We start from the raw sequence: 61,929 nt of genomic DNA on the forward strand, positions 1-61,929 counted from the left end.
TACTTCTCCTATCTTATCCAGTGTCCTGTGTGAATTTAAGTATGCTCTCTCTAATTCTCTCGTTCTCTCTTTCTTTCTCTCTCTCGGAGAACCTGAGCCCTAGGACCATACGTCACGGCAAACCGGGCATGATGACTCCTTGCTGTCCCCAGTCCGCCTGGCCTTGCTGCTATTCCAGTTTCAACTGTTCTGCCTGCGGTTATGGAACCCCTACCTGTCCCAGACCTGCTGTTTTCAACTCTTAATGATCGGCTATGAAAAGCCAACTGACATTTATTCCTGATTATTATTTGACCATGCTTGTCATTTATGAACATTTTGAAAATCTTGGCTCTCTCTAATTCTCTCCTTCTCTCTTTCTTTCTCTCTCTCGGAGGACCTGAGCCCTAGGACCATACGTCAGGACTACCGGGCATGATGACTCCTTGCTGTCCCCAGTCCACCTGGCCTTGCCGCTATTCCAGTTTCAACTGTTCTGCCTGCGGTTATGGAACCGCCACCTGTCCCAGACCTGCTATTTTCAACTCTTAATGATCGGCTATGAAAAGCCAACTGAAAATTATTCATGATTATTATTTGACCATGCTTGTCACTTATGAACATTTTGAACATCTTGGCATAGTTCTGTTATAATCTCCACCCGGCACAGCCAGAAGAGGACTGGCCACCCCTCATAGCCTGGTTCCTCTCTAGGTTTCTTCCTAGGTTTTGGCCTTTCTAGGGAGTTTTTCCTAGCCACCGTGCTTCTACACCTGCATTGCTTGCTGTTTGGGGTTTTAGGCTGGGTTTCTGTACAGCACTTCGAGATATTAGCTGATGTACGAAGGGCTATATAAAATGAACTTGATTTGATTTGATTTGATCAGATCCATTGTATTGGGTTGAAGGCAAAACACTGGATCCGCTTCGGGAAAGTCATATTCCTGGTTGTAACGATGGTCAGTTGACGTTGCTCTTATATTCAGTAGTTCCTCCCGACTGTATGTAATGAAACCTAAGATTACCTGGGGTACCAATGTAAGGAATAACACATAAAAAATCAAAATACTGCAAATTTTCCTAGGAACGCGAAGCGAGGCGGCCATCTCGGTCGGCGCCGGAAGTCGAAGATGTACAAATTAAGTTACAAACAACGCAAAAAAAACTAACAAAATTGCACAGTTGGTTAGGACCATGTAAAATATCAGCCATCTTAGCATATACTCTGTCAATTAGGGTGGGGGGGATTTTAGGAACCTTTTAGGTATCAAAAATATATTTAAAATGTATTTGATCAAATATTGAATGTTGAATATTGAGCACAATCTTTTTCACGAGTCTCCTCTTTCTATAGAGTCATATTCGTTTTGTAGGTCAAACCGTTGTGATGCCACAGACCGATTTTTCGGGATGTTCTCCTGGTCTGACAGCGCTGTAGTTCTGCCACTTTCCACAGCAGTTGCGGAAGTGCGACATCGGAGGATGTGGTGGATTGAGATGCAGCCCATGTAAAAAAAAATGTTTTTATCTCTAGGTTAAACTCTGTAACTGTTTTAAAGTCACCATTGGCCTCATGGTTAAATCCCTGAGCGGTTTCCTTCCTCTCCGGTAACTGAGTTAGGAAGGACTCCTGTATCTTTGTAGTAACTGGATGTATTGATACACCCAGGGGCGCAACTTTGGCTTTAGAAGACAGGGGGGACATAACTTTTTTATTTATTTTTATCCAGTAGGATAAACAATCCAAACAGCCTACCCGACCGCTCGGAGGCGTCCGCATGGTCCTAAAGCACATCATTGCCTCGTTTTGTATCACATTCCAATGATAAAACGGGGGGGAACAAAAGTGCAATTTCATATTGTCCCTGTCCCCAGTGAAAGTTGCACCCCAGGATACACCATCAAAGGAATATTCAATGTCTGCTTTGTTTTTACCCATCTACCAATAGGTGCCCTTCTTTACATTGGAGGCATTGGAAAACCTCCCTGGCCTTTGTGAATCTGTGTTTGAAATTCAGTGCTCAACTGAGGTACTTTACAGATAATTGTATATGTGGGGGTACAGAGATGAGGTAGTAATTCAAAAAATCATGTTAAACACTATTATTGCACACAGAGTCCCATGAAACTTATTATGTGACTTGTTAAGCACATTTCTACTCCTGAACTTATTTAGGTTTGCCATAACAAAGGGGTTGAATACTTATTGACTCAAGATATTTCAGATTTTCATTTCTCAAAGTATAATTCCACTTTGACATTATGGGGTATTGTGTGCGCCAGCCAGTGACACACAATCTCAATTTAATCCATTTTAAATTCAGGCTGTAACACAACAAAATATACAATTTTTAAAAAAGGTAAAGACTTGTCAATGCTTTGTAAAGGCACTGTAAAACAGATTACTGTGAAAGCACAACTTTGAAACTGTTGAAGAAAAAAGGGGCTTTACATATAAAACAAATAAAAATATCAACAATGTACCGTTTGATTAATTTATTAAATTATGATAAACAACTTGTGCTAACAAACTCATTAAGAGATTCCGTTTCACAAGAAAATACTGCAGATTTAACAGACCAATGTAATTGTATGGGTTCACAATAAGAGGTCACAACGGATACATAGCCACACAGTAACTACTTCGCCCCTGTCCCCTTTCCTTTTCCAAAGCCTGTGAATTCAAGCTTAATTCGTGACAACATATGACATATGAAGGACGCTCTGGAGCAGGGCTGTTCAATGTCAGTACTGGAGGGCCAAAACACTTCTGGTTGTCATCCTCTCATTCTAATCAGGGACTGATTCAGACCTGGGACACCAGGTTTGTGCAATTAACTACCAGGTAGAAAAAAAGAACAGAAGCGTTTCGGCTGTAGAGGACCGGAACTTAAAAGCCCTGCTCTTGAGGGTTTACTGCATTGTTTCCCAACTCCAGTCCTCCAGTACCCCCAACAGCCCAACTCCAGTCCTTCAGTACCCCCAACAGCCCAACTCCAATCTTCCAGTACCCCCAACAGCCCAACTTCAGTCTTCCAGTACCCCCAACAGCCCACCAGTACCCCCCAACAGCCCAAATCCTCCAGTACCCCCAACAGCCCAACTCCAGTCCTCCTGTACCCCCGACAGCCCAACTCCAGTCCTCCTGTACCCCCAACAGCCCAACTCCAGTCCTCCTGTACCCCCAACAGCCCAACTCCAGTCCTCCAGTACCCCCAACAGCCCAACTCCAGTCCTCCAGTACCCCCAACAGCCCAACTCCAATCTTCCAGTACCCCCAACAGCCCAACTTCAGTCTTCCAGTACCCCCAACAGCCCACCAGTACCCCCCAACAGCCCAAATCCTCCAGTACCCCCAACAGCCCAACTCCAGTCCTCCTGTACCCCCAACAGCCCAACTCCAGTCCTCCTGTACCCCCAACAGCCCAACTCCAGTCCTACTGTACCCCCAACAGCCCAACTCCAGTCCTCCAGTACCCACAACAGCCCAACTCCAATCTTCCAGTACCCCCAACAGCCCAACTTCAGTCTTCCAGTACCCCCAACAGCCCACCAGTACCCCCCAACAGCCCAAATCCTCCAGTACCCCCAACAGCCCAACTCCAGTCCTCCAGTACCCCCAACAGCCCAACTCCAGTCCTCCAGTACCCCCAACAGCCCAACTCCAGTCCTCCAGTACCCCCAACAGCCCAACTCCAGTCCTCCAGTACCCCCAACAGCCCAACTCCAGTCTTCCAGTACCCCCAACAGCCCACCAGTACCCCCCAACAGCCCAAATCCTCCAGTACCCCCAACAGCCCAACTCCAGTCCCCCAGTACCCTCAACAGCCCAACGCCAGTCCTCCAGTACCCCCAACAGTTCACATTTTACGTTGTATCCCTGGACAAACACACCTCAATTCAAGGATTGATGATTAATTGACAAGTTGAATCAGGTGTGCATGTCCAGGGTTACAATACAAATGTGTACTGTTGAGGGTATTTGAGGACCAGAGTTGGGAAACACTGGTTTACTGCGTGGCGTCATAAAAGGTCAGGTTATGATCCAGGCGCTGTCCTAAATGGAACCCTATTGTCATTATAATGTGCTTCTTTTGACCAGGGCCTATAAGGTGACATTTGGCACGGAAACAGAGTCTCTTTTGACCTTTTTTGAGTCTCTATAATTGACCTTTTTGGTCCGATCATGAGACCAATAGATCAACATGTACCTAGTTATATGTATTCATAATCAAACAAAACGATATGTTTAAGTAATTAGTCCAGCTCTACCTGTGGACATTCTGTACAGTACACAATCTCTTGAGTTATATGACCTTGCACGAGGTGTTTGTGCTGTTTCGCTCTGCAGTTTGGTTGTGCGTGATATATATTTTTTTATAACTAACCCAAGGTAGACCAGAGTCTGTCGTAGTGGGCAGAGTCAAGCACGAGCTAGTGCGATCCTATTGGCGTATTTACTTGGATATTTCCATTAGGGAACACCTACTCTGTGAGGTCCGTAGCCTAGCGTTGGGTCGGTTGCTGGATTGAATCCCTGGGCTGACGAGGTAAAAATATGTCGTTCTGCCCCTGAACAAGGCAGTTAACCCACTGTTCCCCGGTAGGCCATCATTGTAAATAAGAAGTTGTTCTTAACTGACTTGCCAAGTTAAATAAAGATTACATTTTAAAACAACTCAATTTGCCCTTGCACTCCTTCTAAACAACACCATTTTTTTTACATATTTGGCAAAGGGTAAAGTCTTTTTGAATGCAGTCCACTCTGTGTTACAGGTTCTAGTTTTGGAAACAGAAAACTGTATGGAGAAAATTCGCAGAATATCGGCCAAAATCCATCTATCTCCATGTTCTCCCACTGCCGTCCACTTCCTCTTATCACCATATTTGATAGCGAGTGGAAATGCCAACCAGGTGCTTCACATTTACACATCCGGTGAAATATCTGGCTCATTATTCTATCTGTGATACTTCTTTGGATTTTAGGCTCCCATGTTGAATGTGAGGTGACGCGTGTAGGCCTATATTGCCATAGCACAGTCTCACCGTTAGGGGGGGCTATATGACGTCATACTCCTGCGACGGAATTTACCACGTGGGAAGGATTTAGCTGTGTCGATGAGGTAAACAACCGCAGTGTAGCTTGGCTGTATTTGTCCATAAAATATATATTTCCATTTCATTTTGAACAAGCCTTAAGTTTTGCTTTGTAAAGCGGTTCTCTCTAGACCATGCCCCACAACCCCGATCATCCTCCGGCGAAGAAATTTAAGCCGGGGTCTCCTTTTTTCCGTCTTGACAAGAAGCCTGGGATGCTGCTACCTAGAAAGGAAAATGTATCCGTACCAATAGACGTGCAAAGGAAAAATCTTCCCATTTACCAGGCGAAGTCTCAACTCATTAACCAGCTTAGACAGCTTCATAGTGCTGTATTGATAGGTAAGTTGGCTTAACCTAGTCACAAGGTAATGCAATAGCCACTGTAGCACAGCACAGGTGGGATTGCAAATGTTCATTTGCCAAACAACCGGTTTCCAGACGCAGATCTTCGGTTGGATATTTAGCCAATTTATTACAGCAAGAATTCCATACAGGCAGATGTAATAGTTCCAAACCGTATGCTTTCCATACCTCTACCGCCATAGGCTATTTCCCGGTCACCTGTGGCGATATAGCTACACGTTTAGTGTATATACAAAGACCGACAAACTACAAAACAACAACCACTTAAGTAGGCCAAAATGGCTCATACACAAAGAATCTGACTTTGTCTCGTGGAGGGGATTCGATTAATCTGGCCCGGCGATTTAGGTAGGCGTGTTTTGCATCAGTTGAAAGTTAATTGTAGTAATGCATCGACATTTTTGGCGGATACCAATGTCCGAAATTTTACTTGCCCCCCAAAAAACAATACCGATAACCGATTATTTTAAATTTTAGCGGCCTTTTAATCATTCTAGTACAATTTAAATAGTTAACCCACACACATGGACACAGTGGTCTAACATGCTGACCAGACCGAGCTCGCAAAATAAATTTAGAAATCCATGTTATTCAATTATTGCACCCACACTGCTCATGCGACGCCAAGGGCTAAAATAGAAGTCATTCCTATTTCTGACTCAGATCGTGCTGAAAGTCCTGCCTGTCCCATCTTCTCATTGGTTTATTGAAGCAGGTACCCACGTGCCATCTCCTCATTGGTTATACCCACGTGGGTGATTGAAAGACGAACTTTGTTGCCTGTTGTCGTGGTAAAACAATGAAAGTTTAGATGCGATCACCATATAAGTTCAAAGATGAAAAGCCTGGAAGGAGGAGAAATGACTAGAAACGATTCGGTTGGCCGTTTTATGTGTGGATTAATTGTCGGACTAGAGGTCCTTGTGCATTTCAGGTAAAATAAAAACTCAATGTTTATATCCCAGGACGAATTAGCTAGCAACAGCAAGCTAGCTAAATAGAACAAATTAACGTTAGCTAGCAAGTGCAAGCTAACTAGCTAAATTGCCGTACATGTTTAATGCTTTTCGACCTGTCTCCAAATGAATGTCATTGGTTCAGAGTTTGTTTTGATATTTTAACCTGCGTGTCGTGATCGCGTTTGGTGTGGGGCGGCAAAATAAATGTATGCACGATAGCGGACGATGGCGCAGCCGGTTTGGGTTCCGTGTAAGGAATTGCATCTCAGAGCAAGAGGCGTCACTGCAGTCCCTGGTTTCGAAACCAGACTGTATCACATCAGGCCGTGATTCGGCGATAGGGCGGCGCACAATTGGCCCAGCGTTGTCTGAGTTTGGCCGGGGTAGGAAGTCATTGTAAATAAGAATTTGTTTTTAACTGACTGGCCTAGTTAAATAAAGGTTACACACACCACACTGACCAGAAGGTTATTTTGTTGCCATTTACGTATGTCCCCATTACCAGTAAAACATAATCAAAACGTATTTCTTTCACTTACTTGCTGTGCTGTTTCCTTGTTCAGTCGTTTCAGTCTCAACCAGGATTTCATCATGCATGTCAAGCAGTGAAGTTTCAGCTCTGTCTGTCTGTGGCCTCTCTTCCTCTGTGCTCACTGTCACTCTGTCCATTTCCATCTTGTCCAGCTGTGTCTGTAACATTTCACGTAAACCCTGTTTCTTGTCTGCATCGCAGTAATGGTACATGTACATAGCCTTGAGTATGGTGGCGACACAGTAAAGAGAGAATGCCACCGAATCGCTTGTTCACAGCCTGTTGGCAGTTTTGTTGAGCAGGTGTTTCAATGCCATGACAGAGGTTATCACGTCTGCTGCAGACGCAGTTGATGAGCTTATTTCTCCAGTCAGTTGTTTGAATGGAGCTAGGAGTGTGTTTATGTTCTCAAATGCCATTGAAATGGCAGCAGCGGTATGACAAACAGCACAATCATGAGCAGGTAATACGACTTTCCTCAGTATGAAATCCTCGACGACCCACTGTGCTGTCAGACTCGGCATGCTCATGGGGCTGATATCGCTGGTCCAAATGTCAGTCGTGAAGCTGATAGCAGTGACGTTATTACTGTTTTAAGTCCGGTAGGGCAACATCTGAAAAATAGTGCACTTGGTAGTGTGTAACTGTGCTCGATCCGTCGGCGAAAGCCGACATCACCCACGACAGAGAATGGTTGATTGTCAAGGGCAATGAATTCCATTATCTTGCCTTTAATGGATTTCGCCTTTGAGTTGTCTCGCTGAAATGTTCTTACTCTTTCAAATGACTGCTAGACTTGTTGACTGCTCGATCCACACAGCAGACATTGTGGGCTAGGTTAGGGATGCTATGTTGCACGTGTAGTGCCAAATTTTACGTGGCGTCATTACGTCATGTACCTACGTTATATAGGTTTGTACGTCAGCTTTGACATCGGTTTTGAACATCGGCGTTAAACAAAAAATCGGGCCTATATAGATGTTGGCATTTTTGGCTAATATCATCCGCTTCCGATATGTTCGCCGATATATCGTGCATCCCTAGTAAATTGCATTATTTGTGTAATCGGGTTGCCTCGTGAACCAGGTGCCGCAGTCAAAACAGTCATCCAACTCGGAATTCCAAGTCTGAAACTCGGGCGTCTTTCTAGACCCGAGATCATTGCCGTTATGATTTGACCTCCGTTTTTTCCCGGAGTTCCCATGGTGCATTCATGTAATCTGGGCACTTGGAAAAATGTGAGGTCAAATCATGATTGATAAATAGCTAGTGATCTTAATGGCCAGCTGTCAGTGGTTTATCAGGTGTGTCTTCATTAGTCGCATATCGTAGCAAAACGTTTTGCAATAAACGTTTACCCCAAATGTGTTCCGGGGCTCTAGTGGAGCGGGTTGAGAGTTTCAAGTTCCTCCGTGTCCATATCACTAAGGAATTATCATGGTCCACACACTAACATAGTCATGAAGGCACGACAACGCTTCTTCCCTCTCATGAGGCTGAAAAGATTCAGCATAGGCCCTGAGATCCTCAAAAAAGTTCTACAGCTGCACCATTGAGAGAATCTTGACTGGCTGCATCACCATTTGGTATGGCAACTGCTTGGCATCCGACCGCAAGGTGCTACAGAGGGTAGTGCGTACGGCCCAGTACATCACTAGGGCCGAGCACCCTGTCATCCAGATCCTATACCAGGCGGTGTCATAGGAAGGCCCTAAAACTTGTCAGACTCCAGCCACCCAATTCATAGACTGTTTTCTCTGCTACTCCACTGCAAGCGGTACCGATGCACCAAGTCTGGAACCTGAACTAGAGGTCGACCGATTAATCGGAATGGCCGATTTTAATTAGGGCCGATTTTCACGTTTTCGTAACAATCGGTAATCGCCATTTTTGGACGCCGATTATATTGCAATCCACGAGGATACTGGCAAGGAGCCATGGTTAGTTGCCAGCTAGCATTAAACTTATCTTATAAAAAACAATCAATCTTAACATAGTCACTAGTTAACTACACATGGTTGATGATATTACTAGTTTAACTAGCTTGTCCTGCGTTGCATATAATCAATGCGGTGGAAATTGTGTCACTTGTGTTCCGTGCAAGCAGAGTCAGGGTATGTGCAGCAGTTTGGGCCGCCTGGCTTGTTGCGAACTGTGTGAAGACCATTTCTTCCTAACAAAGACCGTAATTAATTTGCCAGAATTTTACATAATTGTATAACATTGAAGGTTGTGCAATGTAACAGCAATATTTCGACTTATGGATGCCACCCGTTCGACAAAATACGTAACGGTTCCGTATTTCACTGAAAGAATAAACGTTTTGTTTTCGAAATTATAGTTTCCGGATTTGACCATATTAATGACCTAAGACTCGTATTTCTGTGTGTTTAGGCTCGTAAGCATTCATTCAAACCGCACTTTCGTCCGTTAGCCAGCAGCTTTTCACAATGCTTGAAGCACAGCGCTGTTTATGACTTCAAGCACATTAACTCCTGAGATTAGGCTGGCAATACTGTAGTGCCTATAAGAACATCCAATAGTCAAAGGTATTTGAAATACAAATGGTATAGAGAGAAATAGTCCTATAATTCCTATAATAACTACAACCTAAAACTTCTTACCTGGGAATATTGAAGACTCATGTTAAAAGGAACCACAAGCTTTCATATGTTCTCATGTTCTGAGCAAGGAACTTAAACGTTAGCTTTCTTACATGGCACATATTGCACTTTTACTTCTCCAACACTTTGTTTTTGCATTATTTTAACCAAATTGAACATGTTTCATTATTTATTTGAGACTAAATTGATTTGATGTATTATATTAAGTTAAAATAAGTGTTCATTCAGTATTCTTGTAATTGTCATTGTTAGATATATATCTATGTATCTATCTATATATCGCCCAATTAATCGATATCGGCTTTTTTTGGTCCTCCAAGTAATCGGTATCGGCGTTGAAAAATCGTAATCGGTCCACATCTACCCTGAACAATTTCCACCCCAATGATATACATAGCCTTCTGAAATTATTCAGACCCCTTGACTTTTTCCACGTTATGTTACAGCCTTATTCTAAAATTGATTAAATTGTTTGCTACACACAATACCACGATAATGACAAAACAAAAAAACAGGTTTTTAGAATGTTTTGCTAATTTATTACAAAGAAAAAAACTGATATTACATTTACATAAGTATTCAGACTCGGTACTAAGGTGAAGAACCTGTTGTCAGGCTGAAGCTGAAGTGCAGCTGGGTCATGCAGCAAGACAATGATCCAAAACACACAATCAAGTCGACATTAAAAAAATTGCTAAAAAGCAACAATTTAGAAGTTTTGTAATTATCTAGTCGAAAGTCCTAATTCCAATTGAGATGTTTTTGGCATTTGGTTGGAGTCATTGCAGCTAAAAGCGGAACAACCAGTTATTGAGTTTAAAGGAGGCAATTACTTTTTGGGTGTTACATAACTTTGTTGATGAAATAAATTAAACGAGTAAGTAATTGTTATTTGTTCACTCAGGTTCCCTTTATCTAATATGAGGTTTTGGTTGAAGCTCTGATTAACATTCAGTATCAAAACTATGCTAAATTAGAAAGGGGGCAAACACACCTTTTCACAGCATTTTACATATTTACCTCGTACGTCGACTCGGTACTTACCCTGTGTTATTATGATATTTTTTTAACCTTTTATTTTACTAGGCAAGTCAGTTACGAACAAATTCTTATTTACAATGACGACCTAGGAACACTGCCTTGTTCAGGGGCAGAATGACAGATTTTTACCTTGTCAGTTCGGGGTTTCGAACTAGCAACCTTTCGGTTACTGGCCCAACGCTCTAACCACTAGGCTACCTGCCGTAAGTTAATGTTACTCACTGTATTTATTCCTCCGTTTTTAAATTTCTCTGCCGTGTTGGGAAGGGCCCGTAAACTTTTTTACTTTGGCTCTGGAACTTTGTTTTTGTGTCCCCGAACAGCCGAAAACCCCCCCACCGAAATCCGAAACAAACAAAAAAACGTTGTCAGAATATATGCACAAACAGAAGTGTTTCAGCTGGGAAGCATGCGGACGCCCTTAGTCTACACCTGTTGTTTACAAAGCATGTGACAAATACAATTTTATTTGGTTATTTGTTGGCTTCTGTATGGAAGTGAACTCAGCTGAGGTGTAAGCATTAGTCGGGAAAAAAACGTTTTGCAACGAAAACAAGTTTTTATTTTTTATTGAACAAATTCAGAGGTCCCTTGTTCATCTGAGTACCCGTGTTGATTGTTCATGTGGTTGCAATCATCATAACATGTAGATTTTGCCTTCAACTATTATAACATTGGCTGACCAAACCATTGTGTCTTCCGATGCCCTGTCCCTCAGGTGAGACGGGTTCTGGGAAGACCACCCAGATTCCTCAGTACCTGTATGAAGCTGGCATCGCGCGACAGGGCATCGTCGCTGTGACACAGCCACGCCGAGTGGCAGCTATCTCCCTGGCAACGAGGGTAGCAGAGGAGAAGAGAACTCAGCTGGGGAAGCTGGTGCGTAAAAACATTTTTTTACAATATGGTGGTCAAACTCTCTAGAAGAAAACATGTGTTTTTGTACTTCATTCAATAGCAATGTGGTGGTTGTTACCTTTTCATCATCAGTGGCTGCAAGTACCCAACGACAATCCTTGTCTTGTAGTTTTATAAGTCTTGTACAAAACTTCAATCTTGTAAACTCTCTAAAGCTAGGCTGTATGTGGACTGTTACCAAACAATCAAATCGGGGGGGGGAATCCAATCCTCCTTTTTCAGGTTGGCTACACGGTGCGATTTGAGGATGTCACCTCCTCGGAGACGAAGCTGAAGTTCATGACAGATGGTATGCTCCTGCGTGAGGCCATAGGAGACCCCTTACTGCTACGCTACACCGTGGTGGTGCTGGACGAGGCCCACGAGCGCACTGTGCACACGGACGTGCTTTTCGGAGTGGTAAAGGCTGCCCAGCGCAAACGCAGAGAACAGAACAAGATCCCCCTCAAGGTAGGTCATTGCTAGCCCTCAGTAGCCTGGAATCCAACGTGATACGATCTGAAACAATGGTGAAACGGAACATTTAATTTTGAATTCCAGGCTAGGTCACTGACTGTAGACTACATAGAATAGTGTGTGTGTGTGTGTGTGTGTGTGTGTGTGTGTGTGTGTGTGTGTGTGTGTGTGTGTGTGTGTGTGTGTGTGTGTGTGTGTGTGTGTGTGTGTGTGTGTGTGTGTGTGTGTGTGTGTGTGCACCCCTGATCTGGTGTTCCATTGTCAAAGCACCCAATATAGAATGTCAACAATACTCTCCCAAGACCAATTCAAGACTAGTGTGTACATTTTTTTTTATTAAAGGTTTTATAAATAGATCTGATATATTGCCTCTTCAATGTACCGTTCTAGGTGATTGTGATGTCAGCCACCATGGACGTGGACCTGTTCTCTCAGTACTTCAACAAGTCTCCTGTGCTGTACCTGGAGGGCAGGCAGCATCCCATCCAGATGTACTACACCAAGCAGCCCCAGTCAGACTACCTGCAGGCTGCACTGGTCTCAGTCTTCCAGATCCATCAGGTATGAACATGTGACTTAACGGAGCAGACCTAAAAGTGTATCCATCTCTGTTCGAGCCGGAAAAGAAACAGGCCAATGGCCAATTATGGGCATTGCAGTTGATTACCACGTTTGTGAGGTGAACTAGGTTGAATTTTTGCTTAATAAAAACTACTGCAGTAGGTGGTGTATGGGGTCTGTGTATCTAACGTAGCAGGCGGTGTATGGGGTCTGTGTGTATCTAACGTAGTAGGCGGTGTATGGGGTCTGTGTGTATCTAACGTAGCAGGCGGTGTATGGGGTCTGTGTGTATCTAACGTAGCAGGCGGTGTATGGGGTCTGTGTGTATCTAACGTAGCAGGCGGTGTATGGGGTCTGTGTGTATCTAACGTAGCAGGCGGTGTATGGGGTCTGTGTGTATCTAACGTAGCAGGCGGTGTATGGGGTCTGTGTGTATCTAACGTAGCAGGCGGTGTATGGGGTCTGTGTGTATCTAACGTAGCAGGCGGTGTATGGGGTCTGTGTGTATCTAACGTAGCAGGCGGTGTATGGGGTCTGTGTGTATCTAACGTAGCAGGCGGTGTATGGGGTCTGTGTGTATCTAACGTAGCAGGCGGTGTATGGGGTCTGTGTGTATCTAACGTAGCAGGCGGTGTATGGGGTCTGTGTGTATCTCCCTTCAGCCCAGCATCCCATAAAGTTTTTCACTTACAGTACCAGTCAACAGTTTGGACACCTACTCATTCAAGGGTTATTCAAAAGTGTGCAAAGCTGTCATCAAGGCAAAGGGTGGCTACTTTGAAGAATCTCAAATATACATATAGTTTGATTTAACACTTTTTTGGGTTAGTACATGATTCCAAATGTGTTATGTCATAGTTTTGAGGTCTTCGCTATTATTCTACAATGTAGAAAATACTTTTGGCTGGTATTGTATGTACATCTCCACCTGCCTGGGGACTGCAGATGTACATTAGCTGTTTGCTCAATCTGGTGCAGTGCTTCTAATTTCTGACACTTCTGTTTTTGTTGTACATTGTCCCTGTTAAAATAGACGTAATAGAATAAATACATTTCTGAGGCTCAGACACCTAGCCCCCCCCCCATTTTCTTTTCCTTCACTAGTTCAGTCTTCTTTAACCAGGCTACTAGACACCCTCCTATCACGACTCAACCTCACAGCGTAACATGAATCATACCTTTCTGAAAAACACAAGTTAGACGTGATTCCAAATCAACATATGATGACAGACAAGATTGTGGTTGTGATGCGTCCATCCTGAACAGGAAGCCCCTGCGTCACATGACATCCTGGTGTTCATGACAGGACAGGAGGAGATAGAGGCGCTGGCTCGTACCTGCCGTGACATCGCCAAGCACCTCCCTGACAGCTGTGGTCCCATGACCGTCATCCCCCTGTACGCCTCCCTACCCCCTTTACAGCAGCTCAGAGTCTTCCAGCCTGCACCGAAGGTAGGATACGTCCCCCTTAGAGGGCCGTGTACAATATCCTGCAATCATTTATTTGTGATGATCAAGCAACTAAGGCTTCATATTAAAGTAACTGTCCAGTGACAATCAGTTTTAAAAGTGAATATTCTGTTAACTCCAACCTGAATAAGGTTGTTGACTCATCCTGTACTTGTGGCCTAAATTGGAGGGAAACATTTTTTTTTTAACCATTTTCTGTAAGGGAAACTATTTCACTCGTATTGTAATTCATTATAGGTCATTATTTCATAGTAGTCTGGAAATACCGGACAGTTGAACTTCATATATCTATTGTCCTTTTGTGTTTTTTTGTTTTGCCAGGGTTGTAGGAAGGTAATCCTGTCAACCAACATTGCAGAGACGTCGATCACCATCTCGGGGATCAAATACGTCATTGATACAGGCATGGTGAAAGCAAAACGTTTCAACCCAGGTGAGACATCTCATTGTGACAGGACACAAAGCTCTTTAACCTCATTTCCTATCTCTTTCTCTACTTGTCAGTCACTCAGTTCTGTGGCCCTGGTGTGAATTAATAAATTAATTTGATCTCATAATTGTTTTCCAACTTTTTGAAGAAGAAAAAACAACAATACACACACATATATATTTTTAAGGATTGAATATTTTTTTAAATCTGATTTATTTCCATTGTAATGTACCTTGTATCCGCCCCTCAGAGAGCGGTCTGGAGGTGTTGGCAGTGCAGCGTGTATCTAAAGCCCAGGCGTGGCAGAGGGCGGGCAGGGCTGGCAGAGAGGACTCCGGCTCCGTCTACCGTCTCTACACCGAGGACGAGTTTGACAACCTCATCCCCATGACCGTGCCTGAGATACAAAGGTAGGACACACACACACACACACAGATCCCCATTCCTGTGATGGAGGTTGGACCATCATGGCTGGCGTTGGATCAGGTGGACAGATGTGTATATGAGCAACCAAAGCAAGTGTAGTCACTGTTGACCTGTTGGAAGAGAACAGAACTATTTTCAGTAGAACCAGAGAAGTACTATCTCAACATGTCCAATAAGAAATGCTTGTTTAAATAAATAAAAAAATCTCCGTTGAGAAAGGTTTTTGCTACAGTGTGCTCTAATGAACACGACCTAGTTGTTGCTGCAGTATAAGAAACATGTCTCTGTGGCTGTGATTGACTGTTCTGCTCTTGTGTTCTCTCTGCAGGTGTAACCTGGCCAGTGTCATGCTACAGCTTCTGGCTCTGGGAATCCCTGACGTGATGAACTTTGACTTCATGTCTAAGCCTTCTCCTGGTAAGCAGTGTGTCTTCGCTGTGATGATAAAGTCATCAGACATGGTAGAATCCATTGAAACGGGTATTAATCCACTGCGTTGTCGGCTCAGATAAGAGTTGTACTGCTGGAGTGTTGCAGTTTCCTGTTGATGATTTGTTTGGTCAGAATGTGTTGTAATGGCGTAATGTTGTGATAACGTAATGTGACTGTTCAGAGGCGATGCGTTCGGCCGTGGAGCAGCTGGATCTGCTAGGGGCTGTAGGGAGGAAAGGTGAGCAGGTCACCCTCACTCCTCTGGGCAAGAAGATGGCCAGCTTCCCGCTGGAGCCACGCTATGCCAAGGTAAGATGGACACACAGGAAATGGGCCTTCAGTTGTGCAACTGACTAGGCATCCCCCCCATTTTTTGTTTATAAGGAGCCACACTAAATACTGTATTAAAACATTCTTTCTGGCTGTGTCTTTCTCTCTTTCTCTCTCGCGTGTGTCTACAGACCATCTTGCTGTCACCAGACTTCCAGTGTTCTGAGGAGGTGCTGACCATCGTGTCTCTGCTGTCGGTGGACACGGTGCTCTATAACCCGCCCGCACGCCGAGAGGAGAGTCTCGCCGCACGCAAGAAGTTCACCACCAGCGAGGGAGATCACTTGACACTGCTCAACATCTACAGAGCCTTCAAGAAAGTAAACGCCAACAAGGTCAGGGGTCAGAACGAAGAGGCCTTTTAGGAGCCTTCATACAGTCTGTATAATATCTCTGGACATATAGGGTCAGGGGTCAGAACAAAGAGGCCTTTTAGGAGCCTTCATACAGTCTGTATAATATCTCTGGACATATAGGGTCTGGTCCCCAGACTAAAATGCTTCTCCAGGTCTCCCGAAGTGGCGTAGTGGTCTAAGGCACTGCATCACAGTGCTAGCTGTGCCCCTAGGCGATTCTGGGTTCGAGTCCAGGCTCTGTCGCAGCCGGCCGCGACCGGGAGACCCATTTTTCCCAGCGTCGTCCGGTTTAGGGGAGGGGTTGAACGGCAGGGATGTCCTTGTCCCATCGCACTCTAGCGACTCCTGTGGCGGGCCGAGCACATGCACGCTGACATGGTCGCCAGGTGTACAGTGTTTCCTCCGACACATTGGTGCAGCTGGCTTCCGGGTTAAGCGGGCATTGTGTCAAGAAGCAGTGCGGCTTGGTTGGGTTATGTGTCGGAGGACGCACGGCTCTCGACCTTCGCCTCTCCCGAGTCCGTACGGGAGTTGCAGCGATGAGACAAGAATGTAACTACCAATTGGATACCGTGAAATTGTGGAGAAAAAGGGCTAAAAAATAAATAAATTGGTAAATAAATCAAATATTTCTCCATCGAGCATTGTTTTTTAGTCCAGATGTTCATCACCAGCCCCGAGTGTTTATTGATGAAGTGTTATGGTTTCTAGATGATGTAGTCAGTACGGGCTCTGATGTGTGTGTTGTAGGAGTGGTGTCGGGAGAACTTTGTCAACAGCAGGAACATGAGCATGGTTGGAGAGGTCCGTGCACAGCTCCGAGAGATTTGCCTGAAGGTAGGAGAACAAGTCCCTAACATCACAAGTAACCAGGTCTCTCAACATGGCTGTTCCTCAGCAAGAGGGGAATCTGCACACTGCAATTGTTCCAAATGTTTTGGCGGCAACATTTTAAACTCTTAGGTCTTCTAATCGGCTGATGAATTCAAACATGAATATCTTTCACCTGAACACGTTCATGATATTTCCATATGATTTAATCTCTTTTCACACACAATGACCTCTCCTTCTCCCCTCTGTGTACCAGCTGAGCATGAAGCTGGAGTCGTGTGGGTCGGACACGGGGAGCGTGCGTCGCTGCCTGGCCCACGGTCTGTTCATGAACGCTGCAGAGCTGCAGCCAGATGGCAGCTACACGGCCCTGGATACCCACCAGCCTGTTGCCATCCACCCCTCCTCTGTCCTCTTCCAGGCCAAGCCTGCTTACGTGGTCTTCAATGAGCTCCTGCACACCTCCAAGTGCTACATGAGGGACCTGTGTCTGGTGGATGCTGATTGGCTGGTCGAGGCCGCGCCTGAGTACTTCCGCCGGAAGCTACGCCCCACCAAGAGCTAGCCTCTGATTGGACAGGACTCTGGGGTGACAAGAGACTACAGCAGAACCAAACCTCCCTGAGCAGTGACACACCTGACCCACGTCTCCCTCAGTGTCAATAGGAACTGGATGGAGGCATGATGGGAAGAACATCTTTCTACTCTTTCCTGTTTGCTGAATCGCTCGTGTCTGTTTACACAAAGCGTAGAAAGACTCTTCAGCACTGCTCGTGTCGAAGACAGAACATTTAGCATTTGGTCTGATAGTTTGGCAGCGTTCAGACAAGCAGCCCAATTCTAAACTTTTTTTCACTAATTGATCTTTTTGAATAATCAGATCAGTTCTGAAACATATTTGATGTGATTGGTTAACAGACCAATTAGTGGGGGGGGGGGGGGCTCAGAATTGGGCTGCCTGTCTAAATTCAGCCAAATAGAGGGGGGTCTGGGTGAGGGTTCTTCTCTGGGTTCTTCTACCTATTCATGGGAAAGCGGCCATGTTTTATTACAGCAGACGTCTGCTGAACCATAGAAGAGCTAGATTCCCCTGACCTAGATCTGAGGTTACAAACTAATGTTCCTGTAACTGTGGTTACGAACTGACCGTTTCCTTGTTCATTCTACTCTCCTCTAGCTGTTGGCTAATCATTGCTTGTTGCCACATATTTGCTTCACAACCAGAAATGAGGTTTCATCATGATTGAGTTCAAACACTGATTTTAAATATCTGCATGTTTCTTAGCAACATAGATTGACTCAAAGAAGTGGGATGGCATGGTTATTCCTTCAAACAAATATATTCAACAACTGACTTGAATTGGCTGTTCATATTTAAATTCTGGCCCCTGGTCTAACTTATTGGCTGTTTGTCACTTGCTTAAAAAACAGAGGACATATATAACATAACTGCCATTCCATGTACATAATATTTTCTGTTGACATATTGAAATATATAGATACATCACAGGATTGAATTAGATGTTTTAAGCAGCAGATTACATAAACACTTGGGCATAGGCTGACTTTTTGTCTTCATTGAGTTTAGTCACACACATCTACATGCTGACAAAATGACTCGTCTGTCATTTGTCCTGAAAGGATACCGAGACATCTGTTCACATCATTTGAGGTGGGCGGTCATAGTGTGGCGGTTGGTTGTGTATGTGTGTGTGTGTGGCTGGGTTAATACGTTATGGCGTCTGTCAGTTGAGGTGGTGTAGGAGGAGCGTAATTGAATGTCTTTCATTAACAAACACCTGCTTTTTCAAACTGTTCACTCACTATTACCTGATGCATGCTCCTGCTGCAGTAACTGGCAGCTCCAAAGACCGATGCATTGACCCTCTGGGTAAATGGACTTCAAAGCTTATTGTGAAGTTGGTCACATCAGTTAGCCTGTTTTAAATGTGGAGCACTGTTGCACAAATTCCTGCTAAACCATGTCAAGTAGGTGTACTCGTACATTGATAATGCAATGCATGGAGATTATATAGTAGGAATTGATTTGATTACTCAGGTCTTTGATACACTTGTAAAATGTCTTGAATGAAATGGATTGTATCTATTCGCTGTTCTCTTTTTGTATTGTTCAGAGCAACCGGAGGATTGAAGCTGTGGCGGCGGGATTTGAACAGGGTGTCTGTTGTGCGGACATGGCATTTTCACCCATCTTTCTATTGTTAAAAAAAAAGAAAAAGATAATACGTAAATAATATTGTCTTTAAACTAAATGAATGCCACATTTAGATCTTGAAGAGCATCTTAACATGTGATTCCTAAAATATTTCTTTACGGAGAATATAATAATCAGATAATGTCCCAAAACAAGAATGATTGTTTAAATGGGTGTGATAGGTTTACACGATAACCAATGGTCATATGTTTGATTGAAACGTCATTGATGACAGAATATTTGCGGTGTTTTATTGGATGATAAACAACCTGACCTGAGTGTGTTGAAGGTCAAAAGATTATAGTGGCGGATGTGACAGGGTGACTTTATATATTATATATGCTGGTTATTATATCCACTTGTTTTTTCTAATGAATTAAACAACTTTTCCTCATCAATTGTTCTGTTTGATTTGCAATCATGTTTATGGTTTTCAACTGTATAGTGAAGCATCAACGTGAACGTACAGTATGACCAAGGATCATGCGTTGTCTTGTGCGCGTCATTCATTTGAACGCAGGGTGGCGCTCTACACCGTAGACCAATAAGAACCGCTTCGTTTTGCATTCCGCAGCGAGTTATCATAACACACGGTTGTTGGATTTATTAGAAATATTTCATTACATGTATGTATTGACTATTAATACGTATTTTACCGCAAAACGTGTCTGGTCTAGTCATTGGTTTAGACCTTGTGGTCACTTCCGGTTCAAAGTTTGAGGAGGTCACGGTGTCCTTCCACACGTGTGTTTCCAGGCATAACTTGTACTCGCAGTACAGTAGCTGGTAACTGGAACTTATCAAACCATTATATATATTTTTATTTACTAGTCAAATTGACCAACCTATAATCATGCTAAAGACGCTTTCCCGAGCGGTGACTACCGCAGTTCGAATTTCTACATCCACAATGTCCTCGACTCGTGCTCTCCATCCTCTTACGAGATCGGCGTTATGCTCTCCAAACTCGGGAACAATCCAGCCTTTCACCCGGTCTCTCTGGATGATGAGCAACAATGGTGCAGCATCGGGGTACAGACCAAAACTCTTCAGTTCAAAAGGACAGAGTCCTGTATCCTGTGAATGTGTGTCGCTACATACAGAAGGTAATAATCGCTAAATTGGGTAGCTAGCTAGTTACTGTAGTGTGAGTACTCGTTATGTTAACGTTAGCTAGCTAAATGACCCCCCTCCACTTGCTTGGTTGAACTAGCTAGTTAGTTGTGTGTAAAACAATGGAAGAATAGCTGCGACCAGCTTGTAAAACATGGACAACGTTTGTAACATATGTTCTCATGTAACTATCTGACTGGAGGTGCAAGATATGTCACCAATGCGTGTCCCCCAATGTATGGAACCATCATGTCTATAGAATCTAGTCAAAAGTTAGCTCATGGTTTATCAAGCAAGACCGCATGTTTTAGAGCAGTGCCTAATGCGAAGCTGATGTTGAAACCAACTAATGGGTGTGATGTTAACTGGCTAGCTATCCTTAATGGCATCTCCATCTGGACCTGTGTGTCGAGCAATGCGCATGTGACCTTGGAAATGGAACATGGGTGGGCGCAAAAATATTTGGGACAGTATAGGACTAGCGTGTAGTTAATAATGACTTCTCCGTTTTTAAAAAATATTATATTTTTAACTGCTCTGTTTCAGGAGACAAAGCCTTTGGAGATTTCCTGTCTGATGAAATGAAAGAAGAGAAGAAGGTTCAGAAAAGCAAGACTCTTCCCAAGATGTCTGGAGGGTGGGAGCTAGAGCAGAACGGCACCGAAGCCAAACTCATCAGGACGCTCTCTGGAGAAAAGTAAAGAGCATGGCGAGAAAATAACGCTACTTCAATATTACAATACATACCTCCCCCTTCCTGAGTAAATGTCACATTTTTGCCTTCGTTTAACTAGGCAAGTCAGTTAATAAGAACACATTCTTATTTTCAATGACGGCCTAGGAACAGTGGGGTTAACTGCTTTGTTCAGGGACAGATTTTTACCTTGTCAGCTCGAGGATTCGATCTAGCAACCTTTCGGTTACTAGTCCAACGCTCTGACCACTAGGCTACCTGCCGCCTCTACACTCTAACCACTAGGCTACCTGCCGCCTCTACACTCTAACCACTAGGCTACCTGCCGCCTCGGCAGACATTTTATTTTGACTATGAATACAGTTGGGATGTCCTATCAATAAATGCACACCTGCACGAAATTAACCCAGTCACGATTCACATCATTTGAAATGTATTCTTTATAGAATCATTGTCTGATCCCTTCCTTGCAGAGTGACCGTCACATTCAACATCAACAACAGTGTTCCCCCTAACTTTGAAGAGGACGCTGAACAAGTGCAGGGACAGAAGTCGGCAGAAAGTGAGGTAAGTCTAGAGCTGGAATGATAAACCGAAATGTAGACACAGACATTGGCTTCCTCTTACATTTTGATTATGTAAGTAATTTTCTGTGATTTTGCAACACAACATTCCTGTAGATTGTTCTAAATGTAAAATCATTATTTGGTCAACAGTAATAGCCTGCCTATGCATTATGTTGATTCTTGCTATGGGTCTCTTTTTCGCTTTTGGTTGTTATGTGAGCGAGCCACTCACTCCCTCTGCCCACTGTGACACGGAGGGGGGAGAGATCCATTCTGAGAAGCACAAGCATATGACCGTTGCGCAGAATGCTATTGTGGGCGAAAGACAGTTTTCAAGGCAACTACTGCTGGACTATTCTAATCAAGTGAGAGAGACTTTGTCATTTCCTCAAACAATCATCTTTATTCAATATCAATTAATTATTGCAATAGTGAGGCTGGTTGACCCAACACCCTTGAGTGTTGGGCTGAGAGTCTAACCTTTACAGACAATGCTCTTTCTTAACCTGTCTAGGACTCTCGCCAACAGCCAATGAAATTGCAGGGCGCCAAATTCAATCAACAGAAATCTCATAATTCAATTTTCTCAAACATAAAAGTATTAGACACCATTTTAAAGATACAATTCTCGTTAATCGAACCACAGAGTCCGATTTAAAAAAAAATAGCTTTTTGGTGAAAGCAGAACATATCATTATGTTAGGTCAGCAACTAATCACAGAAAGCATACAGCGATTTTCCAACCAAAGAGAGGAGTCACAAAAAGCAGAAATATTGATAAAATTAATCACTAACCTTTGATATTCTTCATCAGATGACACTCCCGGGACAACATGTTACATAATACATCTATGTTTTGTTCGATCAAGTTCATATTTATATTCAGAAACCTCAGTTTACATTTGGCTTTGCCTCCAAAACTTCCCGTGAATTTGCACAGAGCCACATCAAATCACAGAAATACTCATAATAAACATTGATAAAAGATACAAGTGTTATTCACAGATTTAAAGATATACTTCTCCTTAATGCAACCGCTGTGTCAGATTTCAAAAAAACTTTACGGAAAAAGTAAACCATGCAATAATCTGAGTACGGCGCTCAGAGACCAACACAACCCAAGAAGATATCCGCCATGTTGGAGTCAACATAAGTCAGAAACAGCATTATAAATGTTCACTTTGATGATCTTCATCAGAATGCACTCCCAGGAATCCCAGTTCCACAATAAATGTTTGATTTGTTCCATAAAGTCCATCATTTATGTCCAAATTACTCCTTTTGGTTCGCGCGTTCAGTACACAATCTAAACTCACGCCGCGCGGGCATGTCCAGGCAAAAGTTCAGACGAAAAGTCATATTACAGTCCGTAGAAACATGTCAAACGAGGTATAGAATCAATCTTTAGGATGTTTTTAACATAAATCTTCAATAATGTTCCAACCGGAGAATTCCTTTGTCTTCAGAAATGCGATGGAACAGAGCTCGCTCTCACGTGAACGCGCATGGTCAGCTCATGTTTAGCTCATGGCAGACCTTACTCAATCCCCTCTCATTTGGCCCCACTTCACAGTAGAAGCATCAAACAAGGTGACCCCATAGACACTGTGTATTCGATAGGCCAAGAGTTGAAAACCTACAAACCTCAGATTTCCCACTTCCTGGTTGGATTTTTCTCAGGTTTTCACCTGCCATATGAGTTCTGTTATACTCACAGACATCATTCAAACAGTTTTAGAAACTTCAGAGTGTTTTCTATTCACATCGACTAATAATATGCATACATTAGCAACTGGGACTGAGTAGCAGGCAGTTTACTCTGGGCACGCTTTTCATTTGCGGTGAATAGGCCAAGTGGCCTAGCGCTGGATTGTTTCTGTACGACGTTACATTTACTGATAGCCATGTAGGCTAATAGATTGCCAACTCTAAATATTATCTTGTTGCTAGATTGATCAATCGAGTTCCGACTTTCTCGGGTGGCGAGTAATATGAATGAACAAAGATGGCAAATTCATCCCCGGAAGGGCAAAAAATAAATCTGATAATTCTGGATCCTGTTTTTGACAGGTGGCACATCAAAATATCAGTCATGCATTCCCTGGATATGTAAATTAAATAACTTATTTTTTGAATCACTAGGCAGGTTTCCATTGACCCAGTTTTATTTTACAAAAGCAATGATGCAAAATAAAATCTTTGTGACGTGTTTAATGGAAACTGCAGATATGGGAGGCGTTTTCTAAAGACCACGGGTTGATTTGTCTTTTGTCAAAATGTATTTATTGCAACAAGTTATGATGGAAAATGTTTTTTTTAAATAAATGATGATCGCTGAATACTTTTGAAGGTACGTGGGGAACGCGATGTAATCACTTAACTATAAGCTCCAATCCACATTTAATTCTAAATGCCTACTGCAAAATGGATTCTTTCAACAACAAAAAAATCGGTTTTCTTTTGAAGGACAGGGATTGTCCTGACTTTAAAGTATGCCTGAATTGCTTCGCCTTGGTTTTCTGTTTGGCTGGCAAGTATCACCATCCAATTATTACACATCTACAGAGGTGTACGTTTCACAGTGGCATTGAATATGGCGATACGTTGGCACATGAGAACTATTACAATATGGCAAATATTAGTCAATTATTGCATTCTATCCATGCCTGGCATTCATGGCGTACCTGAGACATGATAGTTGGGAAGGCATACTGGCTGTCGCCAACTTAATTAAGGTGCAATATGCAGAAATCGTGCCGCCATTTCCTGGTTGCTAAAATTCATAAAGTTTGTCTAATTTCAGTTTGTGACAAAACAGGCAATACATGGTGTAGAGAATCATTGTACCACCTACACCGCTGTGAAATATCTTTTCAATCACCCAAAATATTTTATTTTCAGCTCTTTGAAGTTGATGTACAAAACTGAAAGTAAGAAGACTTAAAAACTAAACTTAAGATCGGGAAGCGTAGAATAGCTCACTTAGAACAGATCTACTGCTTCTTAGACTTGTATTCAATGAGAATGACAGATCTATAACTCAAGTTTCTCTGGGAATTTGATCCGGCTGCCCAAAATGTTACATATTGCAGCTTTAATGCGCAATTTGCCCAAATGGGTAATGGAAACACTTCAACCACAACATGGTTATTAAACACCGTAGGTTTTTGCACAAATTAAGTAGATTTTTTTTATTTATACATCCAGCAGTTTATATCGACACGATCATTAAATGTAACTGCACTAGCAGATATTTGTCACATCTATTTTCTATACAAACGTTCTAAATGTCGACAAAAACAAATCACTGGACTAGTTAATGGAAGCATAGCTACTGGCTACCATCTCAGTTAATACTTGGCACTGTGAAAAAAATTGTCTCGCACCCTCCTGCTTATATAAAGTAACTGTCCATGAACTTTTTATTATATAAACTCAGCAAAAAAAATACACGTCCTTCTTTCAGGACCCTGTCTTTCAAAGATAATTGGTAAAAATCCAAATAACTACACAGATCTTCATTGTAAAGGGTTTTAAACACTGTTTCCCATGCTTGTTCAATGAACCATAAACAATTAATGAACATGCACCTGTGGAACGGTCGTTAAGACACTAACAGCTTGCAGGTAGCCTAGTGGTTAAAGCGTTGGACTAGTAACCGAAAGATCGAATCCCCGAGCGGACAAGGCAAAAATCTGTCGTGCTGCCCCTGAACAAGGCTGTTCCTAGGCCGTCATTGAAAATAAGAATTTGTTCTTAACTGACTTGCCTAGTTAAATAAAGGTAAAAACAAAAAGACAGTAGGCAATTTAGGTCACAACTATGAAAACTTAGGACACTAAAGAGGCTTTCTACTGACTCTGGAAAAACACCAAAAGAAAGATGTCCAGGGTCCCTGCTCATCTTCGTGAACGCGGCTTAGGCATGCTGCAAGGAGGCATGAGGACTGCAGATGTGGCCAGGGCAATAAATTGCAATGTCCGTACTGTGAGACGCCTAAGACAGGACGGACAGCTGATCGTCCTCGCAGTGGCAGACCAAGTGTAACAACACCTGCACAGGATCGGTACATCCGGACATCACACCTGCGGGACAGGTGTAGGATGGCAACAACTGCCCGAGTTACACCAGGAACGCACAATCCCTCCATCAGTGCTCAGACTGTCCGCAATAGGCTGAGAGAGGCTGGACTGAGGTCTTGTAAGCCTGTTGTAAGGCAGGTCCTCACCAGACATCACCGGCAACAACGTCGCCTATGGGCACAGACCCACCGCCGCTGGGCCAGACAGGACTGGCAAAAAGTGCTCTTCACTGACAAGTCGCGGTTTTGTCTCACCAGGGGTGATGGTCGGATTCGCGTTAATCGTCGAAGGAATGAGCGTTAAACCGAGGCCTGTACTCTGGAGCGGGATCGAGGTAGAGGGTCCGTCATGGACTGGGGTGGTGTGTCACAGCATCATTGGACTGAGCTTGTTGTCATTGCAGGCAATCTCAACGCAGTGCGTTACAGGGAAGACATCCTCCTCCCTCATGTGGTACCCTTCCTGCAGGCTCATCCTGACATGACCCTCCAGCATGACAATGCCACCAGCCATACTGCTCGTTCTGTGCGTGATTTCCTGCAAGACAGGAATGTCAGTGTTCTGCCATGGCCAGCGAAGAGCCCGGATCTCAATCCCATTGAGCACGTCTGGGACCTGTTGGATCGGAGGGTGAGGGCTAGGGCCATTCCCCCCAGAAATGTCTGGGAACTTGCAGGTGCCTTGGTGGAAAAGTGGGGTAACATCTCACAGCAAGAACTGGCAAATCTGGTGCAGTCCACGAGGAGGAGATGCACTGCAGTACTTAATGCAGCTGGTGGCCACACCAGATACTAACTTACTTTTGATTTTGACCCCCCCTTTGTTCAGGGACACATTATTCCATTTCTGTTAGTCACATGTCTGTGGAACTTGTTTAGTTTGTCTCAGTTGTTGAATCTTACGTTCATAACATGTTAAGTTTGCTGAAAATAAACGCAGTTGACAGCGAGGACGTTTTCCTTTTTGCTATTTTAGTTGTGTGTATATATAGTTATTGGGCAACATAGTTACATTTATCTCTATATGAATTTGTCCATACCAGCCAGCTGTTACAACACTAAGGCTTTGAACCTTGTGTGTTTCCTAACAGCCAGATATTGTGTCAACACCCAACTTTGTTGTCGAGGTGACGAAACCAGCAGCAAAACATTCCTTGGTGTTTGACTGCCATTATCCTGAAGATGAGGTAAGATACCCTACAAATGAATCATCATTGGCTATAGAAACATTTCATTAATAGAAGACATCTTTATCAACATAGTTATTGGGAAGCAGGCTTTGATTTGTTCCTTACCACATTTTGTTAATAAGCAATAAATCTAACTGTTGGGTTAAATTGATTTCTTAGGTAAGCCATGGTGAAGGGGAAGAGGAGAGCGACATCTTTTCCATACGTGAGGTCAGTTTCCAGCCCGAGGGAGATGAAGATTGGAAGGAGACGTCCTACACACTCAACACAGAGTCTCTGGACTGGGTAAGAGCTGATGCTCATGGTCTTTCTCGCAGCATGTCTAAATATCATTGCTTCAGTATTCTAGCCTGATCTGTTTGTGGTGTTGCCAAGAGGGCAGAAAGACTGGTACCCAGGCTATTATTCATCTACGATGACTTTACTGCCTACAATAGGACATTTTCAGGAAGGCTGCTCTACTTGAATTTGGCCTGGTTTATAGGTTTTCCTGATTCCGATGCTTCAAACTGGCCCGTCTCTCTCTCCAGGCTCTGTATGACCACCTGATGGACTTCCTGGCTGACCGGGGGGTTGACAACACATTTGCTGATGAACTGATTGAGCTGAGCACTGCCATGGAGCATCAGGAGTACCTCAAGTTCCTGGAGGACCTTAGTGGCTTTATCAAACGCAATTAATGTGTAGATGGAACAAAATTCATTGTTACGTGTTTAAATTTCAGTTTTAGACACCATCCCCTCCTAAATATTTTCCATTTGTGTCCAATCTAATTTTGGGTGAGGGGAGTGGGTAATAGGTACAAGAATTGTGGCATTTGATGCTTCTGCAGCTCTTAATTTCATATTGAATCACTTTGCTGCATCTGTGTTTTACTGAGGCTAATATAAAGGCTGTTAGTGTCGTGAACATCATGGAGCAAGATGTGTGGTGAGACATTAATGACACGGGTGGGTTAAGCATGGTTTTATTGCTGACATGCGTCAGTTGTGTACATTTCCCCTCATGAGGACAACAGTGCAGAAGAGAAATTAAGCCAGTGATCATATCAAAAGGACTTGTTTCAGGCATTGAGCTAGTTGTCGCAGTCTGTGTACCTTTTTAGGGAGGAAGGCCTCCAGAAAGATCACAGGAAAACATCTGAGACACTGGTAACAGAGGACTTATCAGCTGTCATGATCAGAGCTATGGCATCCCATTAGCCAGCCCAATGTACTGCAGGAACTACTTTTGGCAGACGATTGTGCCCTCTTAACGTAAGTCTTTAAGACATGCTCTGAATACCAGTCAAACGGCCCAATCTTACTGTACAAATATAAAGTCTTTATTTCAGAGTTGAAAAATCCTCCCACGGACACAGGATGGTTAAAAATCAGACTTTTCCCCCGGTAGGACAGGTGAATCACAGAACTATGGACAGGTAATCACAATCCTGAAATCAGAAACAAGATCCATTCAGTGATCAGTCACTGCATTCAACGATATGATAGAACTATTCATGGGTAATTGCTTTGACACCTAAAATTAAACAATATAAACCTGTGCAAATTGTGCAGTACCCCCTTTAATCAAAATATGACTTATCAGAAGAATATATTAGGAATGTTTAACATAAGGCACTACGTGTAGGAAGCGCAGTAGTGATACTAGTTAAGTGTAACATTATGGCCTGAACAGAAGGGGATTGTAAGTATGATTAGAGACCATTTGTGTCCCAAGTGGCACTGTTCCCTTTATAGTACACTACTTTTAACCAGGGCCCATAGAGTTCAGGTCAAAAAAGGTACACTATGTAGGGAACAGATTGCCATTTTGGGACACACACGTGTAACAGTATAACTTTATGGCGTCCCCTCGCCCCGACCCGGGCGCGAACCAGGGACCCTCTGCACACATCAACAACGGTCGCCCACGAAGCATCGTTACCCATCGCTCCACAAAGGCCGCGGCCCTTGCAGAGCAAGGGGAAACCCTACTTCAGGTCTCAGAGCAAGTGACGTAACCGATTGAAATGCTATTAGCGCGTACCCGCTAACTAGCTAGCCATTTCACATCCGTTACACACACATGTATTCAAGCCAGTCAGTCACCTTGCAGCTCATCATGAGGTTTGGAGAGCTATCTGCATTGGAGGCCATGGAGAAGACGGGATTCTGAAGACAATCCTCCATGTGTTCCGTTACACTCCTCTCTAACAAACACTGCAGAGACTCGATGGTCACGTTGCTTTGCTGGAGACGAGATGAACAGACGTCAATCAGCCAAAAGTGTAGTACATTAACTAGAAAGTGCCTTATGGTGAGGAACAGAGTGGTCAGCACAACAGGGGTTGGTCAATTGAATTGTATATGAGATCATACAAACCCTTGTGTTGATGTAAAGCCCACAGGGACAGGAGGTAAAATGGCTGTTAACAGTTAGGTTGTGTCTGAAATGTAGATAGTCACACAGTCCATGGTTTTAGAGTCTTAACTACGACGCATCGGAGCAAGTGCAGTAGCGTATCAAGTCACATCTTGGGAGAGACTTACACGTGACATACGGGACATATGATTTGCCTTTCTCCCTCCAGCCCTTCCACAACTGAATTCAAGTACTGCTCCTCGAACCGCATGCTTCTCTCATATTCCTCAATGATGGAGAGCTCTGGAGAGAGAACAAGTTGCATGTCATTCAGAGAGAAGCATCTATGACCAGGGGTTTCAACCGGTTTTCCTGTGTGTGTGTGTGTGTGTCTGTTTGTGTAGCTGTGTGTGTGTGTGTACTAATACATTCAGGCAAGATTCATTTGGGAATTAAACTACCTTGAGACATAAGTTCCTGTTGGATTTCTTCAAACACTGCCAGTTCATCATACTCCTTCATGACACTGTACATCTGTAGAGAAGACACGAGGTAAGCGCTAAGTAGCCATCTGCCTTATTTTAAATAAAAAATGTATTTCACCTTTATGTCATTTTACATAACTCATGTAAAATTAGCTGGAGATTAGTTGTATGCATGTGTCATGTTAGCTACACGATTACCTCTCATGCACAGTCATTATGCAACGGACAAACCCTCACCTCTTCCATTCCGTCTTTACGCCACGGGGTGGGCAGCCCTCTGTTGGCCGACTGGAGCGCAGTCCACTCCTCCTCCATCACCTCCTGGACGAAAACAGAGCCCTTGGCGCTGCAGTGTTGACCATCTCCCATCTGACGGTACTTCTCCAGTAACCTGGCTCGGCTGTTCTTCAACCTGTCCACGCAACGCTGAGGAACAAAAACAAACGTTAACAACCATCAAAACATGATACACTTCATGAGCTAAAGTCTTGGCATTAACTCGGTGTGCCACGCAAGTCTTCAAATATTGAGCGTTATTCCAATTCTAGTTGCAGCTAGATTCAGATTACGCCTAATGTTTGGCCCTCGAGTCTATCAACTAGCCGTGGTTAACTAGCCACCGTCCAGATCGTGAGAGATCCCATAACTAACGTTTACCTTCCTGTAGGTTTCCTTCCATGGTGGAGTCGTCCCCTTGTGAAGAGAACGATGTCTGTGTAACGCATCCATGATATCAGTAGCTTTGATGACGTACCGTTAGTGTATATAAAACCAAAAAAATCTAACTAGCTACAAGTTCACAACAACAAACCAAACAGTTCTGCTTTTGCGCATTTTGGTCGAGTTTTAAGCTTTTCGACAACCCTCGTGTCCCGGAAGTTGTTACTAAGCCTGGGATATGTAGTCAATCGAGTGGGTCACTGTCTACACGCAACTCTTCCTCTCTGATATGAATTAACAACCTGTGTTTGGCAAAAATAGTTGCAACTCTTTTAATACATTGAAACTATGTTTTATTTTTATAATTCCTAATCGTTGATCATTCAAAAAAATTCAATTCTAGGCAGAGATAAATATATGTGTTGTCCATTTGCACGTTATTGCTGTCACAGTGTATGTAGACATGATGATATGCATCTACTTTTTTCCCACCAAAAGACAAAATGTCCATAAGGTACTTCACATGGACACTGTAGGAGAAGTGGTGGAATACGTACTTTTCTAGTATCGATAGCAGTCTTTATTCAGTCTGCTATCACTTCTAGGCATAGGCAGCGCGTCCATAGGGCTAGGGGAAGCTATGAGCTTTCCCTAAAGTTAATTGAATTACCAAAATTATACTTCTATAAATAAAATAATTAAAACAGGCAAATACACCAGAAAGCATGATTTGGCCAAAGAGAATCATTAGTGTTTAAAAATAATAATTGTGACTTGTTTTAAATCGCATAGCCTACAGTCAGACGAGCTCACAATTTGAGCAGCTCGCACGGAGAAATACCAAATAGATGATTGTTGAGATGCGACTGTCAGTGAAAAGCACAGAGACACAGACAGGCATATCACAATATTTAAAAATACAACCACGGAAAAAACAATTTGGAAAGCAAATGGCTATTGCTGTAAAGAGAAGACAATGAAAATTCTCCAATATGTCTTTTAGATATAAAAAATGCTCAACTTAAATGAGCGAACTGTAGCCTGTCTTATTGGCACCAGAGGAGGACATCGGCCATATACCCGGTGAGTGTACATATTCAGTCTTTATCATTGGGTCAGTGACACTTCTGTTTTGTTTAAGGACAATAATTTCCTCCAGGTTGTATTTGTCCCTCCTTTTTGAAGACCTATTATATGGCTGAGTGTCAGCAGATTAGCGCTATTCTGTAATTGTTGTCATATTAAAAAATATCATCAAGTGGAGTTCTATAATGAAATGGCAATGGCAGAAACAATATCCCTAGAATTGTCTCAGGGACAAGGCAAGCAGCAGAACCAGCTCAACGACTTGGAATCAGATTCGGACCAAGTAGAAGATCATGCCACGACCATCGGGACCGGACCGGCTGTTGCTGGTTCTTTTTTCCACGCGCAGGTCATCCATAGCTGACACTTCATGGTGTCCCCCCCCCCCCCCCCTCCTTTCCACAGCAACAGCGCCCAGCGGAGGCGGAAAAGCGGAGCCACGTTGGGATATTATTTCCATATACGGTGAACAGGACTTGGTGTCAGACATACAGATTCAGTCCGCTTAGTTCTGGGAGCCTCAGCATCGACCCAATGCTGACCCGGTTATTTGAGTGTATGTCACTGGCCTACAGGTAAATCATTACGTCACTGTTCGTCAAGTTTGTCAAAGGGGTTTTTACCTACTGTAGACCTACTATAGACCTACTGTAGACCTGTAGACCTACTATAGACCTTCTATAGACCTACTATAGACCTTCTATAGACCTACTGTAGACCTATAGACCTACTGTAGACCTACTATAGACCTTCTATAGACCTACTGTAGAAAGATTATATTTTTGTCAATGCTACAGAAGGTAAGTTAAAGACTTTAAATAGTCAACTCTACTTTTAATTTATTTTTGGAACAGGCCTTGACAGTCTGGGTACTCTTTAGTCAAACACTGAAAACTTGATGGGATTTTTCCACATCTCAATAATTAAATGTTTGGTCCAGAATGAGAATTTGATCATCCTCTGATAGCTGATTGTTTGTGCTTTTAAGTTTAGTCAAACATGTGCGTGTGTGTGTGTGCGTGCGTGTGTGTGTGTGTGTGTATGCGTGTGTGTGTGATAATGACAGAGGGGATCAGTGACCCAGTGATATTGTGTTTATCTTAGTAGGTTGGGAGCTCACCGTATGTTTGGGAGCTCACCGTTATGTTTGGGAGCTCACCGTACGTTTGGGAGCTCACCGTACGTTTGGGAGCTCACCATACCTTTGGGAGCTCACCGTACGGTTGGGAGCTCACCGTTATGTTTGGGAGCTCACCGTACGTTTGGGAGCTCACCGTACGTTTGGGAGCTCACCATACCTTTGGGAGCTCACCGTACGGTTGGGAGCTCACCGTTATGTTTGGGAGCTCACCGTACGTTTGGGAGCTCACCGTACGTTTGGGAGCTCACCGTACGGTTGGGAGCTCACCATACGTTTGGGAGCTCACCATACGTTCGGGAGCTCACCTTACATTTGGGAGCTCACCGTACATTTGGGAGCTCACCATACATTTGGGAGCTCACCGTACGTTTGGGAGCTCACCATATGTTTGGGAGCTCACCATATGTTTGGGAGCTCACCTTACATTTGGGAGCTCACCGTACGGTTGGGAGCTCACCGTACATTTGGGAGCTCACCGTACGTTTGGGAGCTCACCATATGTTTGGGAGCTCGCCTTACATTTGGGAGCTCACCATACGGTTGGGAGCTCACCATACGGTTGGGAGCTCACCATACGGTTGGGAGCTCACTGTACATTTGGGAGCTCACAGTATGTTTGGGAGCTCACCATACGGTTGGGAGCTCACCATACGGTTGGGAGCTCACCATACATTAAGGAGCTCACCATACATTTGGGAGCTCACCGTACATTTGGGAGCTCACCATACATTTGGGAGCTCACCATACATTTGGGAGCTCACCGTACATTTGGGAGCTCACCATACATTTGGGAGCTCACCATACGTTCGGGAGCTCACCATACGTTCGGGAGCTCACCATACATTAAGGAGCTCACCATACGTTCGGGAGCTCACCATACGTTCGGGAGCTCACCTTACATTTGGGAGCTCACCGTACATTAAGGAGCTCACCTTACATTTGGGAGCTCACCATACGTTCGGGAGCTCACCTTACATTTGGGAGCTCACCATACATTAAGGAGCTCACCTTACGGTTGTCACTCAGATTCTGTTGGTCAGTCTGAGAATAAAAAACAGAGGGAGGCAGACGAAAGGAAAAATAGAAGACGCAAAATGACGTTGGTGATTAGATGACTCTTTTGATTGCCTTAATCTGTAATCTCCCTCTCCCCTCTCTCAGTAAACTCCATTTATACAACCTATGGTCATATGAGACAATAATGCAGGAAAGAAACCCTCAACCCACACAATCCTCAACCCACCTTGTGTGCAATACATGCAGTAACATGGTCAGGTGAAGTCACCGAACCCTCTATACAATATGCAGTAACATGGTCAGGGCTTCCTGATGGTGGACCACAGCATCTTAAACACAGAGAAAAGATAGAGACTGGATCTGGATCTACATAAACTATGTGAGTGATCGTGAATATGAAGATTATTGGATGAGCTTGATGAAGGAAAACCTCTGCGCTTCCAAATATTGTGTCTGAATAGCTGAATTGGGCATTATTGAACATGATGAGGGAGGGTAAGGGAAGGTCTGTTAGTGTTCAGTTGTGTTTATCTGAGTTGAGTACATTTAGTGGCCAGATGAGGACTGTGGAACGTTCCTTTGCTGTTTTCACATTCACATTTTCTTAGAATGAAGAGAATTGGACAATTAAATATTGTTTCTTATTTCTATAGCAGGTATAATCACATGGCAAGCTGCCAGTGACTTTCTATTGGACTTACTATATATTCTAAAGTGACGTTCTTCTTCTTCTTTTGGTCTCCTCGGCACATCCTGTTCTCTTGTTGTTAGTGCCCTCTAGTGGGAGGATCTGTTTTTTTTCAGCTGTGAGTTGTGTCTTGTCTCAACTAATCTCTCCTCAATTCCTTGCATCTTCTCTCCCCGCCTCCTTATCAACTCTATTGGAGGGGAAGGTCCAAGGTCCCTCCCCTCGAACCTTCTTCAAAGGGTTTTGAGAAGAAGGGAGGGACAACAGTATGGGAGGAATTGCAGAAAGATGAATGGAGATGGAGATTTTTTTTAGATCAGTGATTTCTTCAAGGAAGAGAGGAACTAAGGATTCATTTTTGAGTATTAGAACATAGCCTTCATGTCGTCCCCTCCCGTCTGTCCCCAGGGTCAGATCTGCAGAGCGGAGGTGGACAAATGGTCCAGTCTGAAGTGCCAGGAGCCTGAGGTCATGCCAGAGGAGGCCCACATGTTTGACCTGGACTACTTCCTGTCCGACATCTCCGACACCCTGTTCACCATGACCCAGAGGCCCTGCCCTGGAGCCAATGACCGACACAACAGTGAGTACCACACTACATGGTCCACTCTACTTACCTGTGGACAGGTAAACAACCTATCTACCTACCTAGTCTAGTATACTTAAAGGAAGTAACTGTCTACAGATGCCTTGGCCCTGGGCCAACGACGGCCACAACAGTGGGGGATGTAGGTTATGCATAGTCCCTCTCAATACACTGTCTATGATACTTAAGTAAATTCTTTAGTGACAAAAATAACAGAAAACTCCACTTGCTATTTATCCAACCTATGGTCATGTGAGACAATAATGCAGGAAAGAAACCGCCCTACAAATAAGGAACTTCAAATGAATAAATGAGGCTGAAAATGTAGACAGAGGCACACACCCATCTCTCTCTCTCTTTCTCCCCCCCCCTCTCTCTCTCTCTCTCTCTCTCCCCCCCCCCCCTCTCTCTCTCTCTCTCCCCTCTCTCTCTCTTTCTCCCCCCTCTCTCTCTCTCTCCCCCCCTCTCCCCCCCTCTCTCTTTCTCTTTTTTCCTTCTCTCTCTCCCCCTCTCTCTCTCTCTCTCTCCCCCCTCTCTCCCCCTCTCTCTCTCTTCTCTCTCCCCCTCTCTCTCTCTCTCTCTCTCTCTCCCCCTCTCTCTCTCTTTCTCCCCCCTCTCTCTCTCTCCCAGCTCTCTCTTCTCCCCCCCTCTCTCTCTTCTCTCTCCCCTCTCTCTCTCTCTGTCTTTCTCCCCCCCCCTCTCTCTCTTCTCTCTCCCCCCTCTCTCTTTCTCTCTCTTCTCTCTCCCCCTCTCTCTCTCTTTCTCCCCCCTCTCTCTCTCTCCCAGCTCTCTCTTCTCCCCCCTCTCTCTCTCTTCTCTCTCCCCCCTCTCTCTCTCTGTCTTTCTCCCCCCCCTCTCTCTCTCTCTCTCTCCCCTCTCGCTCTCTCTTCTCCCCTCTCTCGCTCTCTTTTCTCTCTCTCTTCTCTTTCTCTCTCTGTATGTAATATTTGTGTTTTCCCTCCTAGACAGAGGCACACACCCATCTCTCTCTCTCATTCTCCCCCCCTCTCCCCCCCTCTCTCTTCTCTCTCTCTCCCCCCCTCTCTCTCTTTCTCCCCCTCCCCTCTCTCTCTCTCCCCTCTCTCGCTCTCTCTTCTCCCCCCCTCTCTCCCCTCTCTCACTCTCTTTTCTCTCTCTCTTCTCTTTCTCTCTCTGTATGTAATATTTGTGTTTTCCCTCCTCAGCGTTTACCAGCAACGCTGACATGATCCAGCCAGGTCTCACCCCACTGCAGCCCAATCTGGACGACTTCGTGGATATCCCAGGTACATTCACCTCACATCGTGTGAATCTATAATAATCTCGACTATCATGCAACGTCAAGAGTAAAATCCAAATGCAACACGGAGCTGCGCACATATCGCAGCACAGGTGTCAAGGAAAACAAACTTATCAACGCCCTACATAGAGGACGATGTTGATGATTCCTGCTAAAGACATAGAATGCTTGACACAGGGGACAGATACAGTTAATATAATGTGTCGGGGGTTGATGGGGTGCTGGTCCATGACTGTTTTGCTGGTCCACAGATGTTAAGTTCTTCTAAGGAAGAGAAACGATAAATGATTCTTTATCAGTGTATTTACTGTTGATTAGGCTTATGTTCTCAGTTGAAGGGCGTTAAAGTTACTAGAATAGATGAATACCATGTACTGTATCACAGCGTGTATCCAACCACACCACCAGGTAAACAAGTAGTTACTAGAATAGATGAATACCATGTACTGTATCACAGTGTGTATCCAACCATACCACCAGGTAAACAAGTAGCCAGGTAAGCATTACATGCATCTTCAATCTGTGGTTTGTTCATCTATTATATATTTGGGGGTTTTCTTCTGAATATGCTGAGTCTGTGTTGTTGAGTCAGGTATTCCCCTGAGTCTGTGTTGTTGAGTCAGATATTCCCCTGAGTCTGTGTTGTTGAGTCAGATATTCCCATGAGTCTGTGTTGTTGAGTCAGGTATTCCCCTGAGTCTGTGTTGTTGAGTCAGGTATTCCCCTGAGTCTGTGTTGTTGAGTCAGGTATTCCCCAGGGCCTGTGTTGTTGAGTCAGGTATTCCCCAGGGCCTGTGTTGTTGAGTCAGATATTCCCCTGAGTCTGTGTTGTTGAGTCAGGTATTCCCCAGGGCCTGTGTTGTTGAGTCAGATATTCCCCTGAGTCTGTGTTGTTGAGTCAGATATTCCCATGAGTCTGTGTTGTTGAGTCAGGTATTCCCCTGAGTCTGTGTTGTTGAGTCAGGTATTCCCCTGAGTCTGTGTTGTTGAGTCAGGTATTCCCCAGGGCCTGTGTTGTTGAGTCAGGTATTCCCCAGGGCCTGTGTTGTTGAGTCAGATATTCCCCTGAGTCTGTGTTGTTGAGTCAGGTATTCCCCAGGGCCTGTGTTGTTGAGTCAGGTATTCCCCAGGGCCTGTGCTGTTGAGTCAGGTATTCCCCTGAGTCTGTGTTGTTGAGTCAGGTATTCCCCAGGGCCTGTGTTGTTGAGTCAGGTATTCCCCAGGGCCTGTGTTGTTGAGTCAGGTATTCCCCTGAGTCCGTGTTGTTGAGTCAGGTATTCCCCAGGGCCTGTGTTGTTGAGTCAGGTATTCCCCTGAGTCCGTGTTGTTGAGTCAGGTATTCCCCAGGGCCTGTGTTGTTGAGTCAGGTATTCCCCTGAGTCCGTGTTGTTGAGTCAGGTATTCCCCAGGGCCTGTGTTGTTGAGTCAGGTATTCCCCTGAGTCTGTGTTGTTGAGTCAGGTATTCCCCAGGGCCTGTGTTGTTGAGTCAGGTATTCCCCAGGGCCTGTGTTGTTGAGTCAGGTATTCCCCAGGGCCTGTGTTGTTGAGTCAGGTATTCCCCTGAGTCTGTGTTGTTGAGTCAGGTATTCCCCAGGGCCTGTGTTGTTGAGTCAGATATTCCCCTGAGTCTGTGTTGTTGAGTCAGGTATTCCCCAGGGCCTGTGTTGTTGAGTCAGGTATTCCCCAGGGCCAGGCTCTTTGTGTCCTCTTCATGTGTGCCATGTCAGGGGTGAGCTGGAGGTCAGTGGCTGGGTTGAGGCGCAATAGAATAGGGAAGTGGAAGCGGATGTGGTTAACCATGACTCGTGGCAAAAGGGCCCAGGATGGAGGGATGTAGATGGAGGGATAGACAAAAGAGTGATGGAAGGATGGAGAAATGGAGATGAGGAGATGCCGGAAAGGAGAAGTTTTTCGTTTCCTTCTCCGGTGGTTTAAGTAGAGGGCAACTTTATTTATTACAGTCTTTCAATGTATCACGTCCTAGCCTTTCAAGGCCCCTGTACTGTACTGTAGGCCCCTATACTGTAGTGTAGGCCCCTGTACTGTAGGCCCCTGTACTGTACTGTAGGCCTCTGAACTGTACTGTAGGCCCCTGTACTGTACTGTAGGCCCCTGTTCTGTACTGTAGGCCCCTGTACTGTACTCTAGGCCCCTGTTCTGTACTGTAGGCCTCTGTACTGTAGGCCCCTGTACTGTACTGTAGGCCCTGTACTGTAGTGTAGGCCCCTGTTCTGTACTGTAGCACCTGTACCTGTATATGTAACTGTTATGAAAGTTGTATTGTCAATTTTGTTTTGTATTTAAATGCCACTTTAAACGTGCCACTTTAAACGTGTACATGACACTGCAACAAAATTTCCCCATGGGGACAATAAAGTCAGTAAGTAAGTAAGTAGCCCCCTGTACTGTACTGTAGGCCCCTGTTCTGTACTGTAAGCCTTGTTCTGTACTGTAGGCCCTGTACTGTACTGTAGGCCCCTGTTCTGTACTGTAGGCCCCTGTTCTGTACTGTAGGCCCCTGTTCTGTACTGTAAGCCCTTGTTATGTACTGTAGGCCCTGTACTGTACTGTAGGCCCTTGAACTGTAGGCCCACTGTGTGTGTGTGAGTGCGCTGCAGTCAAAATTTGTATTTTTTTTACAACTTTTTTATGTTGGAGGACATCCTCCGGAAGTTGTCATAATTACTATGGAAGTCTATGGAAGGGGGTGAGAACCTTGAGCCTCCTAGGTTTTGTATTGAAGTCAATGTACCCAGAGGAGGATGGAAGCTAGCTGTCCTCCCACTGCTGACACCAATACACTGCCAGACGTCCACCCTGGGCCACACTGGGTTCCACACTGGCACCTCCCACGCTGTCTCTGCCTTCCTCACCCAGGACTCAACCCACACTAACACACCCCTCCTCATCCCCAAGACAGAGAAACTCTCCCCTGTACAGATCTACGGCTCTGAGATAACTAGTTTAACAGGTAATTAAGGACAAATATAATGTTAAAATGTCTACATGGCATGTGAGAAAAGAAAAGTTAGCATTCCTCTTTTGTTGGTTTGTTTCTAGTGAGCTTTTCATGACACTCAGGCCAGACGTCCCCAACCAACCTTCACTCAGGCCAGACGTCCCCAACCAACCTTCACTCAGGCCAGACGTCCCCAACCAACCTTCTAGAGAGGGAATCCAACCCTGAGTCTCCACCTGGACATTCCAAAATGGAGTCAAACAAGGTAAATAAAAACAACTCCATTACTCTACTTATAATCTCGGTTAACCTAGAACTAAAATCTAGTGTAATTTGGTCAGATGCTCGAGTAATTTAACATTTACGTTAAGTCGTCTGTCCACGAGAGATTATTCAACATACATCCTATGGAATACCTAAAAGTACTGTCCGGTTGAAAGAAAATGATGACTCAACAAAAGACCGAATGGTAAGTTCCTATTATGTGTTTCCTGGATGAGTGGTGGTCGGTGCTGTTTACGATGAGGGAGCGTGGCCTTATTTCAATTACAGCGTATTGGATGACCGTCACCCAGCTCAATGTAACAGCGATAGGTTTAGGCCACTACATGATACTCCAATTTTCCCAATTTTCCCTATACCCATCATGAGGTTGCTACAACCTTGCCTACGATTGAAAGTTTACAACATCGGTGCACAGGTCGAGAGAAATTTGAGTAATCAAGGTGAGAGACAATGGCACATTCAATACCGACTTGAATACTCTTGCCTGCATCTAGCTGATCTAGGGTGTAATCATTAGTCATTAACAGTTGCAAACGAGAATTTCTATTGGACAAATTCAGTTATGTTTATACCCATTTTGTTCCGTTTGCTTCCGTTAAAAAAAACGTTTTCAACAGAATCGGCGGAATGAATACACCCCTGATCATACACAAACACAGTTCACTTTCAGAGCAGCCACATACAAACAGCATGATCACTTTGATCGTTAATTCTTTCTTGTATCTACGCGCTCTCCTCCTCTCACCTTTTCCCTTCGCTTGTGGACTTCAGTGCAAAACCCATCAGCTGTCTGTGACTAGGCGAAAAAACCTTTCCAAGCCAAACTTTCATATCATAACCGTTAACCACTACACACAGCCTACGTGGTTGTCACCATATTAACTAACGTCATAGTCAACATAGCTACTGTTAATTGGACACTGCAGTTAGATTAACAAGAATTTAAGCTTTCTGCCCATATAAGACATGTCTATGTCCCGGGAAGTTGGCTGTTTTATGCAACGTCATTCTAGTCACATTAGCATGTTAGCAACAACCGTCCCAGTTTAGGGACACCCATCCCGTAGAGGATATAAGCTACAATAAGGCCGTGACAACAAAAAGACAAGTCACACAGTGGCGGAATAAATTAAACTACACATACATTTGTTTCATCACAAAACCGGAGAGAAACATCTGTCCGGTGAAGGCCACAATGTACATATTGCACGTAACAAACAGTTATATGACCTGCAGCATGGTCAAGATCTGGACTGGGAACTGTTAATGTTAAATGTTAAGCAAGTTAATGTTTTCGACAGTTCACTAAACTACTGATTTAGAACCACAGAGTTACCGCAAGTCAACACAAAGACAACAGGAGCACTGCCTCCGCTATTCCAGCTCCATTTCACCTTAAACATCATCAAATCAACAAGAATATATATGCTTAGTTTAATACACTGAAAACAAACTTAAAGATACCAAAAACGATTTAGTCCAATCAATATTGTTAAATATCATGTGGCTGTCCATGGCTACTGATTTTCTACCTCTCTGTGTGTTAGTGCGTGCTTGCGTGAGCATGAAACAAAATAATTGACTCACTCTACTTGTAGACTAGTTGAACACCAATGCCATCCTCCTCTCTTTCATGTTGGCAAAATGATCGATGACTCTGTCATGCAGTACACTTTACATTTTTTGTTTTCATTGGCTACTGAGCTAAAATGCTTGCTCGCCTAACTTCCTCGCATGGGCAACAATGAACCAGCTGAGTTAGCTAGTTAGTTAACGTGAGCCTACTAGGCTACATATTGAACTTCAATAATCTCAGGCCAGTGGCACAACATTTATGGTTAGATCAGAATCTCCGTCATAATCAAGGACCATGTTCTGAACTACAGAGAATTGAGTCAAAACCAGAAGTCCAAATCCACATCTCCATCCATGACTTAGGAAAAGGGACGATTTTAGATAAAAACTGAAGATAAAAACGTTTTAAATGTTTCACTATTTCTATTTTCATGATATTCACTGAGGAGGATGGTCCTCCCCTTCCTCCTCCTCGGAGCCTCCACTGTACTACAGAGGACCATGTTCTACTAACTGAACTACAGAGAACCATGTTCTACTAACTGAGCTACAGAGAACCATGTTCTACTAACTGAACTACAGAGAACCATGTTCTACTAACTGAACTACAGAGGACCATGTTCTACTAACTGAACTACAGAGGACCATGTTCTACTAACTGAGCTACAGAGAACCATGTTCTACTAACTGAACTACAGAGGACCATGTTCTACTAACTGAGCTACAGAGGACCATGTTCTACTAACTGAACTACAGAGAACCATGTTCTACTAACTGAACTACAGAGGACCATGTTCTACTAACTGAACTACAGAGGACCATGTTCTACTAACTGAACTACAGAGGACCATGTTCTACTAACTGAGCTACAGAGGACCATGTTCTACTAACTGAGCTACAGAGAACCATGTTCTACTAACTGAACTACAGAGAACCATGTTCTACTAACTGAGCTAAAGAGGACCATGTTCTACTAACTGAACTACAGAGGACCATATTCTACTAACTGAGCTACAGAGGACCATGTTCTACTAACTGACCTACAGAGAACCATGTTCTACTAACTGAACTACAGAGGACCATGTTCTACTAACTGAGCTACAGAGTACCATGTTCTACTGACTGAACTACAGAGGACCATGTTCTACTAACTGAACTACAGAGGACCATGTTCTACTAACTACAGAGGACCACGTTCTACTAACTGAGCTACAGAGGACCATGTTCTACTAACTGAACTACAGAGGACCATGTTCTACTAACTGAACTACAGAGGACCATGTTCTACTAACTGAACTACAGAGGACCATGTTCTACTAACTGACCTACAGAGGACCATGTTCTACTAACTGAACTACAGAGGACCATGTTCTACTAACTGAACTACAGAGGACCATGTTCTACTAACTGAACTACAGAGGACCATATTCTACTAACTGAACTACAGAGGACCATGTTCTACTAACTACAGAGGACCATGTTCTACTAACTGAGCTACAGAGGACCATGTTCTACTAACTGAACTACAGAGAGCCATGTTCTACTAACTGAACTACAGAGGACCATGTTCTACTAACTGAACTACAGAGAGCCATGTTCTACTAACTGAACTACAGAGGACCATGTTCTACTAACTGAACTACAGAGGACCATGTTCTACTAACTGAACTACAGAGGACCATGTTCTACTAACTGAACTACAGAGGACCATGTTCTACTAACTGAGCTACAGAGGACCATGTTCTACTAACTGAGCTACAGAGGACCATATTCTACTAACTGAACTACAGAGGACCATGTTCTACTAACTGAGCTACAGAGGACCATGTTCTACTAACTGAACTACAGAGGACCATGTTCTACTAACTGAACTACAGAGGACCATGTTCTACTAACTGAGCTACAGAGAACCATGTTCTACTAACTGAACTACAGAGGACCATGTTCTACTAACTGAACTACAGAGGACCATGTTCTACTAACTGAACTACAGAGGACCATATTCTACTGACTGAACTACAGAGGACCATGTTCTACTAACTGAACTACAGAGGACCATGTTCTACTAACTGAACTACAGAGGACCATGTTCTACTAACTGAACTACAGAGGACCATGTTCTACTAACTGAACTACAGAGGACCATGTTCTACTAACTGAACTACAGAGGACCATGTTCTACTAACTGAACTACAGAGAGCCATGTTCTACTAACTGAACTACAGATGGCCATGTTCTACTAACTGAACTACAGAGGACCATGTTCTACTAACTGAACTACAGAGGACCATGTTCTACTAACTGAACTACAGAGAGCCATGTTCTACTAACTGAACTACAGATGGCCATGTTCTACTAACTGAACTACAGAGGACCATGTTCTACTAACTGAACTACAGAGGACCATGTTCTACTAACTGAACTACAGAGGACCATGTTCTACTAACTGAACTACAGAGGACCATGTTCTACTAACTGAACTACAGAGGACCATGTTCTACTAACTGAGCTACAGAGGACCATATTCTACTAACTGAGCTACAGAGGACCATGTTCTACTGACTGAACTACAGAGGACCATGTTCTACTAACTGAACTACAGAGGACCATGTTCTACTAACTGAACTACAGAGGACCATGTTCTACTAACTGAACTACAGAGGACCATGTTCTACTAACTGAACTACAGAGAACCATGTTCTACTAACTGAACTACAGAGGACCATGTTCTACTAACTGAACTACAGAGGACCATGTTCTACTAACTGAACTACAGAGAACCATGTTCTACTAACTGAACTACAGAGGACCATGTTCTACTAACTGAACTACAGAGGACCATGTTCTACTAACTGAACTACAGAGAACCATGTTCTACTAACTGAACTACAGAGGACCATGTTCTACTAACTGAACTACAGAGGACCATGTTCTACTAACTGAACTACAGAGAACCATGTTCTACTAACTGAACTACAGAGGACCATGTTCTACTAACTGAACTACAGAGGACCATGTTCTACTAACTGAACTACAGAGGACCATGTTCTACTAACTGAACTACAGAGGACCATGTTCTACTAACTGAACTACAGAGGACCATGTTCTACTAACTGAACTACAGAGAACCATGTTCTACTAACTGAACTACAGAGGACCATGTTCTACTAACTGAACTACAGAGGACCATGTTCTACTAACTGAACTACAGAGGACCATGTTCTACTAACTGAACTACAGAGGACCATGTTCTACTAACTGAACTACAGAGGACCATGTTCTACTAACTGAACTACAGAGGACCATGTTCTACTAACTGAACTACAGAGAACCATGTTCTACTAACTGAACTACAGAGGACCATGTTTTACTAACTGAACTACAGAGGACCATGTTCTACTAACTGAACTACAGAGAACCATGTTCTACTAACTGAACTACAGAGGACCATGTTCTACTAACTGAACTACAGAGAACCATGTTCTACTAACTGAACTACAGAGGACCATGTTCTACTAACTGAACTACAGAGGACCATGTTCTACTAACTGAGCTACAGAGGACCACGTTCTACTAACTGAACTACAGAGGACCATGTTCTACTAACTACTGAGTACCATGTTCTACTAACTGAACTACAGAGGACCATGTTCTACTAACTGAACTACAGAGGACCATGTTCTACTAACTGAACTACAGAGGACCATGTTCTACTAACTGAACTACAGAGGACCATGTTCTACTAACTGAACTACAGAGCACCACGTTCTACTAACTGAACTACAGAGGACCACGTTCTACTAACTGAACTACAGAGGACCATGTTCTACTAACTGAACTACAGAGGACCATGTTCTACTAACTGAACTACAGAGGACCATGTTCTACTAACTACAGAGAACCATGTTCTACTAACTGAACTACAGAGGACCATGTTCTACTAACTGAACTACAGAGGACCATGTTCTACTAACTGAACTACAGAGGACCACGTTCTACTAACTGAACTACAGAGGACCACGTTCTACTAACTGAACTACAGAGGACCATGTTCTACTAACTGAACTACAGAGGACCATGTTCTACTAACTGAACTACAGAGGACCATGTTCTACTAACTACAGAGAACCATGTTCTACTAACTGAACTACAGAGGACCATGTTCTACTAACTGAACTACAGAGGACCATGTTCTACTAACTGAACTACAGAGGACCATGTTCTACTGACTGAACTACAGAGGACCATGTTCTACTAACTGAACTACAGAGGACCATGTTCTACTAACTGAACTACAGAGGACCATGTTCTACTAACTGAACTACAGAGGGCCATGTTCTACTAACTGAACTACAGAGGACCATGTTCTACTAACTGAACTACAGAGGACCATGTTCTACTAACTGAACTACAGAGGACCATGTTCTACTAACTGAACTACAGAGGACCATGTTCTACTAACTGAACTACAGAGGACCATACAGTTAATATTATACAATACAGTAGATAATCACACAGTTCCTGATCTATGACATGTGTGTCTGTTGCAGACACAGTCCAGGAGTATAACTCACGTCTCTGCTGAGCAGAAGAGACGTTTCAACATCAAGCTAGGCTTTGATGTTCTGCACAGTCTCGTCACCACGATGAGCTCTCAGCCAAGTATAAAGGTAAGCACTCTTGACGTTATTTTCCAACACGTTTAAGTTGAGACACTGTTACCTATCTCCGTAAAAACAAAAATACACTTGCGTCGGGCTGGGGGTTTCGCATCTTGTTAAGGGTTCCCGAGTGGCCCAGCGGTCTAAGGCACTGCATCTCAGTGCAAGAGGCGTCACTACAGACCCTGGTTGGAATCCAGGCTGTATCACATAAGGCCGTGACTGGAAGTCCCATAGGGTGGCGCAAAATTGGCCAAGCGTCGTCCGGGTTTGGACGGGGGAGGCCATCATTGTAAAGAAAAATGTGTTCTTAACTGACTTGCCTAGTTAAATAAAAAAATACATTTAAGGAAGGGTTAAGGTTTGGGATGGTATTAAAATAAGGGGAGGTTTAGGAATTAATTCTGAGCGGTTACGTTAACGGTTAAAGTTTGGGAAAGGCTTAAAATAGGGTTACGGGTTAAAGGTTGGGATAGGGTTAAATGTTAAAGGTTGGGATAGGGTTAACGGTTGGGATAGGGTTAAGGGTTGAAGGTTGGGATAGGGTTAAGGGTTAAAGTTTGGAAAAGGGTTTTAAAGGGTTAAAGTTTGGGATAGGGTTAAAGGTTAGGATAGGGTGGCTTAAACTTTGGGATAGGGTTAAGGGTTAAATGTTGGGAAAAGGTTAAGGGTTAAAGATTGGGAAAGAGTTAACGGTTAAAACAGAAAAACTAAAAACGATTGCCTAGCACTGGGATTGAACACGTAACCTTTGTCGCCGGAGCGTGGCTCTTCCACCCATCCACCATCCCCTTCCACAACGTTCTAGCAAGCCGCCAGCCCACTTCGAGGTAACAGCGCTCACCGTTGCCCCTAGTGGCCGGTTTTGAAGGCAATTCTAGACGTTCTTGGGACCCGGATGGACGTCTAACTTTGACTTGAAACTAAAGCGATTGAGGCTTTGAGTCAGGAATGGACTGCACAAGGCCCGGTGTTGTAGAGGATTGGGAGCTGCACTGAGCTGCAATGCTTCTGGTAATAATAGGTGTTGCATTGAAACATAGTTACAGTGTATAACATTATATCTCTGTATTTCATCTACATTATATACCGTCTGTCTCTGTGTCCCAGATCAGCAAGGCCACGACTCTACATAAGACAGCAGAGTACATCAGTCTGATTCAGCAGGAGAGAGCTCAGCTGTACGAGGAGGCTCAGAGACTCAGAAGCCAGATTCTGCTCCTTAACTCTGCCATCGAGTAAGAAATGCACTAAACATACTGTACATAACATACGTGTGTGTGTGTGTGTGTGTGTCACAGGAGGTTGGTGGCACCTTAATTGGGGAGGACAGGCTCGTGGTCATGTCTGGAGCGGAATGGGTAGAATGGTATCAAATACATCAAACACATGGTTTCCATGGTTTCCATGGTTTCCATGCGTTTGATGCCTTACCATTAGTGCCGTTCCGGGCCGTTATTATAAGCCGTCCTCCCTTCAGCAGCTTCCTGTGGCGTGCGTGTTTATGTGTATGTCATCGTAACAAGCCTCTCCCGATAAAGTGTGTACCAGCTGCAGCTGCCCGTCACTGGCATGTCCATCACCTGCCAACGCTTTGACCACATGAGGGAGAAGTTCAGAGAGTACGTCCGGGCACGGACTCTACAGAACTGGAAGTTCTGGGTCGTATCCTTCTCCACTCTGCCTGGCCACAGGAACCTTTAGGTTAAGCATACGTTCAGTGTTAGATCTGTTCCTGTATTCACAACAACAACGACAACGACAACAACAACGACAACGACAACAACAAAAGCGTCTCAGTGTGGGAATGCTGATATAGGGAAGGATCTGCTTTTTAGATATTCATAAATAAGATGAAATGGATCCTCATTACAAATGCTAAGATCCCTTTTACATATGGCTCCTGGAGTCACACAATATGGTGATGTAAATATCATGTATTGTGCTTTGCATTGTGTGTCCTGCACTGTATATATGTGTGTGTGTGTGTTGTCATAGATAATAAAACATAAATCAGAATGGTTCTTTCCTAAACACTAGCTCAGTTCAGCATCATGGTAGAGCCCCTGTTTGACTCCTATAACAGGATGGTGTCCACAGCCAGTGTAGAGGATCTGTGTCGTACTACTCTGTCCTGGCTGGACCAGTACTGCTCCCTACCTGCCCTCAGACCCAGTGAGTTCAACTTCAACAGCTTCAATTACTATCAGTTAATCATGTAGTCTGTCTGTCTGTCTGTCTGTCAGCTAGTCTGTCTGTCTGTCTGTCTGTCTGTCTGTCAGCTAGCCATCTAGTCTGTCTGTCTGTCTGTCTGTCTGTCTGTCAGCTAGCCATCTAGTCTGTCTGTCTGTCTGTCTGTCTGTCAGCTAGCCATCTAGTCTGTCTGTCTGTCAGCTAGTCGTCTGTCTGTCTGTCTGTCAGCTAGTCGTCTGTCTGTCTGTCTGTCTGTCTGTCTGTCTGTCTGTCTGTCTGTCTGTCTGTCAGTCTCTTTTTTCTCTTTTTCTCGCTCTTCATCTCCCTCTTACCTGATTGTCTCCCTCTGTTTCTGTCCTCAGTGGTCCTTAGCTCACTCCGTCTCCTCAGCACATCCACGTCCATCCTGACAGACCCCAGTCTGGTCCCAGAGCAGGCCACCCATGCAGTCACCCAGGCTCAGAGCCTCCGTCCCCAGGACCATTCCCCCTCCACGTGGCCTATGTGACCCTATGGAACAATATGATACCCTGTAACACACAGCCTATGTGACCCTATGGAACAATTTCAATAGATGGAAAACCAAGCCGTGCCAAAGGATCACAGAGCTGAACCCACTTTAAAGCACACATACAGTAGGCACTAGTGCTGAGTGATTTACCAAAATGTCTGCCATTTTTTCAGGTTTTAAACCAACATCAGTTCAATTATTTTAATTCCATTTCGTTCTGTTTTTTCTCTTCTCCGAGTGTAATTTTCACGCCCTGGCCATAGAGAGGCTTTTATTCTCTATTTTGGTTAGGCCAGGGTGTGACTAGGGTGGGCATTCTAGTTTCTTTATTTCTATGTTTTCTATTTCTTTGTTTTTGGCCGGGTGTGGTTCTCAGAGGCAGCTGTCTATCGTTGTCTCTGATTGGGAATCATACTTAGGCAGCCTTTTCCCACCTGTGTTTTGTGGGTAGTTTTCTGTTTAGTATCTGTTTACCTGACAGAACTGTTCGCTTTCGTTTTGTTACTTTGTTCGAGTGTTTTTGATAATAAAGAAAATCATGAACACTTACAACGCTGCGCTTTGGTCCACTCTTCCTTACGACGACGGCCGTGACAGAACTACCCACCACCAAAGGACCAAGCAGCGTGGCCAGGAGGAGCAGGGATCCTGGGCCCGGGAGAAGAGTGAGTGGAGGACCTCATGGTCATGGGAGGAGGTTATGGCAGGGGACAAGACCCTGCCATGGAAACAGGCGGAGACAGCAAGAGAGGAACGGCGGCGATACCAGGAATCACGGCAACGAGGCAAGCACGAGAGGCAGCCCCAAATTTTTTTGGGGGGGTTGCACACGGGGAGAGTGGCAGAGTCAGGGTTCAGACCTGAGCCAACTCCTCATGCTTACCGTGGGGAGCGAGTGACCGGTCAAGCACCAGGCTATCCGGTTCTGCGCACCATGCCTTCAGTGCGCATCCACAGCCCGGTGAGCTCTGTTCCAGCTCCCCGCAGTGGACATTCAGCCAGGATGGATTGTGCCGGCTCAGAGTTCCTGGCCTCCGGTGCGTCTCTTCGGCCCAGGTTATCCTGCGCCAGCTCTACGAACGGTGTCCCCGGTTCGCCAGCAAAGCCCAGTGGGGCCTGTTCCAGCTCCCCGCACTTGCCGGGCTAAGGGGGTATCCAGCCAGGACGAGTTATGCCAGAGCTTCCGGTGACAGTTCCCAGTCCAGATCTTCCGGCGACAGTTCCCAGTCCAGAGCTTCCGGCGACAGTACCCAGTCCAGAGCTTCCGGCGACAGTACCCAGTCCAGAGCTTCCGGCGACAGTTCCCAGTCCAGAGCTTCCGGCGACAGTTCCCAGTCCAGAGCTTCCGGCGACAGTTCCCAGTCCAGAGCTTCCGGCGACAGTTCCCAGTCCAGAGCTTCCGGTGACAGTTCCCAGTTCAGAGCTTCCGGCGACGGGCCACAGTCCGGAACCTCCAACGACGGGCCACAGTCCGGAACCTCCAACGACTGGCCACAGTCCGGAACCTCCTGAGGCGGTCTACAGTCCGGAACCTCCTGAGGCGGTCTACAGTCCGGAACCTCCTGAGGCGGTTTACAGTCCAGAGCCTCCAGCGACGGTTCCCAGTCCGGAGCCTCCAACGACGGTCCCCAGTCCGGAGCCTCCAGCGACGGTCCCCAGTCCGGAGCCTCCAGCGACGGTCCCCAGTCCGGAGCCTCCAGCGACGGTCCCCAGTCCGGAGCCTGCAGCGGCGGTTCCCAGTCCAGTTCCTCCGGTGATGATCTGCGGCCCGGTTCCTCCAGTGAAGGTCCATGCACCAGGGCTGCCACCAAAGCGGAGGGATCTGCGGGCGGAGGGGGGTCTACGTCCCGCACCGGAGCCGCCGCCGTAAGGGATGCCCACCCGGACCCTTCCCTTTAGTGTCAGGTTTTGCGGCCGGAGTCCGCACCTTTGGGGGGGAGGGGTACTGTCACGCCCTGGCCATAGAGAGGCTTTTATTCTCTATTTTGGTTAGGCCAGGGTGTGACTAGGGTGGGCATTCTAGTTTCTTTATTTCTATTTTTTCTATTTCTTTGTTTTTGGCCGAGTGTGGTTCCCAATCAGAGACAGCTGTCTATTGTTGTCTCTGATTGGGAATCATACTTAGGCAGCCTTTTCCCACCTGTGTTTTGTGGGTAGTTATTTTCTGTTTACCTGACAGAACTGTTCACTTTTGTTTTGTTACTTTGTTCGAGTGTTTTTGATAATAAATAAAATCATGAACACTTACCACGCTGCGCTTTGGTCCCCTCTTCCTTACGACGACGAGCGTTACAGTAATGCTCAGTTTCTCTAGAGATAAATCAGATCAAGCCTGAACTGTGCGATGTAGTAGACCAATATTCTACATAGTTTAGCGCAGAAACGTGGTAATTAACTACAATAACCCTAATCCATTGCACGTCTACTTGTCCGGTTTGTGTTGGGCAGACACAGACGAGGAGAGAATGGACAGGAGAACGATGGAGAGGGATAGAAAGCAATTGCTTCGCTAAGTATCTCTACCTGAAATACATGATCTAAGAAACTGATAGTTCGTATTCAGCAGTCAAAGTATTTACTTTGCCTTATTTACTTTGAAGAACAACTAAAATAGTGATTTTGTCAGACAGCATAGACTGCAGCTCTATAGAGTTGAGATAATGACTTGGAATTAAATAATACAGTCAACAAAAACTAAAACTAAAACAAATAGAATGTGTAAGGGCTATTTGACTAAGAAGGAGAGTGATGGAGTGGGATGGTTTGGTTTGGGATGAGTTAGACCGCAGATTGAAGGAAAAGAAGCCAACAAGTGCTCAGCATATGTGGGAATTCCTTCAAGACTGTTAAAAAAGTATTCCAGGTGAAGCTGATTGAGAGAATGCCAAGAGTGTGCAAAGCTGTCATCAAGGCAAAGGGTGGCTACTTTGAAGAATCTAAAATATAACATTTATTTTGATTTGTTTAACACTTTTTTGTTTACTACATGATTCCACATGTGTTATTTCATAATTTTGATGTCTTCACTATTATTCTACAATGTAGAAAATAGTAAAAAATATGATAAAAACCCTTAGTAGATATGTCCAAATGTTTGACTGGTACTGTATATAAGAAGGACTGGGGGTTCAGCATGGAGGGACTTGATAGTTGATCCCAGAGCCATGTATTTAGAGAGATGGGACTTTGAGTTTTCTGCATTATGATGTATTTACATGACACTAGAACATTCTATGGCAGCCATGTTTGCGCCCCATTAAAACTGGAATCGTTAAAAGGGAAACTGCCACTGCCATTTGCGATATTACAACAACAAAGAAGTTATAAGCAACAAACACTTTTTACAAATATTTTTTCCCCTCTGACATCATTACATGCGTAGTAGAACGGCAGCATACGAACAACCCAACCCCCCCCCCCCCCCCCCACCCCCGATGGGCTCCCCAACTCTGCTTCATCAACAAAACAAAAACAATAACAATAACAGCTGCCGTTGGGAAGACAGTGATACTTCCTTTCCCCTACTGCGGATTCCATCTTTAACATTACATTATGTAACGGTCTAGAATTAGAACAATATTCAACATTCTAAAAGTTGTCCCAACTCTCTCTCTGTCTCTGGTTTATCCCAGACCAACGTGAAAACACCCAACACCTCACCATCTCCTAATGAACCAATGTACTCCAATGAGCACAAAACATTTCAAAGCTATAATTTGACCTTATAGTCTTAGCTATAACCTCTCTGTAGGCCTCGGTGCTTGATTTGGGATGAAAGAAGTGCAGGAGCTGTATTTTTCCAAGTTGGTCCTTCACTGAAATTCACACCTGACATTATGCTATAGAGACCTCTGACAATTCACTGTTAAAGAGTTCATACACATTTTCCATTACTTTTAATCAAATGTTCATGACTATTATTATAGCCTACATGAAAAAAATAAGCATTATTGATACTGGAAAACAGCTGTGTCTGATCCCATGAAGGCCTTCCATCACCTGCCGTTGTGCCCTTGATCAAGGCTCTTTAACCCCCCCACCACAAAGTAGAATTACACTGTCAGTCACATGATGTCAACATATAGTCAGCCCTCCATCTAGAGACCTCCTGGGTGTGCAGGCTTGGCTTTTGATCCAGCCCTGAAACATCCAAGTCTGCTTATCAAGGTCCTTCCTGTTGAGCAGCTGATGTTTAGGCTACCGATGTGGTTAGACCAGGGCCTTGAACAAAAGTCTGCAAAACCCATGCAGTAGCTATCCTGGAGGATGGTTGCCAGCCTTGATATAAAATAATGCAACATTACAACCAAATACTTTTTTGTCTTTATAAAAGTATTCCTTCATTCAAAGAATCAGGGATCAAATGGATAAGGTAGGCTACTTCAGAGCAAGGTATCTAACTGGACATGTTTATATACTAGGCTCATATATTCATGTTTCAAGGGGAGATCTATGCACAGCAAGTTATTTTTCGATTAGGCTATTCTTAGAATATTTTTTTTTACGTTTACGTTGTCGCAATTACATGGCTACTTCGGAATCCCAGTTTTCCAACAGCGCATATGTTTTACACTATCTAGGCTACAGTGCCGTTGGAATGGCGACAACGACACTAATGCTTAGTTAGCTATAGGCAACTAGCGAGATAACTGCTACAAGTTATGTTTGGAATTTGTTATCTAGTTAGTCTGTTTCGCTGTCATTATTTTATACCTGCTGCTGAAATATCGAGTTCTCTCTCGGGAAACGGGCCTCTTGCACTGGCACACACCAGACACACACCAGGCACACACCAGACACACAACAGAGACACACACTGAAGGGTCATTCAGACAATGGCTGATATGTCGATTTTTGTTGTTGTTGTGATTGATAATATTTAAAGGTGTCCCTTCAAAGATTATATTAACAAAATGTAAGAAAGTCATTTCCATGACTTTTCATGACCTCAACAAACCCCAATTTGACCATTTTGATCAGGGCATTATGCGCATTCAGGCTGGCCCATTTTCAATCTGCGCAATCTTGTATTGTCACGCACAGATTCACAGACTAGCGGCAAATAAACGTGAACAAAATAGAATCAGGAAATGATTGCCCACTCTCAAATACTATGCAATGCAGATCCCGCCTTCATCCCGCTTTGATAAACTTGTTTCGCCTCGTTGTGTGAATCTGGGTAGGCGATAGGCTATTTTGGTTTAAGTGGGCTCCCGAGTGGTGCAGCGGTCTAAGACACTGCATATCCGTGCAAGACGCGACATTACAGTTCCTGGTTCGAATCCAGGCTGTATAACCGTGATTGGGCGGGTAGGCCGTCAATGTAAATAAGAATTGGTTTTTAACAGACATGCATAGTTTAAATAAAAAAAATATGGAGGAGCTGGTAAACAATTTCCCAAACATTAGAAGTGCCGGTACGGTGTCCGGACAGCTCTGACCCAAATCACGCACGGATAGTCCTACTTCAGATAATGGACTTTTACGGATTGTTTTTATAGCACTGAAATCATTTTTTAATTACAATTTCTGTGCTCTGTTGTCCCAATAAAATGAATCTGAGTATATGTAGGCAGAGTCAACTGAACGGGTCGCTTCTCAATCCACGTAGGCTATTATAACTGTGAATTAAATATTCATCTATGCTCTTTTGAAATGGCATATGGTAACACAGCTACCAGGTGTATTTAACTTGTCTGTACTAATTGTCTATCTCAGTTTATTGTTGCATTGTATATTGGAAGTATTATCTTTACCCAACAACGCTCTATCCCCTGCTTAATAAAACCCTGTATTTACATAGTGTCTTAAATGCAAATAGATGAGCCAAAGGTTTCCTACAGACCAAGGACAGAGTGGGGTTTTTACATGCACACTAATTATTCGATATGAATCTGTTTATGCCAATACTCTAAACAATCAGCATGGGCTTGCGGTCAAAACGGCCACGCTAGATGGCGCCTTCCGAACGTAAACGCCAAATATCACCCTTCCAGGCTTTTGTAGACAATGTTTTTATCAGACAGCAAGCATCCTTTGCATTGTTCATGGATGCAACGTTCCCTCCCATCCGGTAGAGGTCACTGTGCAGTATGATGGCGAGGAGCGCTGTGTTTTTACAACACTGCTTTGCTGCTGCTTCGTGCGCTGTCCACTTCAGCACCAGGCAGGAGAAAAGTCAGCTCGAGATTGGGAATCCAGGACCACGGACAAATCCTTCATCAGAGGACGGCACCCCTCAGCGTCACACGTTGTCCGAAATACAGAAACACTCACCGCTGTCGGCCGTCCAACAATTCCCTTATTCAGGAGAGAGGGATACGAATAAGGTAAGAGACATCACATCACCTCGTGCTTATTCATAGAAGAGGAATTAAGTTGACAAGCTCGCGACAGCAGGGCTGTTCGCGCATCAGTAAAGAATGAACGGTAGCTCAAACCCCGTTAGCACACTCAGGCTGGATGAAATGAACAGATTAACTTTGCAGTTATATTTTACTATTGCTTCTGTGTAAACACGACAGTCTGTTTTGTTAGCGTACAATTGTGCGCTCGAGAAATGTCCGTGTACAAACAAATACCGTTATTGTTGTTTAACCACACAGATCGTGGCGCTGCAGATGTCCCTGTTTTTTGTACTAATCGATTTCCGGAGCTCTGTTGCCTGCTACTTCTTTCATTCGTAGGTTCATGCTTTTATATGTTTACCGTAACCGTTCAGTGAACGGGTTGTTCATAATCATTTTAGCCTCAAATATGAGCCGCGCTGATATGAGTTGGGGGATGACATAGTTCATTGGATATGCTTGGAGGATATGTGTTTATAGCGTGCTACTATAATTCATTTGACCTGATAGTGAATCAAATGGATTAGTATGTTTGATAATAATCGTCCTATTCAAGACTACCTTCCCTGAGCCATTATTGAAATCATACACACTTTTAAATTTCATACTATCATATGATGAATCCTGACTGAGTGTGATGAATGTCCTTGATTTCCCCGACATAAATGATAACGGTACAGTATACAGAATGAAATTGACCGGCATCCCTGAATACAGGAATCCACATCAGTTCAGGTGACTACTCTCAACTCAATGGGTAAATTGCTCCCATTTCACTATGGCTCCAGATGCATTTTACACTGGTTTAGTAGTGGGTCTGACATAGTTCTGCATGGAGGTAGACACTTTAAAAAAATAAGTAAATATAGCATACACATGGCAAGCATTGAAAGACAGGCAGTGTCATCCTAATCATTATTGCTGGGAACAACTTTACCATGTTTTTTTGGCTGAGGAACTGGTTGTACAGAAGTCGTTGGTTGTCATACGATGTTATTGTTTATTGGCATACTGTAAATTGGTTGTCATACAGTAAATTGGTTGTCATACTGTAAATTGTCTGGCATACTGTAAATTGGTTGTCATACTGTAAATTGGTTGTCATACTGTGAATTGGTTGTCAAACTGAATTGGTTGTCATACTGTAAATTGGTTGTCGTACTGTAAATTGGTTGTCATACTGTAAATTGGTTGTCATACTGCAAATTGGTTGTCATACTGTAAATTGGTTGTCATACTCTGAATTGGTTGTCATACTGTAAATTGGTTGTCATACTGTAAATAGGTTGTCGTACTGTAAATTGGTTGTCATACTGTAAATTGGTTGTCATACTGTAAATTGATTGTCATACTGTAAATTGGTTGTCATACGGTGTTATTGTTTATTGGTATACTGTAAATTGGTTGTCATACTGTGAATTGGTTGTCATACTGTAAATTGGTTGTCATACTGTAAATTGGTTGTCATACGGTGTTATTGTTTATTGGCATACTGTAAATTGTTTGTCATACTGTAAATTGTTTGTCATACTGTAAATTGTTTGTCATACTGTAAATTGGTTGTCATACGGTGTTATTGTTTATTGGCATACTGTAAATTGTTTGGCATACTGTAAATTGGTTGTCATACTGTAAATTGGTTGTCATACTGTGAATTGGTTGTCATACTGTAAATTGGTTGTCATACTGTAAATTGGTTGTCATACTCTGAATTGGTTGTCATACTCTGAATTGGTTGTCATACTGTAAATTGGTTGTCATACTGTAAATTGGTTGTCATACGGTGTTATTGTTTATTGGCATACTGTAAATTGTTTGGCATACTGTAAATTGGTTGTCATACTGTAAATTGGTTGTCATACTGTGAATTGGTTGTCATACTGTAAATTGGTTGTCATACTGTAAATTGGTTGTCATACTCTGAATTGGTTGTCATACTGTAAATTGGTTGTCATACTGTGAATTGGTTGTCATACTGTAAATTGGTTGTCGTACTGTAAATTGGTTGTCATACTGTGAATTGGTTGTCATACTGTAAATTGGTTGTCATACTGTAAATTGGTTGTCATACGGTGTAACAGTTAGTTGTTGTGTTAGGTGTGTCCTGATAAGTGTGATCCAATTTCACTGTGAGTGTTCAAAATCAAATACAATTTTATTTGTCACATGTTACAGTGAAATGCTTTTCTTGCCCTTAAATGCCCTTAACCAACAATGCAGTTTTAAGAAGAAAAAAACATTTAATAAATATAACAAATAATTAAGAAGCAACAATAAAATAACAGTAGCAAGGCTCTATACGGGGGTTCCGGGAACAGAGTCAATGTGCGGGGGCACCGGTTAGTTGAGGTAATTGAGGTAATATGTACATGTAGTTAGAGCTCTCACCTTAGCCACCCTTATGCAGCCAGCTAGTCAGCTAGTCAGCCAGCTAGTCAGCTAGTCAGCCAGCTAGTCAGCTAGTCAGCCAGCTAGTAAGCCAGCTAGTCAGCCACTTAGTCAGCTAGTCAGCTAGTCAGCCACTTAGTCAGCTAGTCAGCTAGTCAGCCAGCTAGTCAGCCAGCTAGTCAGCTAGTCAGCCAGCTAGTCAGCCAGCTAGTCAGTCAGCTAGTCAGACACTTAGTCAGTCAGCTAGTCAGCCACTTAGTCAGCTAGTCAGCCAGCTAGTCAGCCAGCTAGTCAGCTAGTCAGCCAGCTAGTCAGCCAGCTAGTCAGTCAGCTAGTCAGTCAGCTAGTCAGTCAGCTAGTCAGACACTTAGTCAGTCAGCTAGTCAGCCAACTAGTCAGCCAGCTAGTCAGCTGTTCAGCAAGCTAGTCAGCCAACTAGTCAGCCAGCTAGTCAGTCAGCTAGTCAGTCAGCTAGTCAGACACTTAGTCAGTCAGTTAGTCAGCCAACTAGTCAGCCAGCTAGTCAGCCAGCTAGTCAGCAAGCTAGTCAGTCAACTAGTCAGTCAGCTATTCAGTCAGCTAGTCAGTCAGCTAGTCAGTCACTTAGTCAGTCAGCTAGTCAGCCAACTAGTCAGTCAGCTAGTCAGTCAGCTAGTTAGTCAGCTAGTCAGCCACTTAGTCAGTCAGCTAGTCAGCCAACTAGTCAGCCAGCTAGTCAGCAAGCTAGTCAGTCAACTAGTCAGTCAGCTAGTCAGTCAGCTAGTTAGTCAGCTAGTCAGCCACTTAGTCAGTCAGCTAGTCAGCCAACTAGTCAGTCAGCTAGTCAGTCAGCTAGTTAGTCAGCTAGTCAGCCACTTAGTCAGTCAGCTAGTCAGCCAACTAGTCAGCCAGCTAGTCAGCAAGCTAGTCAGTCAACTAGTCAGTCAGCTAGTCAGTCAGCTAGTTAGTCAGCTAGTCAGCCACTTAGTCAGTCAGCTAGTCAGCCAACTAGTCAGTCAGCTAGTCAGTCAGCTAGTTAGTCAGCTAGTCAGCCACTTAGTCAGTCAGCTAGTCAGCCAACTAGTCAGCCAGCTTGTCAGCAAGCTAGTCAGTCAACTAGTCAGTCAGCTAGTCAGTCAACTAGTCAGTCAGCTATTCAGTCAGCTAGTCAGCCAGCTAGTCAGTCAGCTAGTCAGCCACTTAGTCAGTCAGCTAGTCAGCCAACTAGTCAGTCAGCTAGTCAGTCAGCTAGTTAGTCAGCTAGTCAGTCAGCTAGTCAGTCAGCTAGTCAGCCACTTAGTCAGTCAGCTAGTCAGCCAACTAGTCAGTCAGCTAGTTAGTCAGCCAGCTAGTCAGTCAGCTAGTCAGCCAACTAGTCAGTCAGCTAGTTAGTCAGCCAGCTAGTCAGTCAGCTAGTCAGTCAGCTAGTTAGTCAGCTAGTCAGCCAACTAGTCAGTCAGTTAGTCAGCCAGCTAGTCAGTCAGCTAGTCAGTCAGCTAGTTAGTCAGCTAGTCAGCCAGCTAGTCCAGTCCAGACTAAGAGAGTCCAGACTGATAGAGGGATTAAATCGGTGTGTATTAATATGAAGCTATTTGCTAGCAGAACACAAGGTGGCTAAGAAAGAAACGTGGTTGGAGTCTGTAGTCTGTACAATAGAGACCTAATGTCTGGCCAACAGTAATCTCTAGTCACCTAGTTGGTCTAGATGTTGAAGCTGGTCACTGACCAACTACTCTAAGCACAAGTCTCTCCTGTACTCTATATCTTTCTGCTTCTCTCTTTCTCTCTCGCTGTTTTATTAACGTTGTTATTTAATGAGCAATGCCATTTCCCACTGTCTGCTACATCTCTCTCTCTCTCTCTCTCTCTCTCTCTCTCTCTCTCTCTCTCTCTCTCTCTCTCTCTCTCTCTCTCTCTCTCTCTCTCTCTCTCTCTCTCTCTCTCTCTCTCTCTCTCCCTCCCTCCCCTCTCTATCCTTCTTCCCGTCTCCCACTGGCCCTAAACACCTCTCCCTACACAGATCGGCGTGTTTTTAAATCCAAACAGTAAATGTTAGTGCACAACGGGTGGCAGGGGTAGTTCTCCCTAATTCAAAGACAGCGATTCCTTCCAAATGATGTTCTTATCTCTGAGCAGCAGGGAGAACAAAGCCAGAAACTGTTCCCCTTCATTCCCCTTAAACCACCAGGCAGCACCGGGGTGGGCTGGGTTGTGTGTTTGTGTGGATGCCATGTAGTGTGATCCAGGAAGTCTATTTCAGATCTGTACTATCAAGGGCTTTATTTACTAGTTCTAATGGTGCAAAGGATTTCAATCTGTATTGTTTAGCATTTTCAGTAGACAGACGAGTGTAGTTACCACCTTCCAGTCTTCCAGTTGGGTTAATTAATATGAAATATTACAGAAAGACAAGCCCCCATTCTTCCCTGTCTGTCAGCCCCATACTGTACTCCCAGGGACTCCACACACAGTGCTGGTGGCCATATTAAAATGCCTCTGTTCCCATCCATATTTCAACCTATCACCCTCCATGCACACACACACAAACACAGCGAGAGAAGAAAAAAAAGAGAGAGAGAGCGAGGAGAAAGAGAGAGGAGAGAGAGAGTTGATGTCATCTGGCTCACGTATCTGTGTGTCTCTGTGTGTGTCTGTGTGTATCTGTGTGTCTCTGTGTGTATCTGTGTCTATCTGTGTGTAAGCCTACTGTCTGTCTGGAGTAGCTCAGTCCTGGACCCAATGGACTGTTCCTCATAGATGGGAGAATGTATACTTCCCCTGCATTCAAGACTCCCTCTGGCAATTTTTTTAAAAATAAATAATGGGTTCCTCAAGGGTTCTACGGGAAGGGCTATGCAACCATAATGACTCATAGAACCCAGTGAGCTCATCAATGGTTCTTTACAGTTCACAAACCTTTTTTTTTCTTTCTCTCTTTTAGTGATAATTAAAATGTAGGGGAGGCGGCTCATTTGAATATTTTGGGGTGTGATTTGCGTACAGCTCTTTTTGTTCAACTTTGAGTGAGAATGACATTCCAGTTGATCTAATGTGTTGCGTTATGCCTTTTACATTTTCTATCAGACTACGGCCAGTGACGGTGACTTGTGAAAGACTCACGTGTGGCCTTGTGTTAATTGAGAACAGTTGACTAAATTAGTCAGTGGTTCTCATTTCTCACCTCGTGGACCTCCAGCTGTTCCAGAGGTAGCTGCCCTTGATTACACTTGTCAATAATAAAACCTATGACATTTTAACAACATACTGTAATATGGCTGACCAGAATAAAAAACAACCTGTATGCTTCTCCAGATTGTGAAAGGTTCTTTATAGAAACATTCTCCATAAAGGTTCTATAGAGAACCATAATATAGTGTTCTATATAGAACCATAGTGGAACCCTTTTTAAATGGTTCTTTATAGAAACATTCCCCATAAAGGTTCTATTCAAAACCATAATATAGTGTTCTATATAGCCACATAGTGGAACCCTTTTTAAATAGTTCTTTATTGGAACATTCCCCATAAAGGTTCTATAAAGAACCATAAAAAAGTGTGTTTTTAATGGGGTTTTTTATAGCACCATTTAAAACCTTATGGACATGTTTCTATACAGTATAGTACCAAAAAGGGTTCCGCTACAGTTACCAGCCTAAGAAACCCTATCTGGTACTGTTTAGAAGAGTTGTGAGTGTGTGTGTGTGTGTGTGTGTGTGTGTGTGTGTGTGTGTGTGTGTGTGTGTGTGTGTGTGTGTGTGTGTGTGTGTGTGTGTGTGTGTGTGTGTGTGTGTGTGTGTGTGTGTGTGTGTGTGTGTGTGTGTGTGTGTGTGTACATTAGTTGCTCTGTAGCCCTCAGCCTCCAAAGCGGATACTATTGAAGAGGGCTTGTGAATCCAGACCCATGGAGCGTTAAAAACGACTCACTACTGAACTGGTAGAGGCTTTAAGATACGCCACTTTGCTGCTGTTCTCTTCACTTCATTTTCTAAAACTGACATCTGTTTGTTATTGGTGTTGTCAGTTGTATGTTGTGATTTCTCAGATTGGTCTTGAGTAGTGTGTCTGTGTGTGTGGGGTTTTACTCTCCTCGTGGGCTTCACAAGTCCTTAGGGTTACAGTTAGGAGTATAGGTTTAGTTAAGGGTTAGGGAAAATAAGATTTTGAATGGGAATCAATTGTTTGGTCCCCACAAGGATAGTAAAACAAATGTGTGTGTGCGTGTGTGTGTGTGTGTGCATGTGTGTGTGTGCGTGTGCGTATGCGTGTGTGCGTGCGTGCTCGTGTTAGCTACCTGACGTATGTGAGAGGAGGTCAGCATTACAGCGTGTGATCTAGATATTCCTTTAGATCAGGAAGAAGCACTGTTTTACATATCCTTTGATCAGAGACAGACAAGTCTTACTCATCAAGCAGAAGAAACAACAACAACAAAGGTAATATTTAGATCCAAACGGAATCAGTCAGTAACTCAACAAGACACATTTATTTTTTGAACGATTTATTCATTAAATGATTTCCTCAGATATATATTACTCAATTAAAACGCAGCGTTGTAATTCATCATTTGTTATGAATTATAAACATTTCCTTTATAAACAAACTCTTCTACAGGGCTAACAGGCGTCTGTGTCACGGCCGTTAACAGAGGAGGACCAAGGTGCAGCGTGGTCAGCGTACATTTTCCTTTATTGAATAAAAATGACGCCGAACAAAACAATAAACACTACAAAACAAACCGTGAAGCTCAAAGGCTATGTGCCCTAAACAAAGTCAACTTCCCACCAAGACAGGTGGGAAAAAGGGCTACCTAAGTATGGTTCTCAATCAGAGACAACGATAGACAGCTGTCCCTGATTGAGAACCACACCCGGCCAAAACATAGAACTACAAAACATAGAACATAGAATGCCCACCCCAACTCACGCCCTGACCAAACCAAAATAGAGACATAAAAAGGATCTCTAAGATCAGGGCGTGACAGTACCCCTCCCCAAATGTGCGGACTCCGACCGCAAAACCTAAACCTATAGGGGAGGGTCTGGGTGGGCATCTATCAGCGGTGGCGGCTCAGGTGCGGG

At 43.9% G+C, this 61,929-nt stretch overlaps 5 protein-coding genes across 8 annotated transcripts in view; 4 read left to right on the forward strand and 1 right to left on the reverse strand.

Moving 5' to 3' along the window:
* Positions 1-5,031: 5,031 nt before the first annotated feature.
* On the forward strand, positions 5,032-19,417 carry LOC139537864 (ATP-dependent RNA helicase DHX33-like). Its single transcript, XM_071339717.1, has 12 exons — positions 5,032-5,418; positions 11,317-11,477; positions 11,739-11,966; positions 12,363-12,533; positions 13,800-13,985; positions 14,325-14,436; positions 14,684-14,843; positions 15,188-15,276; positions 15,473-15,600; positions 15,753-15,956; positions 16,728-16,814; positions 17,065-19,417. Exons 1-12 carry the CDS (start codon positions 5,211-5,213, stop codon positions 17,371-17,373), a joined length of 2,043 nt encoding a protein of 680 aa, XP_071195818.1. The 5' UTR covers positions 5,032-5,210; the 3' UTR covers positions 17,374-19,417.
* A 181-nt stretch (positions 19,418-19,598) lies between these two features.
* c1qbp (complement component 1, q subcomponent binding protein) lies at positions 19,599-27,572 on the forward strand. Its single transcript, XM_071339721.1, has 6 exons — positions 19,599-20,129; positions 20,683-20,833; positions 21,304-21,397; positions 26,569-26,664; positions 26,827-26,952; positions 27,198-27,572. The coding sequence occupies exons 1-6, from the start codon at positions 19,877-19,879 to the stop codon at positions 27,345-27,347; spliced, it is 870 nt and encodes a 289-aa protein (XP_071195822.1). The 5' UTR covers positions 19,599-19,876; the 3' UTR covers positions 27,348-27,572.
* Positions 27,573-27,969: 397 nt separating this feature from the next.
* On the reverse strand, positions 27,970-30,416 carry rpain (RPA interacting protein). Its single transcript, XM_071339722.1, has 7 exons — positions 30,153-30,416; positions 29,733-29,921; positions 29,472-29,544; positions 29,199-29,313; positions 29,032-29,095; positions 28,758-28,898; positions 27,970-28,099 (listed from the first exon to the last, which is right to left on the reverse strand). The coding sequence occupies exons 1-7, from the start codon at positions 30,222-30,224 to the stop codon at positions 28,070-28,072; spliced, it is 684 nt and encodes a 227-aa protein (XP_071195823.1). The 5' UTR covers positions 30,225-30,416; the 3' UTR covers positions 27,970-28,069.
* A 3,985-nt stretch (positions 30,417-34,401) lies between these two features.
* Positions 34,402-48,142, forward strand: LOC139536744 (carbohydrate-responsive element-binding protein-like). The gene is made up of 9 exons (XM_071337338.1): positions 34,402-34,670; positions 35,858-35,958; positions 38,762-38,924; positions 39,029-39,177; positions 45,323-45,442; positions 46,544-46,671; positions 46,975-47,098; positions 47,479-47,608; positions 47,989-48,142. Exons 1-9 carry the CDS (start codon positions 34,469-34,471, stop codon positions 48,132-48,134), a joined length of 1,263 nt encoding a protein of 420 aa, XP_071193439.1. The 5' UTR covers positions 34,402-34,468; the 3' UTR covers positions 48,135-48,142.
* A 6,151-nt stretch (positions 48,143-54,293) lies between these two features.
* srrm3 (serine/arginine repetitive matrix 3) overlaps positions 54,294-61,929 on the forward strand; it is a 183,545-nt gene continuing 175,909 nt past the window's right edge. For all 4 annotated transcript variants that reach the window (XR_011667611.1, XM_071339727.1, XM_071339726.1 and 1 more), the window contains exon 1: positions 54,294-54,466. The gene's annotated coding sequence lies outside the window, so the exon portion shown is untranslated. The remainder of the gene's footprint in view (positions 54,467-61,929) is intronic.

Source organism: Salvelinus alpinus, chromosome 13 (assembly GCF_045679555.1).
Source record: "Salvelinus alpinus chromosome 13, SLU_Salpinus.1, whole genome shotgun sequence".
Classification (NCBI taxonomy): domain Eukaryota; kingdom Metazoa; phylum Chordata; class Actinopteri; order Salmoniformes; family Salmonidae; genus Salvelinus; species Salvelinus alpinus.

Coding starts and splice junctions, on each gene's coding strand:
- LOC139537864 (XM_071339717.1), top strand. CDS start 5,211: ATGCCCCACAACCCCGATCATCCTCCGGCGAAGAAATTTAAGCCGGGG. Junction 12,534..13,799: donor CAGTCTTCCAGATCCATCAG/GTATGAACATGT, acceptor CATCCTGAACAG/GAAGCCCCTGCGTCACATGA. Junction 14,437..14,683: donor AGCAAAACGTTTCAACCCAG/GTGAGACATCTC, acceptor TCCGCCCCTCAG/AGAGCGGTCTGGAGGTGTTG.
- c1qbp (XM_071339721.1), top strand. CDS start 19,877: ATGCTAAAGACGCTTTCCCGAGCGGTGACTACCGCAGTTCGAATTTCT. Junction 20,834..21,303: donor AGGACGCTCTCTGGAGAAAA/GTAAAGAGCATG, acceptor CCTTCCTTGCAG/AGTGACCGTCACATTCAACA. Junction 26,953..27,197: donor ACACAGAGTCTCTGGACTGG/GTAAGAGCTGAT, acceptor CTCTCTCTCCAG/GCTCTGTATGACCACCTGAT.
- rpain (XM_071339722.1), bottom strand. CDS start 30,224: ATGGATGCGTTACACAGACATCGTTCTCTTCACAAGGGGACGACTCCA. Junction 29,545..29,732: donor GTAAAGACGGAATGGAAGAG/GTGAGGGTTTGT, acceptor TCTTCTCTACAG/ATGTACAGTGTCATGAAGGA. Junction 29,314..29,471: donor ACAGGAACTTATGTCTCAAG/GTAGTTTAATTC, acceptor TTCTCTCTCCAG/AGCTCTCCATCATTGAGGAA.
- LOC139536744 (XM_071337338.1), top strand. CDS start 34,469: ATGTCGTCCCCTCCCGTCTGTCCCCAGGGTCAGATCTGCAGAGCGGAG. Junction 38,925..39,028: donor TGAGATAACTAGTTTAACAG/GTAATTAAGGAC, acceptor GCTTTTCATGAC/ACTCAGGCCAGACGTCCCCA. Junction 45,443..46,543: donor GCTCTCAGCCAAGTATAAAG/GTAAGCACTCTT, acceptor TCTGTGTCCCAG/ATCAGCAAGGCCACGACTCT.